At 38.6% G+C, this 72,089-nt stretch overlaps 1 protein-coding gene across 1 annotated transcript; it reads left to right on the top strand.

The window, feature by feature from the left end:
- Positions 1-25,509: 25,509 nt before the first annotated feature.
- On the top strand, positions 25,510-56,929 carry EHF (ETS homologous factor). Its single transcript, XM_009971138.3, has 9 exons — positions 25,510-25,658; positions 44,135-44,234; positions 46,746-46,991; positions 47,308-47,367; positions 49,723-49,791; positions 49,883-49,951; positions 52,957-53,016; positions 55,573-55,768; positions 56,599-56,929. The coding sequence occupies exons 2-9, from the start codon at positions 44,138-44,140 to the stop codon at positions 56,696-56,698; spliced, it is 897 nt and encodes a 298-aa protein (XP_009969440.1). The 5' UTR covers positions 25,510-25,658; positions 44,135-44,137; the 3' UTR covers positions 56,699-56,929.
- The last annotated feature ends 15,160 nt before the right edge of the window (positions 56,930-72,089 follow it).

Here is a 72,089-nt window from a genome sequence, read left to right on the forward strand (position 1 = left end):
AGATAAGTAGAACAAGGCCCCACTATTCATAGCTTATGCTGGTGTGAAAGCACCATTTGCCTATTACTCACTGATGTTTTGAGCTCTGTCTCCTCCCCAGACTTTCTGTTCATGCAAGACAATTTTCTTCCTTGTGGTCCTTTAGTGAACCAAAAAGCCTGGATTTCAGTGAAATGGGTGAAACATGAGATGTGACCCTTTGCTAGCACTGTATAAATGCTTACCTATATTAACAGTTCTAATCAGTATCTATTTAAAACATGAGGTCATATAACCCACAGGGACTGATGACATTTGCCCAGGCATTGATCCTTCAGCATCAGATCCTTTGCTTTCTATGAATGCTTTGTCTCATGAACTCATGATCTCAATGAGCTTCCAGGCCCAGTGAGAAAACCTGCAAAGCTAAAATCAGCTACTATGGATGTGATCAACCTCATCCAGTGTTCATGTGCATCCTTCCTGCCAACCCCTTCCTCCCCCCTCAAATCGTGAGAAGCACCTGGAAGAGCTGTAACAAAACTCCCAGCTGCACCATCACTGGCAGCCTCGGGTTTAAACAAAAGGTCAATGTAGTTCTCAAGTGAGAAACTTTAGATTAAAATATAAACAAATGAGTAAGAAATGTTGCCAAGCTTGGAGGGATTAAGGGATTCAATGAAAGATGAAACTTCAAAAAGTGTTTGAACCTGTTTCTTAATCCTTGAAACTCAAAGGCACAGAAAAGTAACCTCTTAATTGCCATGCACCTGTGCATGACTGCCACTGCCTGCAATGCATCTCCTATATGTTTTAGTGATCAGAAAGGTGGACATCTCTCAAGCATACAGCTGAACGCAGTTCCAATTAAATAAACTATCCATGTATGAGATAAAATATCCATGTATGTGAAACATGAATTATCTCTTACAAGCACAAAGTCTGTCTTATGCTTTCTTATTGATACTAATCTAAAGCTCATGAGAAGATGTTTGTGGCCTGAGATGCAAGAAAGAGACAGTGGAAATACTTATGACAGCCTTAGGTGGAAAATTTGATTATGATATTCATTAAGTCCTGCAAGACCACACGCTCTCCTGGAGACTTGCAAATGAATGTGATTAGCCAAGTAACTACTTGGATTTCCACAAAGGTTTTGTCACCTTCAGTGGTAGAACATAGAAAGTTAAAATATTCAGTAATCTTGATTGAAATTTGTCTGGAGGATACAGACTGGAAAAGAGCAATGGTTCTTCTGCCTAAATTAGGCTTTCTAGATGGTCGGTCAAATAGGTAGGCCTCTTTCCATTGGAAGATATTCTTCTTTCTACACCAGTATACCATGAATATTGCACACTTGTTTTTTGGCAGAAAATGTTGCTTCAGAAGTCCTTTCAAATCATGGTCTGGAAGCTCATTGGGCTGCATAGGTCTTTTGGGACACAGTGAAGAACAGCTCGGCGTACAGCCCAGAGACCACAGAAAGCAGCTAGCAAGGACGCCTGCGGTTGGCTTACTGTATTTCTATGTATCTCTTTGGAGAAAGGCACACATTTGACATTTTGCTTCAGTTTAATCCTGAAAATAGGGGTAGCAGTAATTTGTGGAAACACAGTGGGTATCCATCACTATTTGGAAAGGTCACCTAAGCCTATTTTAGTGCTTCATTATGTTGAATTTCCCCTTCAAATGACATCGTAAGCTATTGGCATAGCAGCCAGATGAAACTAACCCTTAACTAGATGGCTTCCAGAAAGAAATTAATATTTCAGTGTCTGCTGTTTCTCAGGAACATTAAACAGAACAGAAATCTTAATGCTGCCAATGCTGTTGGCTCAAACAACATTTTTGACATTTCAGGAGTTAAGCAAGAAGGATTAGCAGATAAATAACACATTGTTGTGCATGAATAACAATCTTTAACCCTTCATACATCCCAAAAGAATATGGACATGATCTGGATGGACAGTGAAGAGGCACTGGAAAGAGAGCATTTGGCTTTCCTTTTATCATTAGAAAGGATTCACATTTGAACTAAGAATCTGAGGGAACTTAGTGGAAAAACTGTAAATGTTAGAGAAGATAAGTGATGGAGGAATGACTTCAGGACTAGGCATGCTGCAAAGTTCTGTGTGTGTGACAGAAAAAGGATCGGAGGAAGTGTTAACTTGTGCTAAGTTTCCATGCTCCAATTTGCAATAAGGTGCTGAGAAAGTGGCTTTCAGGCCACTACTGCAAACAGAGAAACATCATGGAAAGCTTGTCACTGCAGTACTGCTCAGGATTTTGCAAAAGCAGCAATGGAACCAGTCCTTGCCTTAGCTCAAGAGTTCCTCATTAATAAGATACATCAGCATTGTAAGTGGAACCTGGGAATTGTTTCTGGTCAAAGAAGATAGTAAGAGGACAAGTTAAGGAGCAGGATCAATATAGAAGGGATTAGGTATAGAAGCATACAGCTTCAGAAATGAAGAAAGAGATGAAAATGTCATAACACACATAGAAAAACTTACCTAGGGATCCTGGGAATGACTGACCCAGTCCATTCTTCTGTTTTGAGACAGAATCAGCATCTAGATAAGACCTGATTATTTTTTGTTGAACCTCTTAAAAACCACCAGTGGATAAGGTTCCTCAAGCTTCCCCAAATAGTCCATTACCATACCATTGCAGGCAACATGGATCCAGGCTGGAAGGTGGCCAGAATACCAGGAACACCTTCATGCCTGTAAGAAGTGTTTTTCACACTTTAACTATTACAAACAATACAAGTTTTTCATTGACACGAAAAATTAGACCAATGTGGCATCCTCTGTTGTCATGCTCTCTGGTACTGGGACAGACCTGTTCCACTTGCTGGGTCAATGTCTGACAACAGCAATCACACTTTTGTCTGTCTCATGTCCAATTAGTCATCATATTTGACCTGGCCTTGTGTAAGAGCTCTGAAAGGATCAGAATGAAAGACTGTATGACTACAGCTCTGTGAAAATTTGATGGAAGATAGATTGATAGCTAGGCTAGGATAAATTATCGTTTCTAAATGGAAATTTAAATATCATCATCTTACTCTCCAGGATTAAGTTACAGTGATTTAAGGCTACATGAGAGCACTGAATTGGAGGTCTAACATGTTTTAGCATATACATATCAACTTCACACACTTAACTAATTCACATCCACTTTCCTGAACAGATAAATAACAAAGGTCAGCCAGGAAGCCAGGGAGCTAAACTGGGACCTAATAAGTATAATGTTAGTTTCTGTAACCACTGCTGTGTTTTTCTTTTTATACAAACCTCAGCTAGGATGACAACATGCTATACACCTCCCATTACCACTCTTCTTAATTTTGCATTATGCTTGCTTACAGATTTCTCCCAAACCAACTGTTAGTGAAGATGTTTAGAAGGCAAGTCCTTACTACCTGTTCAGTTCCTTTTGCAAGACTGCAATACTGCAGATCTCAACATGCTCAGGCTGTACCAAGGCCAAGTCAGAGAGTAATCAGTTGTCATGCTTTGAGAACATTTGCTTGTAATATGTTTCTGTACATTTTTGTGAGGGAAGAGCTGCAAGTAAGATGCCATAGGAGTGCTGAGGCAGGGAGCAATGAAGAACTGCTGTCCTGCATGTGTACTAAACACCTAGAAAATGAGGAAAGTGTCTTTGTTCATTTTTGCAGCTGGGGTTTGCAAAGTTGTTTTCGAAGCTTCAATATTTCCTTTGGGATATCTCAGAGTCTGCATTAGAACAGCATTAGCTAATGACGCAGCTTATGTGAATGGGATACAGTTGTTATCAGACAGTGCTTTTGCAATGACCAACAGTGTGAGCTTTTCAGCCACAAGGACTATTCATCCTTCTTGCTTCATTTTTTAGTCAGTAGTTCATACTATTCTTCGTGCTATCTTTTTTTTTTTTTTCATGTAAACCTGTGAACATTACCTATCTCTAGAATCTTATAGATTTTTAATAGGTGTTTTGGTTTTCAGACAGGAACAGTCCCTTTATTTGTATATTGTGACTGGAAGAAGACTTTAGTGCTTAGGACTGAAGTCCTCATTCACCCAGGCACCTGATGAAGTAAATTTTAGGCTGTGATTCCCATTAAGATAAAACAAATCCTTTAAGATACATACATGATTAAGTATAGGAAAGTAGGTAGCACCTAAGTGTCTGTGATTGCAATATTATTCTTGAAATTAATATAATAACCATCTGCAACCTATATTTTTTAGATGAGAATATGTTGAAAAATCTCAGCAGAAAGCAGGTTTGGATAGTATAATTTTCTCACAAGTCATATTTAGAATCACTTATTGAACAAAGATCAAAGATGAAGGAGAATTATTAATGGTAAAGGCTCATTTCTGCTCATTCAGGATGTTATTAAGTGTTCTAGAGTTCCAGGAGTTTTAATATGCTTCCATTAAAATTCTGTCCACACTTGATATATATGCCAATACTTGTAAGTACTTCACAAAATGGAACTCTGATCTGAGACTTGTTATGCATCTTAATCAATTAAGTACAAGTGGCACCAACTAACTATCTACAGTGAGATACATAGACTTACATGATATATAGACTTACATGAGATACATAGACTTATTTCACAACCATCCCTCTTATTAGCTCATTAGGATAAAAAAAAAGAAAAACAAAAGAACAAACAAACAAAAAAACCCCATAAACAAACAAGCAAATAAAAAACCACAACAAATCAACCAGCCAACCAAACAGAAGAATAACAGCATCATCAAGGAAGGAATTATACGTCTTTTGGCACTGAGAAAACTCAAATCCACTTCAGGGCCAGAATTTTCAATAAATCACTTTATTAGAAAGTAGTCTGTATTCATCTAGACCATAACACTGTTACATACAAATCTCACAGTCTTTGTAGTTTTAAACCAAAATTTAATTATCTTTAACTTATGAAACTTTTTTGTTTGGCTGCACAGTGGAAAAAGTTGTTTGTTTGTTTAAAGTTTACTTCCATTAAAAAAAAAAAAAACAAAAAACAAAATACAGGGAAAAAAAAAAAAAAGAGAAAGACTCTTCAAGGACACATGGACACATGCATGTCTGGAATCCACAATGATGTGTAAAGAACCAAGATTACTACATTAAATGTACTCAGACAGGCATGGCTCCCAGGCTGAAACAAAGAGCAGGCTGGACTGATAAAATAGATTCAGCGAGTCAAATTCTTATTTCTCTTAGCATTGGCTCCAGATCTGAGTTCACAACTTCTACTGGAAATTTCTCCCTGGAATATGCAGTTACTGCTTGGCAGATGTAGTGGAGGCTATGTGGGCAAGTGTAGGGGCTGTGTGTGCTGTCTTCCCAAGCAAGCAGGAGCTGTCAGTGAGGAATGTAGCTCATGGGCTAACTGCAGCCTCCCCCCCACCCCCCCCCCCCGCCCCTTTATGGCTCTTTGTTGAGAAGCAAGATACATGTCCATAGGCAGAGTTTAGGAGATCCTTTTTTTAGACATTAGTCATTGCATTTTCTGATAAGTACTTGCATGCAGCACTGGTGAAGAATCTGCCAGGGCAGCATTTTTTCCACCAGAAAATTCCCTTTCATCGAAAATTGAAATATTTTGTGAAAGTATATCAACTTCAAGAGAAGATTACTTGACATAGTATTCTTGGTCAAATTAGACAGTGAGGACCTCTACTTGATTCAAGTAGGTGAAGAAGCTATGTGACAACATCAGGATGGATACCGAATCTCTTACAGCAAAGGATGTCCAAAATTATACTCGAGTTAAGAGAATATTCCATCCATTGAATTGTGATTTGCCAGTCAAAAATCAAACGAACAAACAAACGAAAACAGAGTTCTTGATTTGTTAGTGAAAGCATATCCAAGTGCAAAAGAAACATCTTTACAATGAGTTAGAGAGTGGATTTTAAAAGACTGCAGATATCTGTTGTCATAACTGTGAAAACACACACAAAGAAGCTTATTTCCTTGTGTAGTTGCTACTATTGTGTAAGTGGTTCCCAGCACGGTAAACACCGAAGGTGAGACAGATAGCTTGGACAAACACATTTATTTGTCAATGCTATTTTGTTGACAAGAAGTACAAATAGATTTGATGCTGTATATTTAGTGCTAGATATCTTTAACATTTATGAGCAAATTCAATAGTGAGTAGCAACAGCAGTCTTTTTATCAAAGACAAGCATCAGAAACTGTATTTGACTATTTGACATTCAATTATTCCTCAAAGAGCATTGTGCTGGGTTTGGATGGAATAGAGTTAATTTTCTTCACAGTAGCTGGTGTGGGGCTGTGATTTGGATTTGTGCTGGAAACAGTGCCGATAACAGAGGGCTGTTGTCGTTCCTGCTGAGCAGCGCTCACCCAGAGCCAAGGCCTGTTCTGCCCCTCACCCCACCCCACCAGCGAGTGGCTGGGGGGGCACAGCCGGGACAGTGACCCCAGCTGACCCAGGGACATCCCAGACCGTAGGGTGTCCTGCTCAGCACAGAGAGCTGGGGGAGGAAGGAGGGAGGGGGGGACGCTGGGGGGGACGGCGTTTGTCTGCCCAAGCCACTGTTAGGCGGGATGGAGCCCGGCTGCCCTGGGGGTGGCTGAGCCCCCGCCTGCCCGTGGGAAGGGGGGAAGGAATCCCTTGGCTTGTTCTGCGTGTGTGTGCGGCTTTTGCTTTACCTCTTAAACTGTCTGTATCTCAACCCACGAGTTTCCTCACTTTTACCCCTCCAATTCTCTCCTTCATCCCACCAAGGTGGAGTGAGTGAGTGGCTGCATGGGGCTTAGTTGCTGTCTGGGCTTAAACCACCACAAGCATTAATCCTCTCCCTGAAACTGCTGTGCAAGAGCTATAGGATCCATTGCTACATCTGTACTCTCCCTGATATTTTTAATCTTACTTCTTTAGCAAGGTGAATAAAAATAAAATAGCTTGGAAGAGACCACTTTACACAAACCTGACAGTCATCTCCTGCTAAATTGCACAATACTGTACTCAGCTTCTGAGATGCTCCATTAGTGCAAGACAACTAAATGATATTAAAATCAAAAGGAGGAAAAGAAACTGTGATCCCACCTGAGAAAACAACTTAAAGACTCATCACACTCTGCCACTAATGTGATTCTCAAAACTACTGATTTTACAATTTCTGTTCAGTGTCCCTTGGATCTTTTCTACTGTAGAAACATTAAATTATGTTTGCTCATTATTGAGCTCTGAAATGACTGCTAGATGTTTTCTCTTTTCCAAATTACAGAATCATTCAAATTGTCCTGAATTGTAGGTCATCAGCTTAATTCTCCTGAATGTGGCACTTAATTCTTCTGAAATCTAGTTAATTACTTGTGTATCCAATAGGAACAGATGCTTGGCATCTCTGTGTTGCTATGTTGGTGTTGCAGAAATACTCTGCAATCACTAGTCTGAGATCCATTAATTGCAAAATAATCAGATGAGATAATGGCTCACATTTGGCTTCCTGTCTTTGCAATGTTGTTTCTTAAGAAAGCCTGTGCATGTGTAAATTCAGGTGCATCTTTCCTGTCTGCCTCCTGGTATCTTTTGAAGCTATTGAGCAGTTTTAACTATATTTAACATGTGAGTGGCAATCCCAATAACACCACAGGTTCAGTGGAAAAGTCCAGGTGAGGAAAGAGGAGACCCTTCAGGTCAGTAAAAGACAACATCTAGGAAGTGCTGCAACACCTGCTAGACAGCAGAGACTCCAGACAAGATACATCTATAATTAACAGTCCTGCTGTGGGAATCTCTCAGGCACAGCCTACACAGGTTTTGAGAACTGTATCAGAAGACCCATATCCATAGGCAACCAGGATTTCTTGGTTTCACTGCTTATAGTGCTGCTCCGTCTGACTTCCTCCTTTTCAAGAAATGCAATGATTTAACAAATGAAGATGGGGCATGACTCTGACTGGATAGAAGAAGAATGCCTAAGAATGTATGAAGACAGTCTCAAGGATGCAGTTTTCAGAGGAAACACTGAATGTGTATGGGCTAGTATAGAATTGACACAGGTCAAATCTAGATAATTTTAGAATTAAAGTAAAATCCTGGGGTTTTTTAAGGCACGTCATAGCTGGATTTGATTCTGTGCACGAATTTAAATCAAAACTATCCTTAAACTCAACGTTTGCCCAGGCTCACAGACCCATTTTATCTTAGGTAATGAGCTGTACAGATTACATATGTAAAGTGAGACAGATCTGATCTTCTGTGAAGAGTAAGTCAGGAGCTCTCAGAGTTGTGCAAAGTGAGCTAGAGGCAATAGTAACTCCATTCTTTACAAGCTGATGATTTAAAAAAAAAAAAAAAAAAAAAAAAAAGTCAGTAGAATCACTGCTTTTAATTTTGGTTCATTCTCCACCAGATGGTGCTCCTTCCTTTGTCCTGAGGTGGTGGCTGTTCAATCCCCATAGATTAATACCTAGCCATATAACCCACTTTGCATCTATTTATCTGTCTCTACCAACACTGTGCACCTGGATGCATTGCACTGGGTGACCACCTGTTGCCAGCCCTGCTTTCACAGGTCTGACCTGCAGCTGTGCACTACTGCTTTACAGGATGTTTGGAGTCTGTTTGTTCTTCAAAGCCTTATGCCTCATTGCAAAACTGTGATATCGTAACTGAGACCAATCCCATTGCATCAATACATCCCAGTGTTTTGTTACCACCATACATATTCACCTTTATGGCACTGTCTAGGACAAACAAACCAAGAAATGAGGCATCCTCTGTGCAAGTCCATATACCAGCATGAGTGTTAGAGGTCATGATGCATAACCAAGCATAGGATTATGACCTGCAATGGAATGTGTTAGCTCTTTGGAAATCATGTATTGGTTTCTCCAGACTAGGTCTGTAACACTGTAAACAAGTGGATGACATACCAAACTAAAAACAAAAGCTGAGTCAAGCAGGGAACAAATCTGATTTTACAGCATCTACATCCTGTGATTTCCAGAGCACTTGCTGCACTTGCCCTGACACCAGCCTGTCCGCTCCCTGCTGAAAACAAGCTCTGATCTTCCATTGGCCAGAGCCAAGGCAGTTTGACTCACCCAGAGCATATAACCAAAGAGTTCTGGTAACTTCCACTTTCATCTAGTACCAGGAAGACAGACAGAAAAAGGATGCTGTAAAGGCTTCGTTATCACTATTAAAAACTCTGAAAAGTATGAAAAGTTAACACAGTGTCCCTTGACATGTTCCCTGTCATTTTAGACATATGGAGTGACATCGCTCAGAACAGTGAAGGCACCAATCCACAAATAACATTCCTGTGACCTGACAAGCCTCCAGCCACTGGTTGCTTAGTGGGGGCTACAGAGCCAGCTGCAGCCCTGTCATTAGCTGTCAGCATCCTCAGCCTTCTCACAGCTGTACATAGTCCTCACCTCTGCCTTTCCATGGATCTTCTTTTAACTAAATATATATATAGCTGTAAGGTTTTTTCCTTCATTTCTTTTCCCCTTTCCATATATTTAGCCTTCTGTCTGTCTCCACCTTACCTTCCCTCCACCCCTGACAGAGTATTATTGGTGATGTTGAGGAGATAAACCTGCCAGATGTCTCAATGATTAACCCCATGTCAGAAAGGGATGGATGGGGGTTCCAACATCTGATATAAATAGATAGTGGGCAGTAGGAGTTGCTTTTCTGTAGGACTTTTGTGCTTTGTTCTGATGCTGTTAGTGGGCTAGGAAGGAGGCAGGTAAGATATTGTAGTTATAGAGCAAGGATTTTCATTGGAAGTTCTTAAAATATTTTGTAAGACTGAGAATTATCACTCCCATGTTCACTTCATGAAATAAGACAGACACTTGCCTAAGGTGCACAGTGAGTCAGTATTGAATAGGTATGCCTGGGCTTTAGCTTGCAAAGTCATAATGCATTTTTGGGGCTCTGTAACAACAGCAGATTTAAAAAGGGGAAAAAATTATTAAAGCAAAACTTGGTGAGACCAGATGACTATAGAAAACTTAAGACTTGTAACTGTTGAGTCCTATCCATTCCTGTCAGAGGCTGCTAATTCACATAGGTCCTTTCATCCATAGATCAAGTGCCATCTTAAAAACAGCTATGATTTTCACTGGAAATCTGAGCTAAAATTCCATTCTATTTCTTTTTTTTTTTTTTTTTTTTTTTTTTTTTTTTACCTTTTAGTGAGAAAAAAGGTTTTAGCTGTGAATAATTTTAATTTCAATTTTCTTTTTTTTTTTTTCAGATTACATGTTTTTTCATGACCTGTTTGTCTAATTTATGTGACATTATTGATGTGTAATTTAATTTTAGCAAAAAGTATATTATTTACATCACTGACAAGCAGCTGAGTCCTACAAATAGCTTCTTCACAGACTGTCCATGTGCAGGAATGGTGACCAGTTGCATGGACTTTAAAAGCTGTCCTGAGCTTCATTTTCCTTGATGTTTGAGTGATGCATCATTATCTGTTAAGGTCTGTGCACCCTGCTGTTTCAAATATCTAGAGGTTATAACCTTTGTGAACAAATCCACCCTCAAGCAAAAAGGGGCAAAAATATACTTCCACTATTGTTATTATAGTGGTAGATCCTTTGCATGTATTGGTGCCAAATACTTCAAGTATTAATGACAGCAAATCCTATGGCTCAAGATCTGCTTGTTTGTACGGATTGAAAAGACTATTTCAGTTTGGTGTGTTCCTAGCTAGGAGTTTGCCCTTGTTTTAGAACCAAATCATAGTAGTAGGTTTCTCATCTTCACTCTCCAGCTATCTGAATAGCAGGATGCATTTATAGGAGAACAAAAATTACTGGAAGACTTTAAGCTCTCATCTGACCAATTATCCAAGAGGAAAAACCTCAGAGTGTTTGTGGCTAAGTGGATACCTTCTTTCCCATACAGAGCTGCTTCATTCTCCTGTTTCTGGGAATGATTTTTACCAGTTGACCCAACACCACTCTGAAGTCTAAAAATTGATTTGGAAACAGTCACAATTCTGATGAGGATGGGACAATGAGGCTGCAAATACTTGCTCATGATGCAGAAAAACAAATTATACATTATGCGTGCAGAAGAGTTAATCCAACAAAAAGTATTTTTGTCTCAAGACAGGCACACAGTTGGAAACTGTATTGCCCTTCCTTAGACATGTTAATTACAAGTGGATAGAGATAAGTTAGCACTTAAAATGACAGCAAGCTGATATAATACTTAATATTGAGAACAAAGGAATTAGTAGCTTTCTCATTATGAATTTCAGGCATGGGCAGGCAAAAGGAAAGGTAATGTTAAGATTTGGGAAGGGTCTAAAGATCCTGCTTCCTCTCTACACCAGCCAGCCAGGGGCAGTGGAAGGGTAGCTCCCTGGCTGGGCCTGGTGCAGTCTATTTGGACTCCTGATGTTTAGCAGTAGCACTAGCGATAGTTAATGGGCCAAAAGCTACCAAGAGAAACTGCTTTTTCTGAGTCACAGACTCACATAACACAATGAAGAAGATAGTCTTGCATTGACAAAGAGTGTGTCAGGTTGATCTAATATCTTAGTTCTATCTCAAGTCTGAAACTAACAGGCTGAAAAAGATAGTGCTCAGGTGAGGTGAAGCAGGACTCTCTGAGGAAGGAGCGGACTCTGCCTCCCAAAGGTTACCGAGGAACTTCATGAATCAGAGCTTATCAGAGCTGAAGTTACAAAACAAGAATTGGCCTTCCAGAAAGCCTCCAGTGATGCAGCTCAGATGGGCACTGTTACTGGCAAGGAGCAGTGGTATCGATTGCCAGGCTAGCGCTATCTTGTGTCCTTGAATTTGATGACACATGTCTCTTGACTTCGCCCTCTGCATTTAGATTTGGGTGCTGAATGTTAGAGGGCTCTTTTTTCTTTCTTCTCCTTTTTTTTTTTTTTTTTTTTTGATTTTTTTCTCCATAGACACTATAGTAAACACTCTGTTCAATTACCAAAAAGAAATCAATGTCTAGGCCAAGTTCTCATCCACCATTGAAGTCCTCAGGAAAGATTTTCAGGGGTAGAGTGAGGAGAACAAGGCTCTCTGAAGCACTTATAATAAGAGTATCCCTTGAGAGTCGTAGCTCCTGTGTCTGATGCACCCTTTTCAGAGGCTGTGAGCATTTCCTGGGGAAATGCATCTAGTTGAAGGTGTCTCAGCCACATCCCTTTTTCTCTCTAGGGCATAAGGAGAGCCAACAAAACTGTACTATATAGGTGCTTCATATTAGGGAAGTAATGAGTTTCTCCATGTCTTTCACAAGGGAACCTGGAAGAGTGATTCAAGGAGCTTTGGGAATGTATGCTTTAATAACAACCCTGGACTGTACTTGCTGGCCTTCGCATTTGGCTTGACATTTTGTTTACTGTAGTGTTTGTGAAATAGGGACAAACCATAAACATCCATCTAGCTGCAGCTCTGCAATGACATGCTCTGACATGCATGAGTATTTTCAGTGGAAGTGTTCCTGCAGCCATCTGAGATCTTTGTGGATTCTCAAATCATCCAGTTAGGGAGAAAAACAATCATAACATGTTACTGAGGTCACAGGATGAATAAGACATTATGAATAATCATGTTGGAAACAAAAGCTTTGGTGAATACTTGGTGAGAACTGTGGGGGTAGACAAAAGTTTGCAGAGCAGCCCAAAATAATGAAGCACATGGTAAAATGTTAGCTTGAGGATAATTTCCAGGCAAAAACTGTCTCTGACAGTTCACTCACCCTTATTTTCATCTGAGCTGTGAATCACCTGGTCATCATCTTGAAGGTAAATCATTAGGTAAAAAACTTAGGGTGGGTAGAGGGGAAAATCGATGTGTCAGGTTTACCCTGTGTCCCAGAGCACTGAAAAATTGCTTTGTGTTCCTGTAGCAACTGATGGCTTTACTCTCTAAACTTAAACTTCTCACCAGCAGCATCAGAACTTCTGAGTGGGTCATAAATAAATGTAAATATATCTTCTTTGCATCAGAAATCTTGCCAACAGATAAAATACCTTTCTTATGCCCTTTAAAAGAGTTCATATACTAACATACCCACATAATAACTTGTCCATTTGTGCAAAGCTTTTCTTCATATCATGTCTTATTGTTGATTCACAACTTCTTTCATGAACTGCTGGGATTTCATTTGGAAGTTTCAATTAGATGTGCATTTATAATCTTTTCTCAAATATAGATTGTGAACATTTATACATTTATTCTCCCATAGTCTGTATAAAAAAGATATAATGTTTTACAGGTCTGGACTTGAAAGACAGGTATCCTATAACCTGCCTATAGTCTTGAAGAAAGTCTATAGTAGAAAGAGAAATACTCTCCAGAATTCCTAAGATCAAGCCCAGAGCATTAAATACACAGTCATCCAAGCTAAACATCAACTCTGCAGTCATGGATCCAGGCATACCTGTCCCTAACATGATAAATGGCAGAAATATCCTGGCACAAAATGACGGAGTGAGGTTGAGTGTTAGAATATTTACTTTCCTCGGTCTTATGAAATCCTAGCATGTTGATCTGTTTTTCCTCCCTGAGGTAGATTTTCAGATTTTTCCTAAGTGATGTGTCTCACTTCAAGTTCACTTTGTTCTTTCAGTCACTTATTTCCCCTTTCTTCCACAAAATATGAACAGGTTTGCTACCTGTAAGGAGATTTCCAAGGGGAGAACAGAGTTAGTAGCAGCAATCAGATGAGAAGATGAATGCCCTTATTATACAAAAGTGCATGCTTAGCAATTAAAATATTCTAAAATAACATTGTAGTTGTTTTTGTGTTTTATGTACAGTATTAAAAATAAAATAGTCTACCACAGGTAATTTATGAAAGCAGCTAATAATGAGTTCATTATTGCATAGCAAGCCAATGTTGCAGTCGTGGTTATAGGCCTAGCCAAGGTCTTTGATCTTCTGGTTCATTAATGTATAAATGAAAAGACTTTACCTTTCATCTCACATTCATCAGCTAATTATCTCAGTAACTGGTCTCACTCAGGCCTCAGTCAGTTCTTATTCAAGGATTTACCCTTTCATTTTCCATTCTCTATATAGGGAGTGAGTCACCAGAGTCGTGATTTATTGCCCTTTCATATAAGAGATTTGTTATTTTCACAGTTCTGTCCAAAGGACTTATCTAACAATAAAATTTGCAGTTGAAACAATTTGAAAAATACCAGGTGATGTAGCTATGTGCAGTAATACCACTGGATATTAGTTAGGAGGAGCTGATTTTAAATAGGAAAATTAAGGACTTAAGAGTTCAGCCAACTGCAGGGCTGAACTGTGTATCATCAGAGCATTACTGTACTCTTTGGACTTCTTCCTCTGCTCCCAGTTGATCAGGACATGAAATCCATCGCTGTGAACAAGATTTGATGTTAAGAAGGCATTTAAAAAAACAGTGAAGTTGAATTCTTGGATCTGCTAGCCTGGGTATTAGAGTGCACTCTGTCAGAAGGGAAGAGCAAGTAACTTCCTCTTGGAAAACTTTGTAGCAATTTAAAGCCTCCTATCAGCTCTAAGGTGTCTACACAAGAACATGGTATAGTTTAAAGCCTTCATTCATTTCCAAATATTGCAAATGGCCACTTTTATTTAGATCTATTTCAGTCAAAAATATAAATATACATAATATATTAATATATATTAATATTCATTCTCAATTCTAAATTAATGAAATCTGATCCGGGTGATGATTTTAAGATGTGGGCTTTGTTTTATATACAGATTGTGGTTTTCACCTTGCATCTCAAGAAAGTTACCAAATGGTGCTTAATAGATGACTGCCAGCGTCTCTCTCTCCCTCCTCCCTCCCTCCCTCCATCTTTTTCATTATTTTAATAATAATAATAATTCAATGTCAGCAAATAGGAATATTAGGTTCCTGACTTATAACTTTCATAACAAATATTTTATACTAGGATGCTGACATACATCCTGTGTTTCTTATTACTGTAAACAGAACACATTTCTTGAAGAACTATGTCATTAGAAACTCACATTAAATACATATGTTATGGTGTTAAGATGATGAATGCTTGGAATGGTAAGACTGCTGATATGCCTACATATTCTAGTATAATTTGTTTTTCACTGTGTCTTTCCCTGAATGATGAATCCATGTATGAACATATTATGGCTTACCTGCCTTGACTGACATTGATTTTCCAGAGATGAGAGCTGGTGCTGGGAATAGAGTTCATCCTATACAACTATGCTATGTAGATAAAAAATACTTAGCAATGGCTGGACTCACTTTTAACCATAATTTTCAGGGGAATTTGATTCTATAATTTTTTTTTTTTTTTACTATTCACAATTGCACGTGAACAGATGGCTGTTTTCTTTTAACTTGCACCTTTATGGACACTGGATTTCATAGTACCTCATTGCCTCTACATATAGCATTATTGGAGGCATGAAAAGAGATATGATGTACAGTTGAGAAGATGAAGTGACATGGTAATAGGAATATGACAGAATTATAAATGGAGCATATGGCTGAACGTGAACAGGGCAAAACTGAGCCAGATGACTAGGATAAGCTTCTTGCCAGAATGTGATAAATCATTGAATAGTCTTTGTAAAGAAAGAGGTACAAGTACCATCCTTAGGAACATTTAAAACTAGTCTAGATAATAGACTAGTTACACTGGTAGTTAGAATAGTAGTTTCAATTCATAGAATACACCTGATTGATCAAGGAACTGATTTAGAGGGACAAATAAAGCCCTAAAGCCTATAGCAACCTGGTCTGATCACTTATTGTACTGTGGTTTGATCAGGAGATTAAACTAGATACTTCCTATGGTCCCTTCCAACCTGAATTATCCTATGAAATAAATACATCCCAGTGTACGGTGCAGAAAAGAAATGTAGCAAGTGACTCTATCTTTTCTTATACAGTCTGTAAATTGAAACTCACCTGTCCCCCTGCTTTCCCCTCTTCTGTTTTTTTTTTTTTTTTTTTTTTTCTTTCTCTTTACTTTTCCTCTCCTCTCCTTTTCTTCTTTTGTAAGTCCTGGTCATATTAATGCTCTTTCATGTGTAGCTGTGTTGTGATCCAAGAACATGATTTTTGTGCACTTTCTGCCCATACCCAAAAATACTCAGATGTAAGCACGTTGTGCCAGCTGCCACTTAGATTAGATCATCAAGGCCAATAACTAAATTATGTAATGGGCAGTAATGACAGAATATCCAATTCATTTTAGAAGCAATGGTACAATCTCCTATTACAGAAATAGACTTAAAGATTGTGTCGGTTCTTTCCTCCAGATGTGGCTGCTCCATAAGTACTTCTTTCAGGTATGCTCTCGAGAGGCATTTCTGCAAGGTATGTTTCTGTGTGCAGGTGACAAAGTCGCCTGTCTGTTAATCAGAAGCTCACTTCACTCTTTTGGGGGGATTGACTCCCACTACTAGCATGATTGCAGCAGGCATTGCTGCCTGTTAAAATGTCCTGGCACTTAAATAGAATTACTTTCACACAAAATAAGCTTGTAGAGTTCTCATGTGGAATGCATGTAAGTAAAAGGATTACCTGGAGGGCATGAGACCAGCAATGGCGTTTCTTGAAGATCACAACTCCAGCTCCAAGGCTTTCACTGGCTGACTAGAAGAATAGGGAGCAGCTCAAGGAGAGACTCACTCCTTTGAAATTCAGGGATGTATTGCTATGGGTCGCTGAGTCTAGTTTGCAAGCCACAGAATGAATCCTAGTAAAGTCACTACAATTTTTCTCATTCTTTCCTCCCACAGATGCACCATGACAGCTGCTAAAAGACATTTCAGAAAGGGCATGGGAGAAACCTGGGAGAAGTTTTTTCTTTCTAAATAAATCAAGTAATTAATTCTGAGTAATGCAATGTTGCATAGTAATCCTGCACAGGGGTGATGAGGTACCAGCTTCATGCCCATGTGCCTCACTGCAGTACCTGCAATACTTTTCACAGGTTCACTTTCCATGATTTAATAGCCTTTACCTTGTTGGTAAAAGGCAAATGCAGCTCTTCAGTGCTCACTGATCAAACCATCACATAGCTGAATGAAATTGGCCCCTTCTCCTGGCAAAAAGGATGTACACATTCTTTCTCCTGGGAAAAACATGCCAAATGTAAGGATTAGAAAAATTAAATATTTGCAGAATAAAAGGCATCTGGATAATATTATAGTTATTAGACGTGGACAGCCCATCTCAAAGACTAATGAAGCAGAACTCTAAGGACAAAGGCTGAACTCTGTGCCCCTCAAGTTTAATTAGCGTGGTAAGTGCTTGTACAGAAGTCTGGTCAATGTAAGATCATCGTTTATGGGGTCCCTACTTAACTCTGCAGAGTCTTCATATCTAGACATATCCACTGAAAGTTGGAATGTCTCACAAGGAGGAATGCATTCATCTTTATAGTGGTACATCATTTCAAGAAGTTACCTCATTAGCATCATAGACTAGCTAGACCTAGAGAGACAAATTGATGAAAGGTTGTGGCAGAACACAGAGGAATAACCTATGCCTCTGATGTCCCATCTATGTCCTGATTAGCAAAAGTATCTGCTCCACAGAGCAAGTTGTATAGTGGGAAGCAGCTGACTTTCTCTGAGGTCAGTGCAAAATATTTGCTTAATCTATCCTCCATCTCCAGTATTTGCCCTGGTCATGAATGCATTGAACACACATATTCCCTGGCAGATAGTATACTGGTATGTCCAATAAAGACACGTGATGGAAAATCTTGGGACATATAGGGATATAACACATATGTCTACAGAAAGAATTTTTTTTTTAACTGCAGGCAAAGTGGAAGTATAGTAAGGAAAGGAGTCATTGTTTCAATTTTGTTATACCAACAAATAAAAGCACTTGCAGTTCTGTAGAATTTTAACACAGTTAATCATAAACCTGATATTTGTATCTCACGGGCACTGAGCATTGTGTAGATATTGGAGTTGGGTTAAACTGGTTTGGAAAGTTTTGCCTGCTATAGCTATGTTCAGGGGTTAACCCTCACTCCCCCACTCAGATGCTGGCAAAGGAAATCCTCTCATAATCACAAAGACTGGAAGTCAGCCTATGAATTATTCATACCTCATGCTATCTTGCAGGTAGCTGCTTGCTTTGAGATGTCCCCAAAAGATCTGTTCCAGTATGACTCCTAAAGCTAACTTGAACCATGAAGAGTTGGGGTTTTAATGTCCTTTGTACCTATGCAGTTCTTAGACCCCTTCATTCATTTCTGTGAAGCTATTTCAACTTTGGCTTATGACAGATGCATCCACTCTCTGACTCTAAATGCTGAAATCTTGGAAGCTTAATAGCCTTTCCCAAATACATGAATGTACCCATTTGAAGGCACTCAGCTCACATTTATGCACCAAGAAAGACATATGCATAATGAGTTTCTTACTTTTCCCCTCCTCCGTCATTCAGTCATGCAATGCTCATCCACATGCACGTAGACATGCATGAAAATTCACTCATAGGGAACCTTATTACTCTTCAATGTCATGAAGAGTGAGAAGCTCACATTGAAGAACTTGGTCACCCACATATTCATGATGCCATGGATCTCTGCTGGGCATATTCCTACTTGAGCAATCCAGGGGAGCAGCACTGGTGCCATAGATTCCATAACTAATCAAATCCATAATCACCCAGTCAGACAGTCTGCACCCCAACCTGTCTGTCTCTGTATTCTCAGTTAGGACCTGTGTTGTGCTGTCATGTCCTTGAACCGCTTTTGATCTAAATCTGGACATGGATAGTTGTGTCCAGAGATGCCCTTGACTCTTCATCTCTATTTCATTTTGCCACACTGTACGGATTACAAGGGTAACTGCCTTGAAAAGTAGCTGATTACAGTGAGAACAATTTCCATTTTCATATAACTGGCCCTGCCATCCCTTTTCACTCCCATTTTATTGGCTCCTTGATCTGTCCTTATTACATATAATCGGTCTTTAGGCAGCCTTCTGTCCTTACTTTTTAATTTCCTGCTTTCCCAGTGCATAAAAGAAACTACGCATGTTCCTTGTAGGTTTCTGCTGGAGATTATCTCAAATCAAATCCTCTCCTCTGCATAGATTTTAAGTTTGGGAATGTTCAAACCATTTAGATTTAAGAAGACCGCATCAGGCTTTTAGTGAATCCAACACCCTTAAACTGGGAAAAGTTTAACAAGAAATACTGTTAGAATCAGCATTCTGCAGCTGGGAGCCACTTACCCATCTGTAGGTTTCCTAAAAGGTTTGTCATCATATTCTATATATAAAATGCCATAAGAGCAAGAGGTGAAACACTCATGGGAATGGTTATGCCTTTCCTGGCCTCTGTGGTTTTATCATGTCATGGCTTATGAATGTAATAGGAACAGTATTTGAGTCCTGTTAAAAGTTCATCTCACCATATTTGTGCTCCTTTATTTATCTTTGTGCATTACTTTGAGTTTGCATTCAGTAAAAGATAGGTTTATGTTCTCAAAAATCAAAGGTTTTATTTGGTTTTGGTCCTGGTAGCATCAAGGTGTTTGCTAAGAGATTCAAACCACAACAGATAGAAAAGACCCATTAGGTCATTTTGCCCTGCCTGTTGTTTAACACCTACTATTACATAGTTATGAAGCTTTTCCTCTGAGAGATCATTAAACAGTCAGTATAGTGTCATGATATTTTTTTTGAACACTGAAAAGGTAATATACACAACTATATTGAAAAATGCTGTTAGATACACATTGCCAAATCCTCACAGAAATCCATGGAACTGCATCAGTTCATACGGGCAGAAAATAGTCTTATAAATAGTTTCTTACCAATTGGTCCTGTTGAGTCCTTACAAATTTTTCACATTTTTCTTTCAAATGAGAGATAAACAAAACTGATGCTTCACTGGATTTAATGGTCTCCTCAGTGCTACATATCTTTTTATTTGCCACAGACATTATTTATTAATAGTGATCTATTTCTCCCCATTTCTCATAAGAGTTTACTCCCAACAGTTTCAGCAACAATGAAAGCTTCTGCACAAAGGAGTGGCTGGATGCCACTGCACTGTTACATTGAGTTGGCTTGACCTGAACACTGAGGAGACTAAAACAAATACATAATTAATAATAAGCCTATATTCTCTCTAGGATTTGCATTTTTTCTTTCAGTGTTTGTGTAAGCAGTTCTTGTTTGCCTTGCTGGTTCATTCTAGCCCTTTGTTTACCTTATCTTTTCCATGGAAAACTTGTTCTTTATAATTTTATTCAGTTTCTACCCTATCCTCATTCTATTTCTCAGTGCAGGTGTCTGTGTTTTTTTCCATTAATGTCTCTTTCTCAGAGCATGATCAGTTTTGAAGTCATCCTTGCAAAGATTTTTGCATAGTTCTCCCACAAGTCCTTAATTTAACAGATGCACACTGGACTTTGCCTTTTCTTTACCTTTGGACTGACATGATGAGAGAAACCACTGTGACGTTTCCAATAAAATGTCCATCCCTTGAGCTGTGACGTGTGGAAAGGAGACCAAAAAGTCAAGATAAGGGGGCTCCTCCCCAGGAGAAGAAGTGGTGCTTAAGTGGTACTTTCAGGCTGGGAGCTGGTTTTGGTGGGAAAGGAATTTGAGGGGGCTTGTTTTCATACCTTTGTTCATCAGGTTGTCCAGTAGCCCTTTTGAGACATATCTGGATTTGCAGGACACATCCTTTTCATCAGGGGAGCGTACAGAACCAAAGGGATTTGTTACTCTATTATACTTCATCAGTTCCAGTTTACAGCAAGTTAGGGTCTGTCTGATGACCTGGGTATGAGTGAAGAAGCTGAAGAATTGTTAAACTTATATAGAAAAAATATCTAAACCAATAGCTTTATTGGCTACAAATTGAATCTTCATGGAATTGTATGCAAAGCTGATAGCCTTCTGTGACCATTACCTAGTTCCTCACTGTTACTATCTTTATTTATAATTCATCCACATGGTGACCAGCAGAGTTATAATGGAACTTCTGTTTGAGGCTGAATATGTTTGAAAAAATCCAAACTAAATGTTTAGGCTTTTTTTCTAGAATGATGGCACTATTTGTTCATATTAAAAAAAAAAAAAAAAAAAAAAAAAAAAACCACAAAGCAAAACAAAACAATTTTTTCCTTCTTTTCTTAGAGAAAATGAGTCTGATTTGCAGAACTCATAAGTGCTAAGATATGAAATGGAAGTGAATGGGAGCTGTGCTTTCAGTACTTTATGTAACTATAGAAAACTAAGTGCTCTAAATACATGGTGCTTAGGCATCTCAGAATGGATACCTTGAATTATTAAACACATTTATCTTGATCTTTTTAGGGTTCTCCATTAAAATAGGGATAATATATTATTACCTTCTCACCTCACTAGGGAAGCATAAAGATAAATAAATGTTTTGATGCTAATACTGTAATATTAGTGCTAATGTATTAATATAATGTACTACACTAATGTACATACATTAAATTTTTATTTATATTATAAATAAATGTGTTACTATAATACCTCAAATACCATGAGGATGAACACTGTAAGAAAACTCATGAGGAAATGAATAGAAGTTTCCAGAGCAAGTTTGATTCATGTGCAGCAAATACAGCTCAGGGCCACTCCCTGAATGTATAGTATTGGTTAGCTTCTCTTCAAGTGAATACCATCTTGTCTGTGTCTTAAGTACAGTACCTCCTAACTTATCACAATGTTAACAATGTTCTCCTAGTTCTGTTTCTTGTGTACAGTTTCTAGGTTTTGAGTAAGTGATGTGCAAAGATAGGTGTTTCATCATGGAGTATCCTGTGGATTAAGCCCACAAATGAAACCTTCAGATCCCCAGAACAAAACTCTGAAAGTTTTACTGGGAGCAGCTATTGGGCCAAATGGGAGACTCACTGGCAAATTTGTCTTTCCAGGAGGGTGGACGCACAGAAACAGCCTTTGTTAGCTTCTGGGAAAGTCCTGTGAAGTCAAGAAGTGAAGAATGCTCAGTGCAGAGGGAAGGTGCAGGGAATGCAGCTCTTCAACGTGGAATCCATCATGTGGACTATGATTTGTCAATGAACTTTAAACTCTTTCATTTCGGTTGGATTTTATTTGGAATGGTAAATAACACACCTATAAGTCAACAACCCGTAGTGATCAGCCCTTGCTTCAAATATAAATGTTACTGAGTTTTCCAAAAAAAAGTCTGGAATATTTTTTACTATGAATACAAAGAACAGCATTTTTCCCCCTGTCTTTTTTAATTTGTCAGAAAAACATACACTATTATGGATGACAATTATTCAAAATCTTGTTGCAAAACAAATGTCCATGATGGAAAATTTCAATTTAGCCAAATAGCTAAGGGCCAGAATTTGACAAACTGTAAAGAAAAAATTACAGTGTCTTACAAGCCTAAGTAATGGACAACCTTAGTAATAGGTGGTGCTTGCCTAAACATCGAACACAATTTGGAAATAGCATCTGTCCTGCTCTTTCTGGCTTCTCTAGTGATGTTTTTACAGAAAGTATATTATTTTACAGCAAACTTTATGAATCACTTCTGATTCTGTTGCAAAGGAACATCATAAAGGCAGAAACATCATACCCTGAATTCTCTGATTGCTTGGCATGTCTAACCTACATATCAGCTTCTTATACTCTCCTTTTGATATTCCACTGGAATTTAACAAATGAAGCAGAGAATAATATTAATGGCAAAGTAGAAATTACCATACATTTGTTCTCTGTTTTCATCAGGTGTCAGACACTACAGTAACAGACGCTAATTTAAGAATCTAGACAGATTTAGATAATTTCTTCAATGCTTGATGTTTATAATTAAATTAATTCTGGGAATCTGCACTGACACTTCTGCCATACTGTGTGTGTGGCCTCCTAGCTTCTAATTATAGAGGTTTTTATGTTTTCTCTGCCACCTAGAATTGTGTGGGGACCAAAATCATGTTAATTTTGTGGCTGCAGTGCTGGAGAAGGATATGCAGAGGGAAAGGTCTGCCTGTCTCCAAAAGCCACCCATAATCCTCTATGTGCTAAACCACATGGAAGTGTCAATAAGCATACTTGGGAGCACGGGGGCAGCATAGCTGGCCAGACAGGGCAGTAAATTTAAGGAGCCACCACCCTGTGTGGCACCCTGCCTTTGAAAATAGCACACTACTAAATAATGCATGCTGGTTTGCCGGCCAAGTTAGCCTCATCTTGCCCAGACCTGTTGGTACTATGTGCTTTTTTGTCTGTCTGGAAGTATTCTGGGTCTTAGCAACCAGAGCTGTCTCTGCCCTTAGGAGCTGAGACAGCAAAGACTTCCAGCCACACAAACAGAAAACGACACACCACTCTAAGTATCATATTTGAACCAAATTTCTGCTGGTTTTGCTAGTGTCCTTTTTAGCAGTAGGAAAAGTCTGATTTCCCTAGATATGTTGAAATCCAGTGGTCACATCCTCCTGTGGTACTTCTGCAGCATACAGGTGAGATGTATTTCAGTGTGACTTTAATCTCCTATGTTTAGTTCAGTGGAACAGTGTAAGAGGTGGGCTCCTTGTTAAAGATGTCCTTCCTGGGAAGGGAAGTGCTCTTTATTACTTTCTCATTCTTCTCTTACTTCTTACCTTTTTCCTGTTCTGCTCTGGATTGATCATTCATGCTGATATGATGATAAGACATTATTCTGATGATGAAAGATTTAGTATAAATACTCAACAAGTCATGAACTGGTATGCAAATACTTAGACTCAGTGACATGAGTGCTTAGAGAAATCTTACAGGTACTAGACCTACTTATGGAAACTCCAAACAGTTGCCTAGTTGTTTTCAGTGACATCCTTAACCATTGGTGTTGTAACTACAAGACAGTACTGCTCTCCAATAAGGACATTTACAGCCTTCCTTCTTCCTCAAGGACTACTTTCTTTGATAGGTGAGGATCAAGGTGAGCATCCATGGAACTCAACTATAACCTGGGTGAAAAACAATGGGATCTTACTAAGCAACACTTGTACATAGGTGCACCTTATCTGCGTGAACAAAAATAACTCAGGCTTTAATTTAATTGGTCTTAGTGTGGATGATAAGAACAAAGGTGACATTCTTTGAGTCTGAGATCTACTATTTATCTTAAAGTTGTGTTCAGCATAAATAACATGAAATGTTTCCCCTACACGGACAATGAGCCTTGATTAATAAGTAATAGTATCTCTGTATGTTGAAGGACGATTCATTCCCTGTGCTTGGTAAATCTAGCACTAAGAATGCTTGTCAGCATCTGTCAGGAGGGAGATTTATGATGAGACCTGGAAGTTAAAGTGAACAAAAGCTGGAAAATTCACTTCACACAGGCCACTGAACAGTCACTGTGTCATAATATCCAGCAATTTCTGTGTTTTATGCATACAAATTAATGAAACTTCAGAACTTTCAGAACATTACTACATTTTTAGCTGTTTTCATGTTAGATACCTTTTCTGACTAGTGAAATAATGAAAGACAGCTGAGGGTTTGTATTTTCATTTAGGCACATTGTCTCCTGCCCAGGTTCATAGTTGCAAGCTGGAGGGATAACTCACATACGGTCAAGGAAAACTTTGGACCCACAACTCAGAACCGTCCTGCAAGCACAGATCTTCTGTGAGAAAAAGCCTTTCCTTGCTCTCCACCCCAGTTGAGAGTTGAACTGATGACTGAATGAGTAAAAGGCCACTAATGCAATGCCCAGGCCATGGCTTGAAGGAACAAGCAAAAATATTTTGCCTGACTTCCATGGGCTGTGGAGCAGGTGACTTAATAAAAGTTTTAGGTTTATCCTGATGATCTTAACCTTCAGAATAAGAAAAGTTAAAAGCAGAGAAATGTAGAACTGAGCACTCGTCTGCTGATTTCCTGCCCTGCTAACCTGCATGTTGCTGAGATTTCATACACACATACAGTGGCAATTTTTTCCTCATTTTGTTTTTACTTTTTGCAGATAACCAGAGAAGCTGGAAAACCAAGGGTCTCCCTTCTCTGCAGACTCATGCATTTCACAGGATGCTCAAGGTATGAAAAGAAAGAATTGAGCCCATGATATTGGCTCACCCAGTCCACCTCCCTGTCAGCGTAGGGTTATTCCATACCATGAATCTCCTAATGTTATTTCCAGAATAATTTTAGTTTAGGACATTCATGTTTTTCACTTCTCCTCATTTTAATTATAATCTCCCTATCTACTTGAAATAACCTCCATTTGAGAACAACAACAAAAACAAACAAACAAACAAACAAAAAAGGATGGTCTTAAAAAAACAACTACAAAGAAATCAATCCCTCATCCATTACCAGGTTTTTCTTTTGTTCTGGAGCCACGCGTGTAACCTGGTTAGACCTGTTCTCTTTGAATACTGAGGACTGAGCTGGCCTTATGCAAATGAACCCAACCTCATCTTGGTTGTTGTCTTTGCAGACCCAATCAAACGAACAGGAAGTGACTTAAGGAATTTCCCTATTGGCTGCCTGAGTGTTCAGCAAAATGTTTTAAAATTAATATCACATCCATTTATCTTCACTCCTGGGAGTCTTTAGGAGACATAACCTAGTACCTGTGTTTACCCAACCTATTGTTCTGTAGAAAATTTTCCCATTGCTTCAGTTAAGGATTTCCACTCCAGAATCTGCAGCTAAATGAGGTAAGGTGTTTGGGTTTTTTGTTTGGTTGTTTTGTTGCTGTTGTTGTTTTGGTTTGTTTTTTCTTTTTTTTTTTTCTTTTCAATATACTTCCTTTAAATTCACACCAGTGAAAATTAAAAAAAAATGAAACCTGTCTACTGAGCTCATGGTGACCCTACCGAGCCCCTCCCTTCCCACTTTGAAACAGCAGCTAAACTCATTTGATCAAAAGGCTTTTTAATGCTACAATAAAGACTTCTGTTTTCCTATTTTGAACTTGTATCTTACTTCTATTTAAATATTTCTGTCGTGTTTATGTTTGATTGGGGCCAGATCTGCTGCCCTTATTTACCCAGAATGTCACTGACTCTGAATTGAAACAATGAGTTCATCAGCATTACTTACAGCTTCCTTTTTATTATGATGTATCTAAGAACATGATGTATCTAATAACATTATGGGTCCTAAATCTGCTGCTTTTGTCCACAGAGTGGTCATCTGTTCAGTAAGACAAGGGTCAAGAATGTGGACCATTAACAGTGCTGGTGTCACAGAATGGGAAAACACTTTACAGTGGTAGTGTTCTGTTCCTTGTAGTGATGAGGATGTTGATGATGATTGTGCTGGTAACAGAAAATCCTAAAGTATATTTATAATTTGGCTTGGTTTTATGCTCAAGGAAGTTTCTTGGCAGTTCTTGTGGTGAGGGGAGTTCTGCTGATCTTGGTCCCTTCTAAGCTAATGCATGGCACATAACCCAGATCAAGCACTAGGGAGGTAAATACAGTGTGAATAGAGGCTAGCAGTGTCTTTGCCTGTTTAATTTGTTTCTCTTCCAATGGTAATTTTATTTGAATAGAACCAGAATTGGCCCCTTAAGGTATAGACACAACTGTTTAATTAATGGTAGAAGAGAATGTAAAGAAAAAGTTGTTCAAAATCTGTGTTGATTTTGTATAACATGTAATGAGCTTAGTGATAAATGCATTTCACCACACGAGGCATTTTAGGCACATACTCTTGTGCATATGGTTATAAAATTATTTAATTTTATCAACAATGTGCTTTTGGATTGCTTCATCTAAAAAATATGATATATCATATTTGCTTCTGAAGTACATCAGACTATCCTTTTTTTCCTATTCTTTAGACAATGACAATGACAGAAATGAACCTTGAAGTAGAAGTTTCATTTAGTGATTTTATTTGTACTTGTGTCACATAGGACTGTGTTAAATATACCTATCTTGAACTAGTATTTCCTGTAATTTATTAAAACTTTAGTGGAATAAAAAAATGTACTCCTTTAAGTTTTGTTTTGATAACAAATTTGTGGGTAAACAATTTAAGCCAGTTTTCTGATACCTGTTTTGCACTGTAGAAAATATAAGAGCTGGAAAATACAGCAGTTTTATATTTAATGCAAGTGAATAAATCAAAACAAACAATTGCAATTAAAACTGGAAAACCAACAAATATCACAATTAATGACACCTTATTTCCTGGCCCTTACAGTTTACAAAACCAGAAGAGTTGTGATAACAACATAGGATTTCTCAGAATTTTTCAGTTAAGATCTGAAGCTGACTTGAACTAGAGTTTATCTTCTAGAAAACTTCCAATCTTGAAAAAAAAAAAAAAAGTCCAGAAGTCCAACAATGGGAAATTCACCAGGACTTTTTTAAGTGCCCCAGCAATTAAATACCATTTGTCTAAAAATATTTTATCTCATTTTCAGTCTGATGTGGGCTATCTTCAATATTCAGCTACCTGATTTTGTTGTCTTTTGATAGTTAGCAAGAAGTTCCCCTGGGTGGTAGCTTTCTGTTCTTTGTGTACGTAGCTGGGGACAAGTCCTTCCTTAGCCTAGACTTTGATAATTGTGGTAGTCTGAGCTCCATAGGCTATTCCCTCTCATGGAAAAACTTACACTACAGTTAAAAACTTTAGGACCTCAACCTGTTCCCCTGTTTTTCCATCCATTAATTACTTCAATAATCCCCTCTAATTTTTTAACATCTGATGTGACAGTTTAATGTCAGGACTGGACACAGGCTGTAGGAACAACACTGCCAAATACAAAGGTAACGAGTCAATATACTGGGAGTTCAGGGCCAGGGGTTTATAAAGTGTGCCCCAAGATTTCTTAAAGTTGTCATCCTCCAGACCCCCTTCTTGCCTTCAAACATTGGTCCTACGTGTGGAGACAAGGTTATCATTAGTAGAGTTGATGTTGTTTGCTTACATTTTTTTTTTCATTTTTTGCTAGCCCTTGTGTCATTTGTAAAGCCTATAAGGATGGTGAAAAAGTATATTTTTCCCAAGTCATAGTGGTAAAGGATCTCATCTCAGACCAGAATAATGATTTGTTTGCCCTGGCACAAATTAAATAGCCCTTCAGATCAGTTTATAGGGTGACCACAATACATACTACCCTGGTCATGGTGAGATTGGATATTTGAATGTGATCTGTTTAACATGGGATATTATTATCCTCACATGAGATAATATGCTGTGGTACTGCTATAGTATATTCTTTCAGATATTCTCAGGGTGTTCTGAGTTTTCAGTGGTGTAAACAGACAATAGGACAGTTGGACAAAGACAAAATTAGATCATTTGGCTCCCACTGAACTTCCTTAATTTTTTGTTATTCCCAATTAATTTTACTGTTAACATCAGAACTTGTTCTGTCTGGGAGGTACAAGGTAACAAATTGCAATGGAGAGAGATCAGACTAAAAAGGAAAAATCATCCAGAGACACAGATGAAAAAAGATTAGAGAGGAAAAAGGAGGAATTTTGTAGGTGTGTCTGTGTCCAGAAAGGATTGACGTGTTAGCCTGTTGCCTGTCCCACAGCAATTCACACCAAAAAAACCCTGTAAGAATGAAATTCTACACCTGCTGAAAAAGTGAATATTTATGTACAATTCTCACAGAAGAGGATTAATGATTTTATTGCCTCAGTGAACTTAGAGATCTGCCCATGAACCATGACAACTTTCCAGAATCGGTGTTTACCTTCCTTCCCTTGTTCACCCCTTACACACTCTTTATATACATGCCTAACTTAAGTCTCAGGACCAAACCATTCAGCCTTCTCCCAGGCAAACTTTCCACTGACTGCAGTGTAGCCTGGGTCTACTCTGTGGAGTCTACAGTTATGTGCTTTCTATTATTGTTTACTTGCTTTGATTCAATTCCCACACAAGTGTCCGAGCCCTTTCTGCAATACGATGAATATCATCTCTGTGAACTGAAACAATGACCTACTGTACAGAGAGACAGGTCAGAAAGTGACTGCTACAAGACAGACCTGTCTGGCTTAAAAATTGGTCATTGTGCCAAGACCAAGCTAGGGATAGAGATGGATGACCCCTTCTTATTCTGATGGTAATGTGACCACCCTTCATAGGATTTTCCGTGGTCTTGCTGTGCTCTCTTTTTCATTAGCCTTTCTGCAATTGTAAAGTAAGTATTCTTGTTGAGGACTAGGTGTTCCTGTGTCAAGGAGCACATTAAAAAAAAAAAAAAAAAAAAAAGAGTCACAAATATAATTGTCAGTTGTCCTTTCTAATGACACACGATGTTAGGATGTGGTAGAACCAAATATAAAGCCTTTGCTGTACATGAGGAAATGAACAGAAATGCTAACTATTTTTGTAACTTGCATAGTTTGTGATGTTTAGTGAAGTAAAGTCTCTTCCCAGTCTAATACCTTGGTTACTATTGAACTTTCAGGCATAAACTCATGGAGTTTTCTTCCTAATAAGTGCCTTGTGAGCACCAGTGAAGTCCAACACCATATTCAGCAAAGCGCAGTGGCTTCAGCCGCTCATCCAGCCTAGTGTTCAAGGGCATTTCAAGATCTCTAACCACAAATGTCTACTTCTCTTTCTCTCTGTCCCTGACTTCAGCACACTCTGTAGCTTACATGTATTTTGGCCCCTGATGCACCAACGATTTATTTCAGTAAGTTCTCAAAAAAAGTGTACATTGCAAACTTCAGAAAGGTGAAATTCATAAGTAATACTGTTGATAGAAAGGGTAAGTAAAGAAGTGTTTGTTCACACAGCTGGTATGCAGAAAAGTAAGGATTAATTTGGTTTCTCTGGAGGTCATCAGGAGTCTTTTATAGTGTGAGCTACTTTGAGATCTACTGGGGATGCAGCTTGCACCAAATCTACCTGTGAATGCCTAAAATACTTGGGACATTTGTTGGTCATTGGTCTATAGACAGATGAGAATGAGTAAACATGGAGTCATGTAGGCAGTAGAGCAATCAACTGGCATTTGGCACTTTGCATGTCTCCCTCTGAGGAAGAGCCCTCAAAGGCTCCCTTTCCAAAAGCTGACACTCCGTGTGGTTACCACTACCTATTCCTCTGCTGATCTTGTGAAATGTGCTCCACAGGAAAGAGTATGAGAACTAGTAGACAAAACAGCTAGCTGGGGCTATGTAATCACTGGTTATAGACCAATAAGATGGGGCAATAAAAGAGAATTGCTTTGCAGTGGTGAAAAGAAAGTAATTCTACTTAAAGGTTCTTCAAACATGTAGAATAAAAAAAAAAGTTCCTACCTATTATGGAGGAAGGATATAGACATAAACACTTGAAACATTTCCTCACCTCACAATCAGATGTAGCCAGAATGGTTTCCTGAGCCCCTACAAGTCTGTAAGAATTAAGCAACTATGTGTAAAAATATGCTTTATTGTCCAAATGACTAGTGCCATCATCAGAAGAACTGTTTTTTAAAAACACTCTGGGTTTTCTTTCATCTAGAAGTGAGGAGGTAACTAATTTATATTGCTATATAATTAAAGAACCTGTGTAAAACTGCCCATGATGCTATGGTCAGGAATCAGACTAAGTCCATGATATAACGATTACCCCAAAATTTTCTTAATTATTTTTACTGAAACATATAATTATTATTACACAACAGTTTAGAAGCTTGTATCTTGATGATGCACTTTCAAAGTATGCTTGGTTAAGTAATTGTCTTATAGATTGGCATGGATATGGAGGGGCTTTATCAGGGAGTCAAATTCTGACACATGCCAGGGTGCTGTTCTCATCTTCTTTGCAGTGGGATCTAACACACTACTCACATAAACTGTACTTGTAATATTCCCAGGCAGCTGCCCTGACAGATGAAGATGAAAAAGTTTTAAAAGACTGAATTAATAAGTGATTAGATGATTAAGATATCCTTACAGATTTATGAAAGGCAGGATGTACAAAATTAAATAGATACAGTTTTTCCTTCATTTATTAACTTTTAGATACCCTTACCTTCCCTAAGACTTTTTTTGATGGAGATGTAATACTTTGTAAGAACAGGTAGAAACTTCTCTTCCTTCTTTAAAATCTCAAATGACTGAATGCTTTTGGATGATAGTCAAATTGTAGTCAGTCCAGTAAATTTTTCTTAGTCTGCCTGTAGCCACTCCTGATATGCATACTACTCACAGAAACATACTGCATTAAGTACATGCACATGCACATCTCTTATCTCCTGCACAGATTTTCTTGCTTTACTTTTTAAAATAAGAATTCAAGTATCTGCTCTAATTTCAGCCAATTTTGTTTGTTAATCTGAGTAACTCCTTCATTTAATCCTTTAAAATGCAAAGCTATTTGGTGTATAAGTGTATTCTGTCAGTAGGTACAAATGAGTGACTAATGTTGTTCTGCAGCAAGTGAGGGGCTGATGATGATAAGGGCCCTAGCTCGAGCTGTCTGCAACTTCCATGCCTGCTGTTTTGCCCTGTGCCACAGTAGTTTTTCTTGCAGGAACACATGCACATCCTGAGACCTGTTGTGCCCTTCCCCAAACCCTGGACTGTGAGCAGCAGGCCTACAGCTCTAGCACCAGCCAGGCTCTTCTATGGTAGCGTTGATGGAGACATGCACAGACACAAAGGTGTTAACCTTATCAGTGCTACTATACATGTGAAAACCTAGCAGGGCTTTGGGTCATTTAGAACTAAAGTACCAGACTGCCTTATGTTATGACACATCTTCAGTATTAAAAATCTTACGAAGATTTAATCATAAAAAATAAAAAGAAAAAACTCCCCAGGACCTGAAAATAGCTGTTTTAAGGATCTCTGCTAGCACTGCCTAAAACAATGTTAAAGTTGGTATAATTCACATGGTAATAAATCTCCTTTTGAAGAAAATAGTTGTTTGAAATAGTCCAGAAAGATTTTTATTGGTTTTGTTGGTGGAACCTGTTCTAGTTAACTTGAGGACTGTCAGATGCATACCTGCATAGGAGAGCAGAAAGAACTCAGGGAAGCAAGCTTTTTTCCCTGTTCCTGACTCTTCCAGCCTCCATCCTAGAGACCAGCCACAAACTCCGCAGTTGCTGTGAGACCTGGAACTGTTGTGTCACAGACAGATAACTGAAGATTATGTCTTTGTCTGGTTTACTGGTTACAGTCTTATGGTGGTGTTTGAAAGAAGCTTCCTTGGCCAGGTAAGCCAAGCTGACTAAGTAGAAGGCAAAAAATGAAAGAGAGAGGAAAAAAATTAAACTAAAATTAAAAAAAAAAAAAAAAAAAAAGACAGAAATAAAATAAGTGATGAATAGAAGGAATAGCAATGATCAGTGAAAGAGGAGGAACACGATTGCAAACTTCACATCCTAGGTAGCATTTGAGACAGTCAGATCTGGTAGTTCACAGAAGCTGAATTTCAGGATTACCGTGGTGAAACTATGCAGAAGGTTCCCTGGTGACCATGTGCACAACAGCCATGTTAGGCAAGTTTATTGCTTCCAGCGCAGCTGCTCTGTGGTGACATTACTGCCTGTTTGCAGTAATATCTTAATTTAGTAGTTGATATTTTCTGTCTTTTATAGACAATTCTACATAACAGACTGAGTTGCACTTTTGTTACTTGGACAACTTGAATATAGGTTTTTACATGTCAGTTGACTGGAATAGGCACCCTACCTCTCTGTTGTCAGAGAACTTGTTTTTTAAAATTCCTTTCTTTCATTGTGATTTAAAAAAAAACAAAACAAACCAAAACAAAACAAAAAAAAAAACAAAAACAAACAAAAAAAAAACAAAAAAAAAAAAAAACAAAAAAAAAAAAAAAACAAAAAAACAACCTTGAACTAGCCACAGTTCCAAAGAACAGGAATTCTGAATTTCAGCCAGCTCTACTTAGGGATTTCTGGTTCATTATCAGGATCATACACAGATCAAGGGCAGATTTTTTGATTTAATGATTCAAGTATAGATTTAATTGTTTGGCTAACAACATTCAAATCTCTACTAGGCACGAAATAGCCATGATGCACAGAAGAATCTTGGTTTCAGTCTGAACAGGTCTCTTCTTCATAGAAAATTTTTTCCCTTATTTAGTACCTTCTCTTTGCTCTCGAAAAGCTCATGATCATCATAATTCATCTGCAAGTTGAAATTTTTGCTGGAGACGTGAAGCAATGGATAGCAATGGAGCTTGAGCTGGAAGATATGAATTGGACTGACTTGTCCATTGACTTGTTATATGATTTAAGCACATAATTTCAGTTCTATGTCTCAATTTTCCCATTTATAATAATCAGGTAATGCTAGTTTTTTCCTTCATTTCTGTGCATTGTGCTATTTACTGCTTTTGCTGTCTGTGTGGATTCTCCTTCTCTATTGTTGTCAGTGTTTCAGAAGTTCTTCCACCACTGTAGATGCTTTTATGGTAGATGACCCCTGCAAGTTTAATTTTCAGAAGAACCTAAATGTAGACCAGTTCCCAGCTGAGTACATACTTCTCATGGACTTAGGGGTTTTTTTACTTTCTTTTTTTTTTTCTTTTTAAATAGTAGATTAAGTGTTGGTGTGTGTATAGGTTTATATGGGAAAGCAAGTCCTCCCAGTGCTTCAGATGTTTTCTTTATCTCTCAAAAAAGTTCCTTTACTGCTTACACTTAATTTGTTGCTTTTTCCTGATAATTTTCAAATCCCTGTGTCTCAGCTGATTTTTCTTTATGTATTTTGTACAACACCTCTTCTGACTTAAGTCTTGGAACAGTGTGTTATTTTGACTTGTTGAGGTTTCAGGTGATGGAAAAGTACAGTATTAAACTGTCCTTCGACAGCAGGCTATTCTGTAGCAAAGGACTATTTATGAAGCAGGAAAGAGTTCACATAAAAATCGAAAAAGTACATTTGTACAAAACCCAATGGGAAAAGCTCTATTGTCAAACCGGCCGAGGCTGTTGAGGCAGATGCCTGGCTTTGCTCTTTTGTTTATATTCCAACAAATCAAAGCTGACCTGTGTTGTTATCGGAGTAGAGCAGCAGGTGCAAAAAAATAACTCTGCTGCCAACTCAAACGAAAGGGTAAGACTAATACCCTCTGGGAGGTATTGAGAAAATAACAGAGTCATGCCAGCAACTGAATTAACGGCTCTATTTATGGTGGGTTTTACTTAATAACCCACTCCTAACACTGACACATAAATACTCCATTGTATTGTTCAACGCAACCAGTGGAGAAATCAATGGAAACAGGATGGGCAGCTCTCGCTGTGCCAGATGAGAAGGAGCAACACCATGGAAGTGTTGCTCCTTTAACCACAGGCAGAAGACAGGAGGAAGCTGTTCTCAGCTTTTACAAAAGTGGGGAGACATTGTTTCCCACAGCTTCTTGCCTTACATATAGAAGGTGGTTGCAGAGTACGGAAATGTCATTTCCCCCATTTTCTGGTTGCTTTTAATGAAAGCAGGGAACATAAATGAGCCCCAGCATCTATGTCAGCTACTGTCCCAGTGGCATGTGGCTTTAGGAGACTCAGGGCTTCCTCAAAGTCCTGGGTGCGTGGAGCAAGCAAGCCTGCTGCTATACCCAAGGGTGAAGCAGACAGCTCTTGTGCAGACAGTGGAGTGGGATGCCAGTGAAGTGGTCTTGCAATCTCTTATTCTTTATACAACAAATACAATAAGAAGAAACTACATGGACATAGATGGGCTCCAAACAAATGTTTACTAAACACACACAAACATGTAAACCTAAATGACAAAGTAATGGTCTGACAGAAGTTCCTGAAACAGGGTCAGTGAGCCCCATCGAACTATTTCAGTGATAGCTGCCCACTTGGGGACACTTCCCTTTGCAAACAGCTGCCTACCTTGGGTTACTTGGTAGTCTAGAGAGAAATGCAGAGGGAGCAGGCATCCTGGCTGGAGCTGTCATGTGGGTAGGATTGACGAGTCCCAGCTTGGCATTAGGGAACATGGTTGACCCAGGCAGAGGAGTTAATAGTCAGCCATATAAACCCTCCTGTCAGCCACATGGAACAATCCTTCCCGCCATGAGCCCTGCACTGCCTCTGCTATGTCTCCTCTTTGAAATACCCTGCTGCTGTCATGTCAGCAAGAGTGTGGTTAGTCAGGCAGTGGGTTATAATAAGGTATAAACATATATATTGAGTGGGTTAGTCCTCCAGCAAGCTACCTAATTTAGCCTAAAACGCTTTATGCTCAACTTCCAGCTTCCCCATCCTAGTCAATTTGTGCTGTGCCCCTCATGTATTTAATGAAGAAACACAATTAGTTTTTTAATTGAATGAATCAATTAATGTAAAAAATAGTAGTCCCAATGGGAAAATTTGCATGTTCCCCAAGACACTTTGCTGGTTTTGGTCTCCATCCCATGGTTCTTAGTCTGTTTAGTTCTCACTCAGAGACCTATCCCAAAGAAGAAACCTGCAGTTTCCAAGCAAATGCCCTTTATTAAAACAAAATGTATGAAACAGATTTTACAAAAAGGAAAAAAAGAAGAAAAGTATCCTTTTATTTTGGAAGTAGGCAAATTAGTTGTTAATGTCAAAAAACAGACTAGTCCCATAACAAAAGAGAAGTGCTAGTGGTGATAGCAGTTAAAATAAACTTCTCTGAAATGCTGGCTCTTACAGAAGCATATGTCAGTGTCTCTATTTATGAGTGGCTGTTAGGTCAGAAACACTTCAGCACATAATGAGAGCCAAACATGAACACAAACACAATTATTATTGTAATTATTGTCATTATTCAGTAGTAACTGAACAGTCACACAGGTTGCATTAACAGTATGGAAAGCAGTTCCCTTGATATGCTGTTAGTCTTTAATGCAATGCAAAGAGAAGCTGTAGTGGAAGGTAGAGGGAAGTGGTTGGAGAACCAGAGCCAAAGGAAAAGGAGAATGTGTTAGAACACGATGGTAATACTTTGTTATACTTGGTTCTTGTCTAATTACAGACATGTGACTTGTCAAGCTACAGGGGCATCTAGAGTGCTTTTTGGCCGTTTGTGTATTTAGTGTATTGTAAGCAAAAGAAAGGTCTTTAGCAAAAAGAGATTAGGGAGATGAGCTGGCTCCTGGTTAGAGGAAGGATGTACCAGAGAGATAGGAAGGACATGAAAGGAGGTGTGAAGTTGTTCCATGAGGTGTGGTATTAAGTGTTGAAACAAGAATGAAGAGCAAAGGCAGTTTTTCCCATTATTGTGTTTTCCAAGACTCTGTATCCCTGAGGCTAGACTGATGAATCTATGGCAAATGACTTCTAAATATTCAGAAAAAATGGCTGACCAAAATTATCATGAACTTGCTGAGGTGGTTCAGACAGTAATGAAAGGAGTGCCATATGCCAGTCAAAGTCATGTTTTGTAGCACCAACTCTGAAAAATGAGAAAAGAAAAAAGCCTACTTTTTTGCCAGTTTTTAGTGAATATATCTACTTATTCCAGATATTCTAAGGATATGTTGATGTGAAAGTGACATGAACATTTATCACAAGAAATAAAACCTTTTTTTGACTTGCTTTTGTCTTAGCTCTATGACTAGCAATTCCACCAATAATATACAGATCCGTGCACACATCTTCTGCAAGAGGAGAATGAGCTTTTTGATAGAAAAAAAAAAATTATTATATTCTTTTTTTCATATTCAGAAACTAGTGGCATGTCAAGGGGAGGCACATGTAGCCTGTGATGTGGCAAGGAAGCATGGATCCCAAACACTGGATCCTTGTGGAGTCGGGTTCTGGTTCACTGTTTCCTCTACTGTGGTAACATAACTAGGGATAAAATTTGCAGAAATACCAACCTTTGGCAGTCAGCACTGTCAGACACATCTATACGTTGAGGATTCTCTGTTCACAGTTGGCCTTTTGATTGCTTCTGATTTAGAAAAACAAACAAACAAAACCTCCTTTAAAATTCTCCCTTTTATTTTCATTATACTAATGAGTACCTTGAAAATTCAAGTCAGTTCATATGAAGATTGTTGATTGTGAAAAAAAGGGGTCAGAGAAAAAAAACAACCTATGAGCCTTTACATATCATCAAGTAAATTTTCTTTTTTTTTTTGCATTCATAAAGTGAACTTTGTTCTCTCTCAAAAAGGAAACTGAACTATGTTTTTTGTCTCTAAATTACATCATTAAAAGAGCGATAAGAACCAAACCCAAACCCTGGAGCAGACAGATAGCTCAGATACAGATCTAGATCCTAACTCTTCTACCCAAGCTTCTTTTTAGTTAAAATATATATGCAAGATTTTGAAGCATTCATATGAACGTGTTAAAACAACCATCACATATCTCTTTCAAAATTTGCCTTGTAGTGCATCATGAAAATCAGATCTTTAGTAATAAAAGATTCCAATCAAGCTTTATTTGATTCTGTTTATCAAGATCCTATCTGTAATGTAGGTAAATGTTAAATGTTCCTTTTCCATTCATCTTCCTTTTTCTGGTCTTTCAGTTTACCTTCAGGTATACATTTAATATACAAGGTTCAAAGAAAACAAAAGAATAAACCCAACTCTTCCTTTCCAGAAGACCACAACAGTAAATGATCATCATCTCAATGTAGTCTCTGAAAGCTCACCGAGAGTCAGTTTTGCACATGCAAAGGTGGGTTTATGCATGTGAACCACAGCTGTATACACCAAAAGTATAGAAGCACAAGAATGTGCAGTTCAGAGAAGTGTGGAAGGGAAAAAGATTGGCCTCAAAGCCCCAAACCAGAATCCTGAATGCAGATTTTTTGACATTATTTAGAAAGTTTTCTTATAAAAATGATTCATTCACACTCACAATGTGATTCAGTAAACATGTTTTGTTACTGTGGCCAAAAGGTACATATGATGGACTAAAATGAAATACATCAAGCACTCAGTACGTTATACAACAAATATTGAGGGTGATCATAGTGCCTCTTCATATGAACTTTCTTCAAAGCTTTTAAAGAGTTTGGAAACAAATTTTTATGGGGTATGCTTTTGCAATTATATTAGTGTTGAGTCTTGAGATTTTCATCAGTCAGGCCAAGCTGCATAGGCTGTCATCCCAATGGTACCTTGCAGGTCATAGCAAAGTGGTCCAAAGTTGAGCTTTTTTTTGTGAAGTAGAACCCTGCCAGGACTCAGTCTGTGGTTGAATTGTTTCTTTTGAGGCTTCTCTCTGCTTTTTAGGCACTAAAACGAAGGGAAGGAAACACTGAAGTGTGTGATAGCTACATGTGGATCTACATGGCCAGAGAAGATCCTAACACACTTCGGAAGAGGTCATATCTGAAAGTGAGCTGTGGCAGGGATGATATCTTATCTGGGAGTTTGGCACAGACACCAAGGATGAACCTGAGACCTTTGCAAAATAAACAGATAGAGATCATAATGCAATCTTAGGGTCAGTCATGATTGTCGGTATAGGTACAGTGGCTCAGAATAAGACCCTGGAGCCCTGGTAGTAATGCACAGCAGTAAAGGAAAGGGGAAAAGAAAAAAAAAAAAAAAAAAAAAAAAAAAAAAAAAACCAAACACCAAAAGACACACAGCTCATGGTAACATGCAAACATTCATATATTCAGTTTGTGCCTGCCCTAACCACCACTGGAGATGTAAAAAAGGTGGTTGGAATGCAGAGCATCTAATTGATCACATACATTACAAGTACAATGCATTTGTGTTTCTGAAGTAACCGTATGTGTAAAGCAGGTCCACATACTTTGTTGTAGATATCGTTTGTTTCTGGTGTCTTGAAAAATCAGCCCACTTGGTTGTCTTTTGATTTTTCAAGATTAAAATCCAGATTCTGTTCCTCTGCAGCTGCAGTTATTACCTGGTATCATTTATTTTAGATTGCTGTTTAAGTGCTTGACTGTAATCCAAGATGCAGTAAAGATCTAAAATATTTAACATACTCTGTAGATACTTGTTCCATAAATTCAAAGCCCTGAAAAGCAGGGATTGTGTCTTCACTGTGTACATAACATACTTCAAAGAAAATAGGTCCAGGTGAAATCTACATTTGAAGTTTAGCCATAATGTTAAAAGGGGAAAAATGGGGAAGGATCCCATAAGTAAATAAACCAAAAGAGATCCACCCTTTTGGATACGCCAGGAGGAGCGGTACGGAGCTTGTCTCAGCTAGAAGTCACTCTTAGATTTTGCATAGCTTACGGGTGGAGTCATAGTTTAGTAGTTTCAGTCAGTTTTGCCTTAGACATCTCTTTTTGTGTTTTGCATAGAGGACGTTGCTTTACAAACCAGAAGGCAGTAGGCCTCCTTCCCCTATGGGGTCCACACCTACTTATTGTTGTAATTAATGAGACCCTTAGTTCAGTATGTTGTAACATAAGCACCTGCACAAATCAATGTCAGAACAATTGCTCTGGTTGTAGTACTTTAGGATTCACTCATTTACTCTGTACTGCTTATTCGCTTTTCATATTGTGCCAAGCATTTTCCTATCATTTAATATGAGCTGGTTTTGAAAGATTCTGGTTCAAAAAAAGAGATTATGTAGATGTTAAGACTCTATGGGTTGAATGTGGAAATGGGGATCAGAGTAATTTATTTTCAGAGCACACCTGTAGTGCAATAAAATTCGCATAGAGCACACTATACAGTGTTCAAGGTTCAAGGATTTATAAATATGTTTTTGTGCAATGTTGGATTCGCTCCATGGGCAGGCCATGGCTGCTGGCTCTTTCCATTACCACCATTTACTCAAAGTGGTCAGGCAGTCAAGGAAGACAAGAAGAACAGAGCAAATGACCTCCTGTTACTGCCAAGCTGCAGAGTTTTAGCACGGTCAAAGCTCGTGACTCCAGGGAGAGCTTTCACTAAGAGAGGCCTTCAGGGTTTGGTCTGTGAATACCACCTGATATATTGAATGTAGGCGAAAGATTTTTTTTTTTTTTTTGATGCATTCATCCATTCTCATAGGACTCTCTCTAGAAAGAATGTTGCTTCAACACAAGTACACAACTATATTTAAACTTGCTAATTGAGTAAAGTGTTACTTGCTTCCTCTCATAACTACAATATTCCTAGCAGTGTTATAAGATTATAGCCAGATATGGCTCCTCTTCAGTGGAAAAGAATGGAAATGTGTGTCCAGATACCTGCAATGAATACACACAGAGGCATATATGTGTATATATGTGTATCTAAATGCACATAAATACACATATTGTATTTCATGTGTGCTTTCATTTATAATGTACCATGTCTTAACAGAAAGACAGATCCCAAGATCTGGTTTACATGGTTTTCCAAAATCTCAGCACAGCTAGAATTCCTTTTTAACACGGTTCCCTGAGGAAATGAGGCTTTTGTGGTTATTCTGTCTGTGTGTTGGCTTTTGTATTTGGCCTGTAACAATCTTTGAGTCCCATCACTAATTTTAATTACATTTGATAGGGGGTAGAAGTCTCAAAGATATGAAGTTCTTACGGGATTAATGAAAACTGGCGGCCAGGTACAGGAGGGAAATCTATTAATACTCCATCTGAGAGAAAGAGTGAAGCTTGAGCTCACTCCTTTAAGACAATGAGATATTATGAATGCCCCAACCGTGGGAAAAACTTCAATCAGTGCTCACATCTTACTAGACACTAGAGAATCCGACCACAAGATACACATTCATAGGAAACCAGGCTTCATTAGTTCCACCATTCGCTTTGATACATGGCATATGATTAAAAGAAAACTGAACATATTATGCGTCCTTCCCCTTGAGGCTTCACACCCTTTAACCAGGTTTGTCTGTACACAAGGGAGATTTGAGGATTTGGCCTTAAACTAATGAAGAGCACACCCCGTCCAATATCCTGACTCAAAATCTTTCCAAGAATGGAATGAGACACTGTTATAAGCATAAATCTGCCATGAACTTGTATCAAAGAAAGGCATATACAGGATGAAATGGAGAAAATTGCAGTTTAGTTTTAATTGAGAAAATATTATTGAGCATAGTGCTGTACACTTCTAAGCAAAGGTGTGGAAGTTAGGTTAGTAGGGCTTTATACTCACCCTGAACAAAGTGCTAGAATGATTTCCAAATAAGGAACACCCTTGCATTATGATAAAGAAGGTGATTTGACAATTTTCAGGTCACTGAAAAAAAAAGTATCTTGGGTAATACAAAAAACTGGGAAAGTTTGTGTTAAAGCTGAATCCAGTCCTGTTCCTGTGATTAACATCATATTGCAAATTCTTCCTTTCATGCACAGTTGTTCCCACAGGTGTTACTGGGAATTAATTAAATTATTCTGGTTGAGATAACTTGTATAGCTTTCAAAACCAGGATGTATTGATCGATTAATTTATAAAGCAATTTCCATGCACATTATCTGAAAATACTATTATTGTTGTTTAGGGACACTAAACACTAAGCTAACTCTCCATTAAACATGTGGAGAAAAATTGTCTGCTAGTGTGTGATTGAAGGAGGAATATTTTAAAGGAAAATAACTGAAATCTGAATCTGGGGAAAAGGCTGTCAGAGTGCTTCTTCTCAGACCTCTTAAAGTGTATTGGTTTTTGTTACTGCTGAGGTGGAAAAACTGTGCAAGACACATGATTTGGCTTATTTAACTATCCATAGCTTCAGTTGCTGAATTGAAGTGTCATAGGATCTTTTTGTTTGGAAAGCCACCTGATTAGTTATGAAGTAAAAATGAGAGTTTACCCAAATCAAATTTTCGGGGCAAAATTACACAGGAACTTGAAAACAGAAATCATTTCAGTTCATATTCACACATTTTCCCAGACACAATTTTATTTGCACAGGTATCAAGCATGGAAATTATGTAGAATTCTAGAAATTGCAAAAGTTGCAGAAGACAAAATCACATAACACAGTATCTGAAATTTTGAGATGGATTCTGAAAATGTGACTTCAAATCAATAAGTTGAAACTCAATATTAAGTGCATACTGTAATTTTTGAAAAGACATGAATTTACAAAATTAAGTTCCTAAGAGTGTTTTGATAATCCTCAATTTATATATTTTTCCCAGAATAGTTGATATTCTACATCACCTCTATCTGATACTGCAGTAAGGTCTTTATCATTAATACATCATTAATTCATACCTAATTATCTTAAATTGTTAAAACTCAAGTTAAATAAATAACTTGATATATCATCAACCTGTATAATCTCAGAAGTGTATACATTGACTGTCAAACATGCATTATTGCCTAAAAGTTCTTATATATCAAGTATATGAGATAAATTATATTCATGTTATATGCTGAACATCTTTATAATCAGCATAATAAATTTAAATGCTTCCTTACACTTTCTCGCTCATATTACAAAGTCACTTGGCTTTACCATGGAACTAAAAAATGTTTTCAACCTGCTTAAATTTACTGATACAACAGTCATCTTTTATTTGGCCAGAGTGGGACAAGAGATATGTCTCTCTTATTTTATACTGCCGTATACCTGGTACGGGAAACTAAATTCTTCTTGCTGGTGGTCACTGAATCACAGACTGGCTGGAACTGAGATTGGAAATCAACTGTTAAAATGTCCATGCTTTGATTTTGCCACTCAGTAAAGCTACAAAATAAGGCCTTGAACCAAGCTATACTGTAAAGCACCATTCCCTATGGTAAACTTCCTAAGACTTTGGGTTTTTAAGCAGTGCTCAGTAACCTCTGTCTCTCCCTCTCCCCCTCTAAATATATATTGGGGGGAGGGGGCGCAGGAGGAGAGAGTGAGAGACTTGTAACTTTTAAAAGTTAAAATTTCTTTTAAATGACAGAGGAGAATAACAACCCAGATCATTTTCAGGCTGTTCTTTAAAACTAAAGCTGTGAGTGTTTCTACTGACTCCTTTTCTTCTACCAAAAAGATTGCTAGTATGAGATTGTAGGGGGTCAGGCTGTGCTCTCAATGGATGTTTTCTCATTGCGGGTAAACAGCAAAGAGCAGTGACTTTAACTTTCACAAGTCCATTTTGTATTTAATGCTCTTTTTAATTCCAAGGCAAAGTCTAGCTGCATGCACATGGCATCCTGATGTCTAATGTTTAGTTTCTGCAGATTTTGTGGCCTTTAATTTAGAATATTTTTAGAAAATGGTTTGGTTTTTTCCTCTGCATTTATATAAGAATAACAATCTGAAGTCTTTATAATATTTAACAAATTACTTTTCTAAACTCTTGAAGAATGTCTATGGATATAATGTATATTTTTAGACTTTGCAGCTTCAGGACACTGAAAGATAATGTGAAATATCAAGAATACCTGTAATTGGGGAATTTTGTATACCTTCACTGGAATGATTAAACATGTGATAAATATGCGATGTTTTTCTAAAATATAATATAACTAGGGGTCTTTTTAAAGTATAAATAAAATAAAAGACAGTTTTACTCATGGTGCTAATGCTAAGATAAGTAGAAAGGAAAGTTTGTGTCACTTAAAAGAGGGAATGCTGTCTTGGAGGTGGTGTCACTCCAAAATACTGTTTCTGTTACAGTGACTGTCTCGTATACAAGATCTTTGACCATCTGATTTTTCAGTGGTTAGGAATGTATGATCTGTGATATTTTTACTGAGAAGTGTTACAAACACTTCTGACAGATCAGATAAGCAACTGGGTCAGCTGACAAGATATTCCCTGTAACTTTACCTCCCTGTAGCATTAACATGTTCTTCCTTCTGTGTGAGGGAATTTCTGAACATGGGTTTTTGTCAGCTGTATAGTTTCATTTGCAATTATTGAAAAGTATTTTCTCTCTTCAAAAAATAAGAAAATAAAAATGAAAAGCACGTCTAAATCACATTTCTCTAAATTAGAAAAAAAAAAAAAAATCAAAATAAAACAAAACAGACCAAAACAAAACTATTTATTATTTAGTTTCTCAAAGCTTGGCAGTTTTCCTGTATTGCTTTATCAGGAGCCTTGTCTTTTCATTCGGCTTCATTTCTGATTACAGATTATTCATTGATGGCTGGGCAGCTGTAGAAACTTGCTTCTTGCATATGCAAATCAATCATAGTAATGTTTATCATAAGATTTTGTGGCAGTGGAAAAGGGGTTGTGGCAACATGCTCTTGATTTCAATTGTATCGTCTACAAATGGAATTGGCTTTCTCACTTCACCTTCAGTGGATTTTTATTTTTTTCTTTTGCCGTTTACCTTTTGGACTAGACATCACTCGCTAAGCAAGCTGTTCAATTTATTTACAGATCATGATTTTGGAAGGAGCTGGCAGAATGAGTATCAATTCCAGCAACAATCTACTCCATCAGCAGCCTTCCTGGACAGATGGATATTCCACATGCAATGGTAGGAGGAACACAACAGATCTGAGCCACGTTTTCTGGGGGGAGGCAGCAGGGAAGGGGTTACTGCACCTTTAAGTGAGCACAAGTACTATTTTTCAGTAATACTGATTTACTGGAGTTTCACTCCTGGTAAGAAAAATTTCCATTTCTTACTTTATTTGTAAAAAGTTGAACTTGCAACACTAAGTTTCAGAAAGTGACCAATTTACGGTTTATTTCCTTATTGTTTCATTTTCTTAAAATGTATTTAGTGGTGTTGAAAGTTCCAAAACTTCCCTCTCCTCAGTGCAGAATTCTTTCTCTCTTACCTTTACCCCACATGCCTTCTCTGAACCAACATTACCCTTCAATGCTAATCACTCCTCCGGCTTTCCAGTGGAATTGTCTTTTTGCTCCTTACTGTATTTGCCTTTTCAGCTCAAATTACTAGATAGCTTTCTAATTAGACTGGCATTAGAGCACTACATAGCTTGTGATATGAGAACTTTTTTTTTTCTTACTGTTTTCTGATTATATGGCTGTATATATAGAAATATGTTCTTGTGTATATTCTCTCAGTATAAAAATATAGATACATACATATATAGTGTTTGATATAATTTTAAAATTATTTTCATCACTCATTTGACAGGTAAACCTTAAAATCTAAGTAGACACATACTGCAGTTGCCCTAGTCCAAATAATGCTTCAACAAAGCTTACAATTAAAGTTCCCACTTAGTGAGACTCTTGTTCTTTTTTGTGCATAATTTCTAAATACACAGGAATACATAAGCATGCACTTAATAAATGTGCTGACCTGTCTGTAACAGATTCTTGGGGAAAATGTCCTGTCTGAATTTCACTTTGCACAGGATTTCATGAAGGGAAACAGTGGGGTCTATTTTCATGTTCCCAGTGTGAAACTCCTCAGGATTTACTTATGTTTTAGAGGGACAGGAAGACAAAATCTCAGACCAGCCTCTACAATCATTCACTCCTTCCTTTTAGCTAGCTACTCTTTCCTCTCACTAAACGCTCTCCATTTACATTAGGAGTCCAGTGGCCTCTGAAATTCCTTAACCCTTCTGAAGTATAGGAATATATATCAACCTCATTTTCAAGGAATACTTGATGTCCCCATCAAACATTTATTCTCTGACATACCACACTCTTAATCGTTTGCATACTCATTCCCCAAATCCTTCAACAGTAGGATGAGAAACAGTCCTGCAAACTCCCTAAGTTACTGACACAGGCCTTGTTGGCCAATATTGATAAAGAAATCTAAGTAACTGTGGGGCTTCTTTGTGTTTACCTGGAAACTAGCACTATGAACTGTATTTCAGCTGAAGAGACAGGAGGTCTAGTGGAACCTGAAGGGAGGTGGTTTCCTAAAATGTGGAAATTCTGTCGCTTATGGTCCTCTAGCAATATCCACTGTCATCAGTATTCCTCACAGCTGTGTGAGTAAACTTTTTCTTGGGGACACTGAGAACTGACTGGTGCCACATCCTGGAGTGTAACTATTGTAGAGCTAAGCCATGGGAGTCTTTTCTCCTCCTGTAATTCAGCTACCTCTGCAATCTCTCATTCCTTCATCCCTTCGTGCACTTGTGAGCATTTTATCATGACACCGTCTCTGCCTGGCATACTCCATTGTCCTCCTTTCCCAAGGAATAAATTGCACTGAACTCCTTTTGCCAACCCTTCTATGAGGGCAGACCAAAGCAGTCCTGGCTTTGCTCTTATCTTATATAATTACACTATCCCCACATACAATTTCTTTAATTTGCACATGTAAAGTATTGTCATGAAATGACATACAACTGAGAGCAGTTCAAAAGATTGCCAAGAAAAGATTTATATTTCCTAACAAGAAAATTAGGCAGCTTCCATAACTAAAAATGAGGTTTACAACTACATTTAGAAATCACCTTACATGACTACAGGTATTTATCAGAACTACGTGCATTCATCAGAATGCCAGCTCTATCATGAAGCTGTGGGCCATACTGGTAGGCTTTTACTGTGGAGAAATATGAGAGTGGCTTTGATTGAATCCCACGATATATATTAAGTCCTTATTCAAAGAAACTTTCCACATCACATTATGAGAATTTAGCAGGGCTTTTCCATCATTTTCTAATGCACTAAAATTATTTTTCAATACAAGGATCAACATACCTTCTCAACAGTACTTCTTGTAAGGTGTCTTCCATCAAATAATGTTTATGTATTTAGCCAACATTTAATAAATCAATTCCTATACACTCAATCTGCCAAGAGAGGTGTAATGTAATAATTCCCAGTTTTAAAGTGGAAAACTGAGGGAAAACAAAACAAAACAAAACAAAACAAATAAAACCAATACCTTCTCCAACAGGAGCCACTGAGTTAGTGTTAAGAACTGAGAAAATAATCTAGATCTGTGGACTTCCACAGCATGCAATTTATCTATAGACCTTTCTTGTCATCAACATAATCCCTGTGACGCTAACAAGAGACAGTAAATACTTATTTTCTTTTCCAGTGTCCAGCAGCTTCTATGGAACCCAGTGGCACGAAATACACCCACAGTACTGGACTAAGTTTCAAGTCTGGGAGTGGCTGCAGCATCTCCTTGATACCAACCAGCTGGATGCCAACTGCATACCCTTCCAGGAGTTTGATATCAATGGGGAGCATCTGTGCGGTATGACCCTGCAGGAATTCACTCAGGCAGCTGGGACAGCAGGGCAGCTGCTTTACAGCAACCTTCAGCACCTAAAATGGAATGGTAAATAGATACTAGGCAGAGGCGCATGTACAGTGGTCTGAATCCTGGGATCTTCAGAAGTCACTTACATTCCCCAGAGACCTACCTGGAAGATCTCATTTGTTGTTTGCTATACTGCTTATACCTCATTCACTGTATTGCTAAATTGCTTAGATATGACATAAGGCAGAAGCCTGAAGGAGCGGGGGAAAGGGTATGTTTCCCACTCCAGAATTAGCCCTCTGGCTCAGCTGTAGCAGTTGTTGATTGGAGCTAATAACCTTGATTCTCCTGGGTCCATAGTCATACTTCCTGTCTGCTATATGCTTTCTTGCAGGCCAGTGTGGAAGCGACATGTACCAATCTCATAATGTTATTGTGAAGACAGAGCAAACAGGTGAGTAAGAGTTGGGTAACTTGTCTTTCAATAGTGACAAAAAGGGGAAATCATCCATTCCAAGAGACAGAGATATCAAAATGGCATTAAATAAAATGGAAAGTGTATCATGCAGAATAAAAGAAGTAACACAAATATCAGTCAATGTCTACTTTTTGAAGCTTCAGGCAGTACGACTGTATCTTAGTTTGCATGTGGTCACTTTTCCTGGGAGACCTCTGCAATATCAGTAGTCTATACTAATGTTCAGAGTTGGAATAGGTTGCAGTGCTCAGCAGGTGAAGCTTTGTAGAGGACTTAATACTATGCTTCATTCAGCAGATTTCAAAACAACTATTTCCACAGTATTCTCAGTTTTAAAAATAGAGAAAAATATTTTGTTCTGAAGTGCTGTTAATGTTTAAAACATAAGGAAATTTCCAAACAAAACAACTTTGAGAGAAAAAAATGTTACATTTCAATTTCTTCACATTTCAGTGAAACTGAAATTCATAGTTTGACAAAATCTGCATTTTTCCTGTGGCAGGTTTTTTTTTTCCAGTGTGTTCATAGATAGATCCCTTTCCTCCCAGGGCTTTGTTTCACCAAGAACTTCAGCTCAGTTAAGTCCTCCTCTTTAGGTACAATTATTTTCCTGGTTCCTTTGCATCTCTGTCCATATCCAAACACTCTCTATCCCACTAGTCCCAGCCTCTTTATATGTGAATGTGTTCATGAGCCATGTTTTAATATTTCCCAGCAGAACAAATACAGATTCATAACATGTGATATCTCCAACAAATACTGCCAGTCTACTTATTCAACTAACCTAGAAGAGCCCAGCTTCTCCAGCCAGGGAAACTACTCACCTTCTCCTTGCAGTGGGCAAACATTGCAACCTGCAATCCACTACTTGTCTGTGCCTGTTGTAGTGTGGGTGATATGCATGCAGCATCCTCAATGCTGGCCATGTAAGAAACTACAGTAATCCTTTAAGTCCTGATTTATGAGATCTGTGTATAATATTAATTCCTCCTCCCACTAAACATATATAGTGCAGTGCAAAGTACCTCAGCTATCCACCCTGGAAAAGACAATGACCAGAGATAATTGATGGTTCTCCTAGATGTTCTAGATCAGGAGTGATGTGGTGGGACTCTAGCGATGCTGACCACGGGCAGTGGGAGTGGATTTAGTTTCTGCCTAACTGGACTGGGGCTGCTGGAAAAGGAACTCACCAGCAGGGATAGGGCTGGTGCTTTACAGGGGAAGCCCGCCTCATCCTAGTAGACCGTCACAGTTGCAAAGAGATGGGTACTGAGAAAGGCCAAAACAGGAAGACAAATTGTCTCCCCATGTTCTGGCTAAGTAAGGCCTGTTTTTGGAAGCAACATTAGGCACATCAGGCATCCAAGCAAAGGGTGTGTTCTACTGTAGGAACGCAAGCTCTGGGTGTCTAAACATGCAGCTATTCCTTAGCATGTCTACTAAATTCCTATGTCATAAGTGGTAACTCAGCCAAACACAATGATTTAGCTATAACTCATTTTTGGGGTTTTTTGATTTCATTTATATGAACATGAAAAAAATTAAGTAAAACCTAGATTTGAACCTTACATCTCATTGTTTCTGACCTGGATTCAAAAGAAAAAGTGATTTTTAAGGCTTCTGACCTCAAAAATGGACTGTGAAGAGAATGATTTCCTGATCAATGTACAGATCATAAAGATAATACTTCTGCTGATATAGATCCATCTGACCAGAAGACCACTAAAAATTGTTTCTCTCTGATCATGAAGGTGCTTTTTAGGTTAAGGATGGGGAGTTGATGTGCCTGGAATAAAATGGCCCTTCATCTAGGATTAGACTGATTTTTCTCACTATGTGCTTACACATGAAGCTCTGTTTCAGAGGGGACTTTCAAGTTCTACCATTATAGAAATAAATACTCATTATGAGCATCCTCCTGTTTTACTAGATATTTGAGAACGCTTTCATCTCTGTGACACCAAAGCACTGTTATAATCACCAGGGACTGAGAATTCAGGACTGGCTTGGGTAGAATTAGAGTTGATCTGGCATAGGAAACCTCTCTCAAGGGGATGCATAAATGATATAATAACCAGGAAAAGGAAGAACCTACTACATTATTTCTAAAAGTTAGTGCTTTGTGTAAGTACATTTGCCTGAGTATGCAAAACCCCATCCATAATTTGAGTGAAAGAAAATAATTTCGTGCATAGCCCCTTCACTTCTCTGTTCCCTTCACAGCTCTTGTTTTGCACATTTCTTATTCCCTCAGTGCTCAATATTTATCTCTCTGCTAAAAAATGTTATTTTAGTGATATGATTTTCCTTTTGGTCCTTTACCTTCAGATCCATCATTAATGGTGTCCTGGAAAGAAGAAAATTACCTGTATGACAGTGGTTATGGTAGCACAGTAGGTAACTAACACCACAATACTTCATACATTTCTGAGATGGTTTTATTGTTGTCTGAGGCTGTTACTTTAAATGTCTTATTTTTGACTCCCAGAGCTAATGGACAGTAAAACATTCTGTCGTGCTCAGATTTCCATGATGACACCTAGTCACCAGGCACCTGGTAAGAAACTTATAATTATATTGTTAATTGTTTGTCACTTGTCTCAGAGATACCGACATAATAGTCTCTGTGGTCTTCTGTTGTAGAATTGAGTCTGAGTGTCCAGTAATTTTAAACCAAGCAATGCTGATTCTGACAGCTCTTTTAGCTATCGTTATTACAGTAGCTTGCTTTAAAGAAAAGCTTCTCCTCTCTGTCAAGAAAAAGAAGACGAAATAATCTGCAATCTCCACATATCTTTTAAAGTGACTGAGTCAAAGGAGAAGATGTTAGTGTCAGAGAGACAAGGCGTTCCAGCTCCACCACACTTTTCTGTAGTGTAGCTGGGTATGGGCAAACGGGTGCCATGTTCCTCCCCAGAAGTGGCTGCGTCTCTCTAGTGACCCAGGGGTTCCTTCTGAGTAGGTTGCTTGGTTTGGGGCCGGGTTTGGGGTTGGCCTAGGGGAGTCGCAGTGTGGGCACTGCGCCCCCTGCCCAACTGCAGTGGCAGAAGGGCTGTCCACTGGAACCCGTCTCAGCTGATAGCATGGCAGACACCACACGCTTCTTCACCTCCACGCAGTGCTTCCACGAGGCATATAGATATAATCTGCCTGCTAAAGGGCAGGAGAAAGAGCATTTGTGGTGGTGCCTGGTGAAATAGCAGTCTGGGCACATGTGTTGGGGTGCTCTGTGGGCCTGTGTCCCAGGGGCACGGCAGGCACCAGCAGCGGAGGTGGGGAAAGAGGAGAGCGGAGATAGCAGGGGAGTGAGAAAGGGAGCAAGGAAAAGAAGGGCCTTCTTAGGAGTCTGTTAAGCAAATGGGCCTGAGGGAGAAAGCAGTGGAAGTCAGGGGAGGATGAGAAAGGAGAGCGAGCTGCTGTAGATGCAGCCTGGCAGGTGCTGCCTCTGCATGCAGGCGGCAGTCACAACCTCTGTGTCTTCCTGTTCCCTGCAGCCCCAGCCTTCCAGCAGAGCCGGACTTGCCAAATGACATACAGTTTAAACTAATGCACTCAGCAATAAATAAATAAAATTAAAAAAAAAAAAAAAAAAAAAAAGAGACAGAGTAACCCTGACCAGAAGAAGAAAATGACCAAACCTTAAAAAACCCTAACCAAACACTCTGCTTTTTCCAGTGTCCCCACCCACTCTCACAAGATGGCTACCAGGATTTCAGAGCTCTCTGACAGGACTGGGGACCTGTCAAGATCCTGGCATGGTGTGTTTACTCACTGAGTACTTAAGCCTAGAGCTAGGGTGGCACGCCAAGGGCACAGCCTTCTGTAAAAACTAAATTTGTATATCCCGTAAAAAAAATGGCTCATTCCTGAATCATATGCAAATACTGTGCAACCTTTTGTCAAAAGTTTTGCAAGACAGCTTTGTTGAAACTGCATCATAACTCTTTTCATCTGTCAGGCCCCAGCCTCCTAACATGGCATGTTTGAAACTGGCCTCAACATAGGAGTGGAGGCAGAGCGGGAGGTTATTTACACAGCTGAAATCCATAATAAATCACCAGCTAGGCAGAAGGCAGCTGAACTTCCAAGAAAAAATTTCCAGCTAAGTGGAGCATAATAAACATTTGCAAGTGAATTGTGGGATTTTAAAATTAGAAGGATTTATATAAGAGGGCAAATAAAGGACTCGGTCCTGCTGTCCTTGCCTGGAGTTCCCACAGACTTTTAATAACATCAGGGGAATCATAATCTGAGGAAAGTCAGCGAAATAAGCCTCATTTTACTTTTTTTCCCCACAAGCTGAGTGAATTTCAGGCTAGTTCCTACTCTTTGAGAGTGGGAAGGCAAAATGACTCAGAGTGCTTTTTCTCCTTGGGGGTCAAGGACAGTAATTATGTCTCAGAATAGTGGAGGTTAGGCTTATCCTCACTGACCTGTTCAGTTTATGTTTCCAGTTATGTATGAATAAAACAAGTGTGTGAATAGCTTTGCATCTACCTTTTCACATGCAGTTATTGCAGTTGCTTGTGCAAATCCAACAACTTTCTATGCAAATTAATATTTCCTGTGAGTCATTTTCCCATGCAAATGACCAGTTTCCATGAAAAGTATGATAATCGTGCATTCATAGAAGCTGGGAAAACATGCGTGGGACCTTCATCTTTGCTTTATGGAATTCAGGCACAAAGTATGTTGAAAAGCAAACACAGAAGGGGCTCCCTCTCAGGACTATCCCACAGATTTTGCGAGACTTAGCACAATCAGATGAAAGCTATTCATTAATGACAAAAGCAGAGACAGGCTGGGGTGGTTTGAGGGCGGAAGGGTTGAATGTGCAGACTGTGAGGTAGGTTACAGTCATGAACAGGCAGAACTTCTCTTTTTCTTCATTTCTAAAGAAACACTTGTGCCAAAACCCTTATTCCTCCTCTGGCTGGCTGCAGGTGATAAAGTGCCATTGATGAGAAATGGCTTGTTTCTATGGCTCTGAGCCACAAAACAATATATGCATGCCTAGCTGCCAAAAACTCCTACCAGTGCAGCTCTGTTCCCCCACCCTGCCCCCCAAACAACAATGCTTTGCCAGTTCATTATGTTTTAGTCAGGTAGGTGTTCTGTGCATTGGTACCAGAGCATACATTTCACATTAGATCATCTATTCAGAAATAAATAAGCCCCCAAAGATACATGCTTCTGCAAAGACTAAGCCATAATGGGACAATTCAGGATTCCTTTTATAGACGTGATCATCTTATTTTTCTATCTCTCACACATAACATGAGGTGAGGTATTTGTTAATCAAATTTAGGTTTCAAAAGCCAAATGTTTACCTCTGCATTCATTCTTTATTCATCAATGGCCTCTTTGTGAAGTGTGATGATTAGCATATAGTACAGAAAACAAAACTCTCCCCCTTCCTTCTCACTTAGATTACCTTCTGAAAAGTGATTATCTTTAAAAGAGATATTAATTCTTTTTTGTGGTTTTATTTCTTTCAGCCTGCTAGTCAATGGAAAGCCTTTAATCAAATTTACAAATAGACTTCATTTTCCTTCTCTGCAGATTCTTCAGATGTGAAAAAATCGCAAGATCATACCCCAAAGTCCCACACCAAGAAGCACAGTAAGTTGACATATATGTTTATAATGGCTGGTTGATTGAAGGAGAAGAAATACATTAAAAGCAAATCCCCTTCGGAAGGGAAAAGGAATCATTTTGAGGGAAAAATTGGTTAGATTGTTACTGTGATTGAATCCTCCAAGGATCTGACTGTTTCTAGTACTGTTTGCTTATGTTATTTTTGCTTCAGTATTGTTATACCTTTCAAACTGTTTTTATCAGTGAGGGATTATGGGGAAGCAATCAGAAACCAGTTGCCTCTGCCCTGTGTTGAGCTGAGTTGGTAGACTGGAGTAAAAGAACTGATGAAGGAGACTCAAGAATAAAACAGGAAGGTCTGTACTTGGGCATGACCATGCTGGTGACCAGAGATCCTGCTTAGCATCTCCTTGCAGAATTTCTCACTCACAGCATCACAAGCAATCATCTGCCCCTCAGTCCTGGCAACTTATTCTTCTCTGATGTGACAGTCTTTCCACTCCCCTCATCTCCTTTTTCTGCCAGTTTTGGTTCAACCTGACTCTGAAGACAGGTTACTATAATCGTGATTTCTGGACATAGTTCCATTAATGTACTTTACAGAGATTTTTATGCTGAAAATATCTTGTGTATGTCTTTTGTGTCCTGTGTCATTCCCTGTTTATAATAGAAAACCTTAATATTGGTCCTTCACTGCATTTTGTAGTGCTCTGTGGGCCTGTGTCCCGGGCGCACAGCAGGCACCAGCAGCGGAGGTGGGGAAAGAGGAGAGTGGAGATAGCAGGGGAGTGAGAAAGGGGGCTAAAGACCGTATTGAAACCTCCTGTTTCAATATGGTCTTTAAAAAATCTGTTTCTTCCTGACTCCTCTTCTTACCCTGCTCTGTGACTGCCCAACCAGATTTCCTGAACTTTTTATCTACACACAGATATTTTATCTCTTTTTATGTGTGTGTAGCAAGGTTGCTAATGAAAGGATTAGACAGGACTGGTCCAAAGACAGACCTGTGAAGAGCTGAGGTCATTTTGTTCAGCTTAGCAAAGAGAAGGCAGAGGGGTGCCCTCATCACAGCCTACAACTTTCTCAAGGGGTGCAGCGGAGGGGGAGGTGTCAATCTCCTCTCTCTAGTGACTAGTGATGGGACACGAGGAAATGGAATGAAGCTGCATCAGGGGAAGTTCAGATTGGGCATTAGGAAAAAGTTATTCACTGAGAGGGTGTTTGGTCAGTGGAACAGACTCCTCAGGGAAGTGGTCAGAGCACCAGGCGTCTCTGAGTTCAAGGAGCATCTGGACAAAGCTTAGTCATATGGTTTAGTTTTAGGTAGTCCTGCGAAGAGCAGGGATTTAGAATCAATAATCTTATAAGTACCTTCCAATTTGAGATATACTACAATTTTAAGAACTCAGTCACAGCCTTGATATGTAGAAAAGGTCACCTTGCCATGCTGGGCTAATCCTGTACACTACCAGTTTCTTCAGTACTGGTCTGTGTCATGATCTATTGAGCATGTTACTGATGTCCAGATGAACCAGGTCCAGCGCATTTTGTTGGTTTTAGAAATCTCTTATAATAAGAAAGAAAAAGATTGGATTAGTTGACTGAAATCTACTTCTACTCTTGTTGCGCTGTATACCATTTTCTATTTACCTTCGCATTTCTGACTAGCTTTTTTCCTTCTTAATCAGGTCTAAACCTTTGCATGCTTTTGAAGCCAGACCAAAGGACTGCTATCTTTCTGGCCCAACTTGTCACTGTGTTTATTATTCTTCACTCATAAACTACTACATCTGACTTGTTGGATTTATTTAGTATTTTTTTTCTCTTTGACCTGGGCTTTCTGGTGTCATTTCTACAGTAACTATGGGATGGACTTATGCTTAAACTTGTTGTTCTAGCTCTTGAACTTAGAGATCTGGTTTTGCATTTTCTGATATCACGGGCAAACTTTTTTTACTCTTTCTACATACAGTTTTGCCTAGCCAGTTTTGTCACTATCCCACTATCCACTCTACACCTTCTTATGTCTTTAAGTCTACTTAAGAGACCTGGGACCAAATATCCACTGATGTGGAACAGCATTTCACATCCTTTGCCCTCTGTCTGTCTTTTAAATGCATGCAGATTCAGTGTCTGCTTCACCTTGGCTGTTTCACCTACTGCACAATAATATCAGGTTACATGCCATGCTGTAGAAGAATACCAGGAAAAAATGAGCAAATGAGATGAGGGGAAGATTTAATGCATTATCTTCAGAGCAGAAAGAGTTCCAAAGGCAGAAGGAAGCAGTGGGTGATTTGAACGCTTCCTTCCCTGGTTTCTGGGGCTCCTACTTGCCTGCCACAGGGCTCAGACTGCTGAAGGCTGACACTCACCTCTGGCCTCATTGTGAAGGCTGTCAGCAGTTTTTGCCTATATAACTCCTAGGTGGGCATCCCCTGCTCCAGGAACTGTGGCCTGTCCCTACAAAGTGATCACCATCTGTACATAACACACTGTAAAAATACAACATAAAAATGGCAAGCATAGTCTGGACACCTGTTTAGACACTCCTTCCTCCTGCCCCCTTTCCTCTTTCAGACCCTCGAGGAACTCATCTTTGGGAATTTATTCGAGATATTCTTCTCAATCCTGAAAAAAACCCAGGATTAATCAAGTGGGAAGACCGGTCTGAAGGGGTCTTCAGATTTTTAAAATCCGAAGCTGTGGCTCAGCTCTGGGGAAAGAAGAAGAACAATAGCAGCATGACTTATGAGAAACTCAGCCGGGCTATGAGGTGAGCTGAGATATTGCTGTAGAAGACTGGGGCACATTAAAGAGACTACCTGAATGGAAAATCTGTCTGCTTTTTAAAAATGAATTCTCAAAAGCACCAGTTTCTCCCACTAATTTAGATATTGTAATGTTATGTTATTTGTTTTTTCTTTCACCTCCTGTTTCTGTATACTATAATAAATATAATATATGACATACATGTGTTGTCTATATAATATACATTCTGTTGCTGTCCACCCAAACAACTGATGTAGGAAGGAAATATGGTTGTAGCAAGCTGATAGTTCATGTGCTACTGAACTGGGAAGGCTTAAATGGCCCAGTAACGGCCAGAAGCCTTGTTATTACCAGCAGTGTTCAGAAACTAGACATACCCTCCTCCATCTTAAATGGGTTTACAAATTCTATGTGAGATTTTCTTTGCTCTTTTCTTAACACTTTGAGCATTTTTCCATAATCTATGAAAGTTCAAAATGTATTTTTAAATGGAAGCTGAGATTCTTTCCTGGTCTGATTCCAGATTCTGGCTTATCTGGAAAAAAAAAAAAAAACCAAACATGAAATCTCATAAGAGTGTGTGATAAATATGGCAATATTCTATGACCTGAAATATGGTTAATGTCAAACTCACAAGATAATTAATATAAAGTAAAAAGAAGACATCAATTTTTTCTTCCTTGTCTTCCAGTTATAATAATCTTAGTATTCTATATATATCTATAGAAAATAAAGACTTTTCAGTTAGCTGAGGGATTGTCTGGTTGGCAGTGGCCTTTTAGGATGGTAGGTGAATTTAATCTTAAATCTTTTCCTATGTTTTTATTTTAACAGATACTATTATAAAAGAGAAATCCTGGAGCGTGTGGATGGTCGGAGATTGGTATACAAATTTGGAAAGAATGCCCGTGGCTGGAGAGAAAATGAGAATTAAATATGCCAAGAAATAACATTTAAGACACCTGGATGTAAATATTCAAAGACTATTTTCTTATATTTATGTACCAAACTGGGGTGGAAAACCAATTCTACTTCTGTCGGGAAGAAGGAACATTATCATTATTGGTGTTAAAATTATTTTATTTGAAGTATGTCCTGTATGGGGAGAAAATGTACACAGTTTTCTGTGATATAAGATAACATTATAGAATTATGATTATTTTTCCCTTCTTGTGAATTTATTCTCTTTTTTTTTTTTTTTTTAATCATACAGGCATAATGTGATTTATGAGGCATGCAAGGAAAGGGAAGGAGCAAAACACTAGGGCATTTAGGGAGTATGATAATCCACTTTGGAAGGCAACTATAAGTGGAGGAAACAGTAAAGCATCTCTGAGCCAAGCAGTTTTCTTCTATAGTCAGCTGGTTTATAGCTTTTGTTGGCCAATAGAACTTGTTCCTTCCCTCTGCGTTCTGAGAGTTTTATCACTTTGCTGGCTTCCAGCTGCTTTTGCTGAGTCAGACAGTGGGTTCCTCTTCAGTTAGGTTATCCCAGCCACAGAGGGCAGAGGCTCCACAAGGTGGCTGTAAGCATTTATTTGGAGAACCCATACTACCTCTACCACTGGGACCTTCATTTGTAGGCAGAAGCTTAGGACCCAATCTTACCTGGTACTGAGTATCCTCCCTCATCTCCAAAGGGCATTCAGTGCATCCCAGGAAAAGTGCTATTTGTTTTTAACTAACATCTTTGAGGTGAACTGCAGGAAGAGAGTCAATCTCAGGGACCAAAAGCTATTGAAGGAAGATGATTGCTTTCTGACTGGACAAACTTTAAAAAAGGCACCAGTTTCTCAGTAGAAATATTAATACTCCTCCCATCCTCTTATATTCCTAATTAAAACATTCAAATCCATGCCATAAGAAGCAGTGATGAGGTGGGCAAACTGTACGTATATCAATCCCACGGCATGAGGGAGCAATCTCCCCAATTCCTTCAAGTTATATGGTCCTCCTGGCAGGTCAAGTCTCACTTGGACAGATACTTTCAAAAAAAACTTTGAGAAATGCAATGCTCCATTGTGTATAAAATATTAGTTCCCTTTGCTTTTCTCAAGTCCAACTCTATATTGTATTTGTAATTGTCCAGGGTGCTTGGGAATCATAGTTGGAGAAAAAAACACTAACATAAAGACACTGAGATTTTGGGGACATTCAGATCTGGGTCTTTATTTTGGGCTTATCTAGCAGTGCTATGCAGAGACTGAACATTCACTGGCAGCTTTTTCTTTCTCCAAGTCACAAATGCTTCCTGCTGGAACAAAGCACATGCAGAACATGAGGAAATAAAAACTAGAGGAGGCAGCACTCCACTGGGTCACTGAGTACGTGAGATGTGGGAGTTGAGAAACAGGATTTTCTTAGTGATGTTAACAGAGGTGAAACCAAGATCAATTCCAACTCAATTTTTGAGGGATGAGGATTTTGGAGAATTTGGAGAACTGTAACAAGGGCTGAGAAGTCCAGGACCAAAAAAAAAAAAAAATTAAACACATCCAATATCCATTTCCTCAGGCATCCCCTGGATTTGAATCCAGATTATCTTGAAATGCAGTAAGGTGCATCTGGATGTTGTAGGATATTCCACTTTTTGTTTGTCTTAAAATTACATAGAGATGAAACCAAGAGACAACAGAAGTATCAATATAAAGTGTATCAAATGCGCTTAGCAACAATTTGTAGGCAAACATGAGAGCCTAACTTGTTATCTACACATGTAGGGCATGTCAAACAATAACACCACCTCCTACTCTGGGTATTCCAGAGCTGTCAGCATCAATTACCCATACATGACAATTTTTACTTTTCATAACCTGGGTGGAGAAAGGTTCATCTTATTTACAAATCAAATAATAAGCCTCTGTGCTTCAAAGCATTTTTTTTTCTCTCAGTCTATCTCTCTTTCTTCTTTTGACTGACTGTGCTAGCCTTGCTTGCTTTTGTGTAACTCAATAATTTCCTCTTTTTAGCTTGATTAGCTACATTCCACTTCCTTTACCATCATTTTGTAGTTCATATAACAAGAACCAGGCCACCAGATGAGGAGAGCACCTTCACTTTGCTCCAAAGACTGTTCCTTCCCCCCACTCCATGATTATTTGCAACCCTCTGATTCATGCTCTTCACCCTCCCCCCTTCCCACTCCCAATCCACACCTTGGGTGAAAATCTGAAATCGGTGGTACTGTCACAAATCCACAGTACTGTTGTACCTTACCTCAGGTTAACATACATCTCACAACAACTGATTGTAATACCCTCATAAAGCTGCTTTCTACCAGATCTCTCACCAAACTTCTTGGGAGATAAAATGAACTTGTGACATACACGTGTCATCACTTGGTTACCAAGCAGCTGCTAAACCTATTTTTAAAGGTTTTGAAAGACAAGGCTTTGTTTAGAAGTACACTGTATAAATCTAGAGAGTGATTTATGCTGGGGTGCAGTATAAATGCCAGTCTTCCACTGTCATGTCTTTCAGCATGCAATCATGCAAGTGGAAATCTATTCCCACTCTGCAGAACTTTTCAGACTAGGTAGTTGTCATTCAGCATTACAATAGCATAAAGTTGGAATAGAGGCCAGCCAACATTTACACTGTTTTACAAATATATTAACCTTTGTCTAAGACAAACACAAAGAACTGTTTAAAACTAAAGTTCTTTCCAAGGATGGATGCAACCAACCAAATGGCATCTTTTTACCAGACCTAAGCAAATGGAGAAAATGAAGAGATGAATGCTTATGTAAATTACTATTTAAACAAAAAGCATTTCTGATTGCTCTTTTGTTTTATATTTCAGAAGCTGAGCAATCATATTTTTAGATGTATCCTTTAAGTTAGCAGCTGCTGAACTGGTAGGACCATGTGTATAGATTTTTATTGTACCATAATTTTTCGTATGTATAAAGCTCTAGATAGGAGAGTATATTATATTTATATAGTTACATGAAAATTGCAATGTCAAAGGTGTTGGCATGAGCACTCTCAAACTTTCTCAAATATTCTGCACACAATTAGAGCAACTTACTCTAAAAACATCCTGAGAAACTGTATATAGGCTGGTGAACTACACATCCATTAAAATGTTTAGTTACATTTTCATCTTTCTTTCTGCATCACATTGCATAATTCCTGCTTGCTTCTCACACCAACATCTTCAATGTATATGTGTGGAAACAAATCCACGTTAGATATTTCACTATTGCCATTGTAAATCTCAGCTTGGAGACTGTGTATCACAAAATAGTTCTAAAGACTGTTTCTATTTTTGTGGATATAATATAAATTCAAATAAAACATTCATGAAATAAATTTTCTGATTAATGTGTATCTTAATTTTTTTTATATCTTGAGATTGGAAGTGACTAATATGCATTTTTTCAATATTGGAGGATATTTCCATATTGGTGAAAGGACTGATGTAACTACCACCAAATCCAATAGCTTAAACATACTAATATGTCAAATAGCCCATCTATTGTGAAGATACTGGATTTCCAAGCCTGTTTTATGTCTTACAGGCCTTGCTGGAATACTTGATTATGTCAACACAGCTAGATTGCCTTTCTTGTTCAGCTGCTAAACTTTGCAAAGGTCTTACTTCAGCACTGATTTAACTTAAAGGTATTTTGTAGTGTGTTCAGGGCTAGGCTGATTAATGATGCCATTACTTACACTGCACATTTCTTTTACTGAATTAAAGCAGCTAAAACTATGAAATCCCATCCTTCATGTTATTTTTCCATCTAAATGGTGACTACAAAAACAGTCAATGAACAAACAGAACATCTCTCCTGATTTGGTCTGCAGCTTGAGGAAAAAAAATGAAAACCCATTTAATTAAGAGAAAGTCAAAAGTGGGACCATACAGCATTTACATTCTGTGGGGGACTGTGGCTGTGTCAGTGTGGTGCAAGGGTACAGTGGATGGACCTGCATTGAGCCGACCTGTGGCCTTGCTGAAGCCTCGGATCTGGGCTTGAACCCTGCTCTGGGAACTTTATTGCCATGGGGCAAACCACACCATCAGGCTCTGTCTTCTGCAAACGGTCTGTTTTAAGCAAGCAGTTCCACTGCACTTGACATTACGTATATGGATATTTGAGGATGGTGACTCTAAAAGTGTTCAGTCTATATTGAATCAGCGTACAGTCGAACCCAGAATTTCAAGAGGCTCCAACATTATGTCCAGCTAAGTAGGAAAATACGTTTGAATTTTAAACACAGGTACAAAACACATGTTTAGCATGCAAAACCAGGCTAGTTCCCTGAAAGGATTGTCATAGTTTGAGAATTTGGGAGTCCCGAGCCAAGATTCAAAAGGAATTTGAACTAGATTTCAAGCAAGTTCAGTCTGAATTTTAAATAGCAGCTAGTTTTCCAGTAAATGGCTGGGCCTTTTGTTTCAAGCAAGCTGAGGCCAATAATTGACACAAAGACAAATGAGAATATTTCTTTGGAAACGTGCTAATAAAGGCACACTTAAGAAAAAGCAAAACTCTTCTTTGGTTGTAGCTTAAAATCAAGCAAAACTTCAGTTTTCAGCTACATTTTAAGGCTATATGAAATGAAAATTCAAGGCAAAATTCAGAGTTTGCAAATGCTATATAAATTGAGAATCAGAGGACTACTGTAAACAGAGTCTACCAAACTACATCTAAAATTGATATAAATTTGTGAGCATGTGTGCATCAAGAACAAGTGAGAATTGATTTGTGTAAGTGAAATCTGGTACTGCAGAAAGATGAACAATTAAAAGTTACCAATACTAATATCTTCCAAGAAGTATAAGTGGAATAATTGTAATAATTTGATAGATAATCTGTCTGGATTTTCAGCATTTGCTGCCTTGCTGATGGAGCTTTGGACAATTCAGTCTAAGGTCTGAGCTTTGTGCCAGCAAAGAATTTCTTCTGATAACCACTCTTGCTGCCTTTCCCCAGATATTTAGCTCCTTTAGTCACCCATCTCTGTTTCAATACATAAAAATGTTAGAGAAATTAATAGGGAGAAAACAAAACAAAACAAAACAGGAGAAAGAGACTAAGTAGATGGCCAGGTCTTACTGCACTGAACAGTTCTGTGTGGAACTACAAAGGCTGTGTGCAAAAAACAAAAATAGATGATATCCAAGTCATACTATTTATAGTCTTTCCATCAGAGGTTGATTGCAAAAATTAAACATAAATTAGTGTTTACAATTCTAATTATAACTGTAAGGAGGACAAGAAATTAAAGCAATATGCTTAAGTGCACTGCACCATCTCATGAGCTTGAAAAAATACTTAATTATGAAAGTAAAATTACTGAAGCACTATTTCTGCAGAAGAATTTCCCACCCTCTGTCTTCAGAACGGTGTGGTATTCTCCTTTGTTTTCATCTCGTTTAGAATTTTCAACAATAACTTTCAGTCTCAACACAGGGAATGAAGATGAAGATGGATGATCTGTAATGTTGTAGCAGGTATTGCAAAACAAATAGGCAAACTATAGCTTCTTCCTCCTAAGGTTTTTGTTTCCTTATTCAGCATTAATACTGTTCCTGAGAATAAGGTGATTTGTGTGAGCTTGTGGATAAATTTAGTCTAAATATAAGATGTCACTAAAATGAAAAATAGAGTTATTTTTAAGATTACAAATTCTTTTTTTTCTACAACTGAGGTTCTAATGCATGTGCCCTATCAGTTACTATACCATGTACTATTATTTTTCTAGAGATGAGACAACTTACATAGCTAAGTCTGGCTTAAAAGATCTGATTATTTCTGTGAAAAATTTGAAAAATGCTCAAGTATTTACATTTTGATTTACATAATCCTGTATTGTTTCTGCAGGAAAAGGCTAACACCAAGATGTATTTTACAAGAGTATTTTCATCTTGAAAAGCTCTCATTGGCAACTTTTGTTACTGAAAACCACAGATTTCCAACATACCAGGAAAATAAGCAACACAAAATAAATCAGATTTTTTTTTTTAGATTTTATTTTAAACTTTTGAGGAAAAGTTTATGTAATAACTTTCCTTTATTATAGTAATCCTTAATTATAGTAATTCTGCCAGCAGTAAATCTGATTTTATGCATGGAGTCACTCTTTAAGATATATTTTGTATTTTCTATATCCTATCAAGCAGATGAAAACACAGGGAACTTTCAATTACTGACAACTTCTCTTGAACATCTTTCTCTGTAAAGTACACATATACATTTGGGATATATACATGCTGACATACCCTAGATGGGAATTTCCCACAGCAACTGGCTTGGCTAAATCTCTTAAAGAAACTGTTACATTAAACTATTCAACTAAAGATCTGCTAAACAGATTCAGCAATGATAAAATAAATCCAAACCTGGTGAGAAGCCCCAAAATCAGACAGACTGTCAAAGGAAACTCCAAGAGGGGTGCTGGTGACACTATTGTACTTCTCCAATGACTCACCTGTTTTTAGAAGTTACAGAGATAAACATAGAGTTATGAGCAACTTTGATCACAAAGCTCGAGACTGCATGAAAATCTCATGCTCACTACAGTGACGTCGGTAGCTCATCATTCAGCTGCATCTCACTGGACAGCTTGTTCCGGTTTGAGGTTTTTCTAAGGGAACGTTGTTAATGAAAACTTCTGGGTAAAAATCAACTGCACCTGGTAGTTGGAATTATATTTTGCTTAAAGTGTTGTGCTTCACAACAGATCTGACATAAGCAATTATATTTTTAAATTAAAATTAAAGTAATTAAGTATCTGCTCCATTAACTTTATATCTTGACAGATCATTGCAGCTACACTGTTTACCTTTTTTTCTACAACAGGACTTCCATCACATTTCACTGTCATCCCTGGTGCATGCCCCTAATAGATATCTGACACAGAGCATTTGTTCTAAAGTGTTCCTTTGAATGCTAGATGAAAAGTGGGAAAATCTGGATGCAACCTACAAAAATCTCAGCACGGCACATTTTTTTGCCTCTCAAATCTTGTTGAGGAACAGGGAGACAGGCTGCAACAGAAGTGCAGTTTCTGTTTCTAGAGCTGGCCTGCAAGGCTCACTCAAGAGCAACACAAAATATGCTTTTGCCCCATGCCTTTATAAACAAGATTGATACATATACAATAGTTCTTGGCCCTGGGGAAGTAGGAATGCTTCATACATATTTGTCAACTGTTGTTATACATTTTATGTATGTCTTGTACTTGATTTTTCATTTGTATCTGAGTTTGCAGTTTTATGACACTCTAGATGTTGAGATAGCTGCTTCTTCCAGCGATTTAGTTCAAGTGATTTCTTAAATTAATCAAATCCCAAAATTAGACCAGCAGGTGGACTGTTTATTACAAATATCACTCATTGTGAAAATCACTTTATTTCCATTGGCAGATGCTTCTTGACTGATCCCAGATTTTTACATAAGTTTATGATATGTACTAGGATTTCCTTGTTTCAGGCTACAGGTATTTCAGTGAGGAGTGAATGCCTTTTTAAGCAGTGATTACAGTATCAGTGACACATCTTGTGAATTTTGCAGAGGAACGTCCCTCTCTCCTCTAAGAGCAGTGAAGAGACAATCATAGCATAAACTTTCTCTGAAAGACTCCTTCTTGGAACTGAGCGTGTTCAGGGGTTGATAAGGTTATAAGGTTGTAAGCTGCTTTTTAAAGCTCAATTGTGAATATTGAAAACTTCAGGTAATAATGTGACCTGCAGCATTGTGTGGCAAGGAGGTTATTGTGTTTCACAGCTCTCTAGGGAAGGCTGTAGGATGCCTCGATAACAACCAATGGGTGAGGAGAAGCACTGCATTTATCCAGGTTGCAGCTCCTGGAGACTATAAGACTCACTGTGAGAGGTTTAGTGCCACTGGACACCCTCATCTCCCAGGATGTAAGTCTTGCATTTCTCAGATGTGCTGATCAGATGTAGGCTGAAGATTTTTAACATTTTTGGAAAAGCACCCTAAATACTGTGACTGTGAGCACTTCAGAAAAGTCAGGAGGTTGATTGAACTGTTGAAGCTCCTGAAGGTGATGGTGGCATGAGAATGGTCAGACACAGCCCTCTGCTAGAGATCATGAAGCACTCAGGGAGAGTGGACCGCATCTTATCCTTCAAGTCTTGACAGTTTTGCTCACTATTTATAAGCTCCTGCCTCCAATCTTTTCTCCATCCCCATTTCCTAAGTGGGGCAGTTATGATGCTGCTGGCTGTACCCATGGAAACTGCTTTCTCCCTGGAAGAGAATGTAAAGAGTTTGTCCATCAGATCTCGGTATTCTGAGTTGTCTTTCATGGGCTAAGACCAAACTAGTCCTTTGGCTCTAGCTCACAGTTATAGGCTGTGAATTTGCCAAGTCAGGGAAATTTTAAATTGCAACCCAAATCTGCAACCAGAGGCTCTCTGAGTTTCTGTATTTCGAAGAGAATGGAGGATCACACCACAGGTCTGATGTTGTCCCATTTCCTGTGGAATATGGTACTTCCTCAACACAGTCATCCCACCAAGCCTGTACTCAAACACTGACAGGAGAAGAAACAGCATTCGCCACCAGACTCAGACTGCAGCCTTATGCTCTCTAAAATCCCTGTATTTTCAAAGAAACCTTAAATAGACAGACAACTAATTTAAAAAAAAGAAGGGGGATGAAAATGTCTTGACTTTCATCCTTCTTATGGCAAATGCAATCATAATGTCTCAGGTAATTAGCTTTGCCTGAGATGATGATCACTCATTTTAGCCGTATATAAAATCTGTAAGTTGCGATGTGAGGCAACCTGCAAGTCTCCATGCATATTTCTAGAGTTCTCTCTGTATTCCTAGATATCTCTCTAAATTGTAAGGCTCACCAGAGCTTATTAAATTCAATTACTGCTGTTTCATATCAATGTTCTCATGTGAAAACAGAATACAGATAAACCAAGACCACCTCCAAAACCCCCAAACAATTACAAATGCAGATGATTCACCAGTTATTCAGGCAAAACCAGTATTTTTCAGTATTTTATAGTTCAGTATGGTCAGGCTGAAATCATTGGCATGCCAGGAGACATCTAATGGAGAAGGACACTCTGCACGGGGACATATGGCATATACAGCAGCTGTCACACAATCACATACGGCTTATCAACACTCTTCACTTTTACATTAGGTTTGGGGCTAAGGGGATAACAAAAGCTGTATTTGCTTTCAAGGAAATTTAGACTTAGATGATAAAGCTAATCCAAACTATTACCTTGCCGCCACTGGAAGAGGGACACACTTTGCCTTTCCACCTCCCCAGACTTATCCGTAGCGCAGCTTGGTTCCTCCTGCTGCTGTGACCCCTGTCCAGCCATGCTGGTCCTCACAGCTCAGAGGCTGCCCAATGGCCCTGAAAGGCGATGCACCTCTGTAGGGCTCTGATTAAGCAGGCACGGGTGAGGGAACAAACCTCACATTGTGTCAGCCCCCCTCAGACCTGCCAGTGTCAGCAGCTGCAGAGGACTAGCAGCGTGTCAGGTGGAGCAGTTTAATTTTGCTACAGAAACAGAGATCAGGGTTGGCATTGTTGAAAATGTGAAGGATTGGAGGACTGCAATAAATTTTGAGGCTGACTGTCACCCTTTGGTTCCCTAAAACCTGAGCTCACTGCTTCAACGAAGAAAAGTAAATCACACACGGGGCTGTGTGCTTATATGGGTGAGGAGCAACCCAGTACTGTCAAATTTAAGGGGACAGAATACAAAGACCCATTGTCAATGTCCCAGGATCTGAGCAAGCACTGTCTCATCCCAAGAACGTTCTGTTGCCATGAAGTTTGGTCTCCATGAAGAGTTGTAATGAGACCTGCCTTTTATCTTGGTTTCCATCAGATGTAACTTTTCAATATACATACAATGAAAACTTATGTTCTGGGGTTTAAACCCCTTTTTTTCTGGTGTGTAGAAAGAATTTAATTCACTATGCATGGATAACTCATTTGTTTATACCCAAGTTAAGAACAAAGCCAGCTAATAAGCTTTGCTGTCACCTTTAATAAATGGTTTCACAAGCTAACTCCTCCATGTGGCTACACCCAAGGGCCATCAGCATTTTTAAAGCCTCTTTACGTTTCAGGAAAATGTCACACTGTAACAGCCAGCAACACTGTGGGAGAAATATTACAAACTGATATTATAGTCAGACATCAAGGTTACGAGCTACAGGGGACCTGAAAGTAGAGAATCTTTAAGCAGATACCCTGCCCCAAGAAGGATGCACACCAGCAAACCTTTCCTCAGCTTGGAGGAAGTCAAGGCTGGAAGTGGGGCTTTATCACAAGTATACATCCCAGCTCAACCACTGTGTGAAACACCGTGATCTTGATCACAGATTAATTTAGTCATAGCCTGTTTAAGCTGACTTGAGATCCTTGCTGAAAGGGCATCTCTGGCTCCCTTGTCTTGTTGCTCTGTGCCTGGTTTTGCCTGGTGTTGGCACCAGCACTGCTGCATGGGCTGGCCTCACACACTGATAGATCCCAAAATTAGTCTCAAATGGAAAAGCACAAGTTCTTTGGTTGGATTTGCACATCCTGAGGTCGCAGGATCATCAGTCACAACTCAAGAGAGAAGGTAGAAACCTGCAGTCGGAGGAGCAAGAGAGGGAGATTAATTCCTACCCCTTTAGCAGCCGTTTTCAGTTAGATCAGCATAAGCCAATTTGTGAAACCTCAAATGATCACCTGCTTCATGGAGAGGACCGTGGGGGACCTTGTAGGCATGTTATGCTTTGATAAATATAGCAACACCTTTCCTTAAATTTTCTATGGTAATGAAATAATTTTGTCTTTTACTTTTGTCATGATGTTTCTCTGGCCTTAAGACTGCTTTTGTACACCTAGCAAAACACAGATATCTAGAGACTGGTGAGACTGGGGTGTGAAACTGGGGAACTGTCCCCCTCCCCCCACCTCACCACTTAACACAAAAAGTGGGAATCCAAGACGATTGCAAGCCTTCTCTGCTAAGCAGAAAGGATGAGTTTGTTGAGGAGCTAGTAAAACAGGGAAAGATACCTCCCATCAGCGAGTGTACTCACAGGATGGTGAAAAGGTCATATGAGTCACAGGGATCTCTGAAATTCTGATATCCATGGTGCCTAGGAGGGTATGTATGGCCCATGCTGCTCAGAGAGTAAGGAAAGAAAGAGGATTAAAACTACTGATAAATGGGTTTGGATGTTTGGTGTTTTTTGGGGGGGAGTGGGTGTCTATATCATCAAGATGAAGAGATATGTTTTAAGTGGTGGAATATAATTAAGAAAAGGAGAAACTGCAAAGATGAGTTTGGGGAATAATTTCTTGACTGTGCTTCTGAAGGGCTGGTTGTGTAGCTGGAGGTGCTTAAGCTGCAGAGCTGCGCTGTGCTCACTGTGCTGCACCGCACGATCAGAATTAGAAACCATTATAACTGTAATGACTGAAATTGCAGTGTGATGAATCTAGTTCTTTTGAACTCTGGATGCTGCATTTGCATATTAATATCTGAGAACAATTACCTCATGTGTCCTAAGGGAAGTGGTAGAGGCCCCATCACTGAGCAACAGTAGGGCCTGATTTTCAGAGGTAATGAGCAATCACGTACCTCATGAAAAAACAAGATGGAAAATAAACGGCAGATAATGATCGTGTACCAGCAGAGGGATAGGATAGGTGTGACCTATTATGTTTTTTTTCATCTCAAACTTTTATGATTTAGCTGTATGTTAGTAAAAATAATAAAACAAAAAAAAAATAATACTGTATGGTCAACCCACACAACTCTGTTCCTCCATCAGTTCCCACACCTGCATTCCTCAGCCCATTCAAAGGGCTTGGTTGAAAAAAAAAAAAAAAAAAAAAAACAACAAAGAAACACTAAGTGGAGTGGATCATCACAACACTGCAAAGGCTTGGTTAGACAATTAATTTATTTGGGATAGATTATCCCCTGGGTTTACACATCTGTCCAAAAGAGTGAGGTGGAATAAAAGCATCTCCCACCTGATGATGAGCAGCAACTACATGTTTGGGTTCAGGTGTGATACCCAGGTCAGGCATCTGTTCTGCAGGTGCCTTCCCAAGAGCAAGGGCGCAGAGGTCAGGTGGAGTCATGGAGATACTTCTCTTGCTCAAGTGATGGAAAAGGGGATATGGAAATTGCTCTGTGAGTAAAAGATGCTACTTTCTTCCAGAAAAAAGTCAGGAAAGAAAATATAACTCCCACTGGGTAAATCTGAGGGTTGTTTTGAAGCAAGATAGCTATGAGTATCCTTTTAATCTAGCCCTACATAAGGAGTTCAAGGCAGTAAGAGGTCTATTGTCCAAATGTTTGGTTAGCAGAAAGTGGACCTAGGGAGGCTGATGTTCTGCAGTAACAGTGTCCACCCTCATATGCCTGCCATGTTCTGGTGAAAAAGCAAGCAAGTGCATTGAGGGTGCCTTGAAATGGAAAGGGATAACATTGAAAGAGTCAAAGTTTTACTGTTTTAAGATGTTCTTGAGTATGTTGCTTTCTACCTACCAAATGCAATAAAGCATAAACCATAAATATGAGCTGGATCATTACTTGTATGTGAAAAGGTACCCATGTGATCATACACAAGTGGTTTCCCAGAAAAAAAAATTATCTCAACTGTGAAGTGAAAACCTGTTAATCACTCCACCATGTGTCCTCTCATTTTGTCATCAGCAATGTCTGATTATTTTTTCCAGATGTTGTCTGAAGATAATGGAGCTGGAGTTTTCATTCTTTTTTCCTTTAGTGTAATTGTGTGTTTCTCCTAAATAGATCCTGGTTTTGATAAACAAGGTAGCATGCCCATACCTCCATGGAGTATTATGTGGTTACTTATTAAGGGACCTGTTATGTGCACAGGAACATAAAATATGCTGTCTTAGTTTTGATCACTTGGAGGGATCTTGCCATGGATGGTATTAGCCATTTCAGATGGAGACTCTTCTGTTTATCACTGTGCCATGCTGTATTCCAGACACAAATCTTTCTCAATGCCTCAAGTGATTGCAGCTGAAGCACTGCCTGCAGAAAGTTGACTTATGACAAATGTGCATGTGTGAGATGTGAGAGACCTAGCTGCAACACCTAGTCTCACTAAATTATTTCTGGAGTGTGATATGCTTGAAAATATTATTTCTGCAATGCCTTTAAAATAAAATAGATTAATGCTTTCCTGTTTTATTATACACTTTTGTTTTCTGCACTAGTATGGAGAAAGCAATAGCTTGCCAAAGGGAACCAGTATAATGCACAGATGAGACAGCTAGGGTAGTGGTCTCTGGAGTTGTTTGCTCATGAACCTTTAACTCTACTTTGGGCCTGTCAGTTTTATTTCACCATGTAGAAATCATAGCCTGGGTACTGAGTACAAAAAGCATATAACACAGCTTTTAAATCCTGATACATGTAGCATGGTATGGAAGAGGAAAATTGCTGCTAGTAACTTTTCCTCAGTGTTTGTCCCCAGCAAATACTGATCTTAATCACAACATTTTTTAGAAAGCACGTTACAAATAAGTAACAGCAGCCATGACTTATAACTTCTAAGGTTTTAACATTTATTATTTTTTATTATCTTGAAAGGGGGTTTTTTAAAATGTATTTCAATGTAAAAAAATGTTATTTTTCAGTTCAGAAAAACTGTTTTTCTTTTTCATTTTTTCACTGTCCCCATCTGACTATAAGAGCATTTTGAACTTTTGAAGATTTCCCACTGGAAACTTGGTTGGACTTCTGATCAGTGTGCCCACACAAGTTAAAATCAGCAAAAAAAGAAATGAGACTTCAGACTGGAAAAGAATATGAGTTAGAAGTTTCATGTCAGCTGGTCTTTTTGAAATCTATTCAACACAGCTTAGAAAGGTGACTGAGGCAATCTTTGAGTTATTAACAATGGTGTTCAAAAAAGAAATGCAGGGATCTGGTAAACAGAAAAATATAAATACAGAAACTATAATTTAAAAGGGGGTGGTGAGGAGAACATAACCAAGGAACATGTAGGTCGGGTGTAACTTCAGCGTCTCTAAAACTATTTCTACAACTGAACAATCTATTTGCAAAACACCTACAAAAACCACAGTGGATTTCCAAGCATCATTTCAGTCAATTTTATTCTGTGATAACATGACAGGCTGGCATTTCTTTAGGAATAGAAGAGAGAAAGTGCTAGGTTCGATGTGCTAGGCTCTCAACTTCATACTGCCTCGTAGGATACTTTCACAAACAAGGTATGGAAACATGGTCTTGCTGAAATTATTTTAAACTGTGTTAAAACTGGTTGCAAAATTGTACTCCAAGAGTGGTTATTAGTGATTCACTGTCAAACTAAGTTAGATTTAATGTGGCTCCACTGTGATGTGTCATGGGCCAAGTACTATTCAATATTTTCATTAATGACTTTGCACATTAAAAAAGAGAGTCAGTTTACTGAATTTGTAGGTCATGCCAGCTGGGAGATGCAGTAAGCCCTTTGAAAGAACAGATGAAAATTCAAAACACTGATGACACACTACAGAAGTGATCTGAAATAAGTAAAAGGACATTATCCAGACAGACAAAAGCAAGATCAATGGCTCAATATGTTGCACATATGTGCAACAGTTGCACAAATACAAGATGGTAAATGAGTTATTGGATGGTTGTTTTGTAGAAAAAAAATAATGTAACACTGCAGTGGATCACAAGTTAAACATGAGTTGGCAGTGCCATGATGTTGTGAAAAAATATATGAGAACATACAAACGGGTGTGACAACTGTGAGATAAAAGCACTGCCCTTCCAGCCTACCCAGCAGCAGTGAGACTAGATTTAGCTACAGTATCATGTCCAGCTTTGGACACTGTACTTCAAAAGACAAAACCCAAAACAAAGCCAGGACCCTGGAAGTGTAACAAGAAGAGATAGACATCTAGTACACATGTTTTGCGAGCAAAGATTAGAAAATCAGGGTTATTTTACAGAAAGATGGTAACAGTCTTCAAGCATGTAAAAAGTTGCCAGAAAGGAGATAAACCTTTCCCCATTTCCTGTGAGACAAAACGAGAAATAACAAGTCTAAACTATAGTAAACGAAATTCAGGTTAGAAGTACGCAAGAGATTTATGATGGTACGGATAGGAATCCCAACAATAGACATTTATAAGAACAGGTTAGACCAACATCTTCAGAGTATTACATAAGTGCAACTGATCTTTGCTTTGGGTGAGAGATGGACTGGCATGATCTTAGATCTCTTCCAGCTTGGCTTTTTATGACTCTGCAATATGTCTTTGTGAGTCATGTAGGCTTTGACGAAACAACGTTTCTGTCTTTTT

The sequence above is a fragment of the Tyto alba genome, unplaced genomic scaffold (genome assembly GCF_018691265.1).
Source record: "Tyto alba isolate M040663 unplaced genomic scaffold, T.alba_DEE_v4.0 Super-Scaffold_18, whole genome shotgun sequence".
Taxonomy (NCBI): Eukaryota; Metazoa; Chordata; class Aves; order Strigiformes; family Tytonidae; genus Tyto; species Tyto alba.

Excerpts from the sequence above, each read along its gene's own strand:
- EHF (XM_009971138.3), top strand. The coding sequence starts at position 44,138 with ATGATTTTGGAAGGAGCTGGCAGAATGAGTATCAATTCCAGCAACAAT. Across the intron at positions 44,235-46,745 it reads TGGATATTCCACATGCAATG|TGTCCAGCAGCTTCTATGGA; the intron begins GTAGGAGGAACA and ends TTTCTTTTCCAG. Across the intron at positions 47,368-49,722 it reads TGTGAAGACAGAGCAAACAG|ATCCATCATTAATGGTGTCC; the intron begins GTGAGTAAGAGT and ends CTTTACCTTCAG.